Below are 61,066 nucleotides of genomic sequence, written 5' to 3'. Positions count from 1 at the left end.
GTTACAAGATATATCAATGAAGTGGAATTGAGAGTTGAATCCATTAGAGGGCGGTTAATGGCCATATCTATATGCTTCTCAATATCATAGTCATACTTTAAACACATGTACCGAGGCAATCTCAGATCGGAAAGAAAAAATGTCGGGCATCAGCGCAGGCATTGAATAATAGAATGTGTGCACAGACTATTGGGATCCACCACGTCCGGCACCACCCATGAGATTACGCGCCCTATGATATGATTAGTGCTTTGGGCCAGAATAAAGCTAGCACGACAAGACCTACATATTTGCGATGTTCGGGTCGCTCATTAAGCTTGCCATGTCCGGCATGCCACCCCCTTGGCCAAAATTCTCTGCCATCTGTCGCAGTTGAGGGTTGCTCATCAGATTGCTGAGCATATCAGGGTTGCTCATGATGTTTTGAGCCATGCTGGCAAACATGGGGTTGTTCATCAAAGATCCAAGGTCCGGCATACCACCGCCGCCACCACCTCGGCCACCGCCGAGCATGCTAGCGAGGGAAGAAAGATCGGGCATGCCACCGCTGCCGCCGCGCGAGGCACCAGGTGCATCATCAACGGAGTCCGCCGGAGGCTCAGGACCGCGGCTAGCCTCTTCAATCTTCTTCTTGGAAGTCTCCAAGCCCCTCTTCATCGCCTCGCTTCCACCGTTACCTTCGGCTTCGATACCATGTTCATAAGCTTCCTTCGCTCCGTGGTAGTCACCCAGATCGAATCGAGCAAGACCCAGTCGGCTCCACGCCTTGGAGTACTTGGGATCAACACAAGTGGCGAGCTCTGCATCCTCCGCGGCTTTTTGAGGCTGTCCTGATGCGGAATAGGCAGCAGCACGGTTAGAAAGGTAGATGGGATTGGCGGGGGCGATAGCGAGGGCTTTCGTGTAAAGATCGATAGCAACACTGTACTCCTTACGAGCCATGGCGGCATTACCCTCGGACTTCAGCTTGTCAGACTCGGGGGTGGGAGCACCAGCCTGGGGCTTCTTTTCAGTCTGAGGCTCTGTGCTAGAGGAACCGGCAGAGGACTTGTTGCGCAACTTTTCGTAGACGCTGTAGATACTGGCAAGGGACTGTCCGCCCAACGCTTCTTTCATAGCAGCCTCGTCAGACGGATCAACCTTGAACGTATCCGCAATGCATGACTGGGCGATCTCAATAGACTCGGCGTCATCTGCCGTGAGCGTGCCATCCTTGACGCTGGTGTTAAGAAAATCAATTATAGCCAGCGCGAGGCGCTTCTTGGACTCTGTAGGGGCCTGAAAATCAGAGATCAATTGTTAGCTTCAAACACTACGCTAGATTAGACACAGACTGAATTGTAGTTACCATGATGGAGATTGGCAGTGTGTCTGTCAAAGCTGGAGAATGTTCGTATATCTGGCGAGAAGCAGCGGGGGGCGGCCCTTGATGCGGGGATATTTTTGGTAGCGGCGAATCTCGAGCCTTCTGTTTTGCACTGTTTGTTCGCTTTCTCCACGTGATTGTGTGCTGATCTATCCAAAGTGGGCGGTGAGAGCGGAGTAGGGAGCTTCAGCTATCAGCTATCTAGGTCGTCAATTGATCTGTCGAAAGAGCTCATGGTAATTATGGTCGGAAGCTCTGGGATTGTGAATGCCCTCTACCCGGCAGTATAATGCGCCTGGATATGTCGAAGATGACCATACCTGACACCGCATTTTCCCATAACTGTGCCGCTTCTCTCGAGCCATGTACTGGCCAACTGGAGTCCCGAGGGTCTATGCGATCAATGGCCCTGGAACTCCAGTCCCATTACCGAACGACGCAGACGATATTATCCATGATGACTCCTCCTCAGATCAAGAGCAGGCTCGGCCCCTGAATCAAAGCAATGGCTCAGAATCGCATTCCCAGCTAGGACCGTCGCTGCAGTGGGCAGATGAAGCAATAAGGGGTCTTTCTGTTTCGCGCAATGGCCATATGTTTGCGACGATGACTAACTCCTCAATAGCTGTCTGGCAAACCAGGGTATGTTGAGTTGTCTATTTTTCATGAAGTAAGGAAACTGACCGGCTTAAGCCCACCGCTGTCGTTGCAGCCTTTTCTCGATCGTCAACATCACTAGAAACGTACGGCTCTAACATTGCTCTGCTGATGCGCCCTGATGCCACAATCCTTGTTGTTCAGACTCAGAAAGGGTATTTGCTTACCTATACCATTGCCACGGACGCCAACACTCGCGTTTATCAGCAGCAATACGACCAGAGCAGTGCCTATCGGCGGCAACAACTGGCTCGTCTCTCGGCTGATGAGGAAGCTAGCAGCGTCCACGATGTTAGCATTCGTTTTCGGATGGCGATCAAGATAGAATCCGGAATTGTGAAGGCTTTAGCATTAGACAGCGAGCTTGTGGTTGCAACTGCAAAGCCCGCAGCTATCCAATGCATACGGTGGACGCCTGACGAGCACGGTACACAAACCTCCTCTGAGCTCCTAAGCCGAGCTCTAGGTGTGTCAAAACAGACTTCAATCGTTGACATGGTGTATGACCGTGCGATCAATCTCATGGTCTGGGTGACCAATGAGGGTCATGCTTACGCCGTTCAGCGTGTCTCCGAGATAACGCACCAGTCTGAATCTCGCAAAGCTCTCTTCCACGGCCACTGCTTTCACGCACCGACGAACGATGGCGAGAAGGCTGTCAGGGTTACAGTAAATGCTCGATTTTCACTCCTCACCGTCAGTTGCGCCAACGGCAATGTTCTTGTCTACACGGCCAAAGACTATCTAGGAAATGTTCCTCTGTCACACAAGCTTCAACCCCCCGCTTCACTCGGCACAACCGGCGACTTAACGTTCATGTGCTACTCGCCAGACGGGTACTGTCTTTTCGCAGGTTACGAACACGGTTGGACAACTTGGAGTGTCTTCGGCAAACCAGGCGGGAACAGCTTCTCAATAGATTGGTCTCTTGCCGAATCGAATGGAGAAGATTGGCTGACTGGCACATCACATGGTTGTTGGATAGGTGGAGGCTCAGATATCATTCTAACCGGTAGAGATGACCGGCGCCTGTGGATCCTTGAAACAGCCCGCAGCGCTCTTACTGGATGCTATTCCTCCGCCAACCTCGCTAGAGGTCTTCTGCAAACAGGAACAGAAGTAATCATATACCGCGGACACGACTTGCCTGATCTCATAACAATCTCTGGCAAAGACTCACTATGGCACCATGCACAGTACCCCCCCGCTTACCTTCATTCCCAGTGGCCCATCCGCTCCAGTTCAGTATCCCAAGATGGTAGATATGTTGCCATAGCTGGAAAACGGGGTCTTGCACACTACAGTGTGAACAGCGGCCGCTGGAAAGTCTTTGAAGACTCAAATGTCGAGAACTCTTTTGCTGTTCGAGGCGGGATGTGCTGGTACGGTCATATCTTAATTGCGGCCATCGATCGTGACGGATCATACGAGGTCAGTTCCGCAAGAACAACAAGTGCGTTGATACTAATTTTGGAAACAGTTATGTATGTTCTCTCGCGAACTTCCGCTGAATAACCATTCTGTTCTCCATGTAGAATATCTTCCATCACCAGTGGTTTTCATTGGGCCGTCTGGCGAGGATTCACTCCTTGTTTACACCTACGATAATATTCTTTACCACTATATCATCAATTCGACGCAATCTCGCATTGGTCTAGTCGCTGTTGGTCAGATTGCGTTCAACGGCATTGTGAGGGCACCGACCCGTGTCCGGTCCATCAGCTGGGTTCTACCTGAAGAACAGTTGCGTACGTACTAGCGTACACTTTCTGTAATGGAAATCTGACCTCTATAGGGAACGGGGACCCGTCTCAAGATGTGAAAGTGGCGTCCGTGCTTTTACTCGTCGACGGGAATTTGGTGCTCCTTCAGCCATCCATGTCAGATAGCGGGGACCTTAAATATGACATGCGCGTCATATCGCACGACGTCGAGTACTATATTTTGATGCGTGATCAACTTTCCTTTAACTTTGCACCGTCATATGAGGAATCACTACCACCTAGCCCAGCCGCAGAGTTGGCTCTCAACCAATACCACAGCAATTTCTCCTTACGTGATTCTCTGTGGACATTTTCTGGGAAAGATCTTACGGCGTGGGGCGACGTCCAGGAGGTTTTGCAACGGGAGGACGTGCCGAAGTCGATTGAAGTGCCTCTCGATTTCTACCCCTTGTCAGTACTCTTGAACAAAGGGATTGTATTAGGAGTGGAGCCCGAAACAATTCAACGGCGCGATGTCACGTTCGTGGTGTTGAAATTCGCTATTCGAGTATGTTCTCAACCTCATTACAGTTCAGACTCAGGCTACGTTAACACTTGACAGACACATCTCTTCCTGCCATACTTCTTGCAGCACAGTCTTGTTCAGGGTGATATCCCTGCAGCGCACTCACTATGCCAGCATTTCTCCCATCTTTCATACTTCCCGCACGCATTGGAAATTCTTCTACACCATGTCCTGGACGAAGAAGTGGACAATGTGGCGCGTGATAGCAAAGTTGATGATCAAATTCCTAAACATGACCCTCTTCTACCCTCGGTCATCTCATTTCTTCAGGCCTCACTTCCACCCAGCATATACTTAGACGTTGTTGTCCAATGTACGCGCAAAACCGAGCTCCGATCATGGCGTACCTTATTCGCCTACCTCCCCGCCCCGAAAGACCTTTTTGAACAAGCTCTTAAGCTCAACTCCCTCAAAACAGCTGTGGGTTATCTGCTCGTCTTACAAGCGTTTGAAGACGAGTCCGAGGGCCACGATGCCCCGGTTGAAGATTATGTTGTTAGACTGATGATATTGGCATCACAGAGAAGCGACTGGGAGTTATGTGCACAGCTCGCTCGGTTCCTGGTTGCTCTCGATGGCTCTGGCGATATGCTCCGCCGTGCTGTGTCGCGTGCAGGACTGCGATATGGTAACCAACCTGAAGGGGTCAGCGGGGTCGGATCTAGTCTGAAAGGACTTGGCCTGAATGTTCGCTCTCCATCCTGGTCTTCGCAGTCCGCTGCACCCTCCACCTCCGACAAATCCGGGGATGGGAGCACAAATACTTAACCAAACTGCCTACCATACACTACACAATCGATATATATGTACATAGGCATAGCCAATGATTTTGATTAGCTCACTCTGAAAAGCTAAAATTTTCAATAAATACTGAATCCCCCTTCCCAGTCACATCCGCACACTGTTGGGAATCTAATCCAAATGCATCTTCCATAGTCCATCACCCAGATAATGCCCATCATCAATTGCAACCCCCTTCCCCTTAGCCTTGATCTCCTCCGTTCCGACCTTCAACGTCCCCACCATACAAATTTCCTCCTTGCCCTCCGCCTTAACCGCAACAACAGTCCCCTGCTCTAGCGCATGCTCTGCATCCGGCAACCTTCCACCTGGGCTCGTCAGACCGGGCGCCATAAGCGCCGCACCCGAGAGCACGAATCGAATGGCACCCCGGTCGATTTGGATTGTTGGTAGCATGTCCGGGAACTGGTGGAGGAGTTTTAGATGCGGGATGGGTGGGCCATCAAGAGGTTGGTAGAAGAGCGGGGTTGAGTCAATCGTGTAGAGAGTTACTCTGTCGGGGCTATTGCATTCAGAGAGTTAGCTGGCTTCACTTCTTTCTTTGGCAACAGATCAGTAAGGAGAGAGAATGGGACGTTGGGGAGAGGGAAGCCATGTACAGTTTCACGGCATCAAGCTGCGCTTTCTTGGGTAGGATCTCGTCAATGTATGGTTCGCATCGTGGGTGAGCCTCGACGAGCTTTTGGCGCAGGGCGCGCTGTACCGAGGATTTGACCTTTGAGCGGTTGCTTGGTGGGATGCTGTCCGGTGCCTGTTAGCTTGGGTTCTAGGTTTTTTGCCTGATGCGGCATGTTCTTCCATATCTGGAAGTTAAAGAAAGTCGAAATAATATCCGAGCATTGAATATACGCACTCTTTCTTGAACATGATGCCGGCTGTGTGTTTGTCGAGGTCTACTCTTGTTGCGGCGATGCGCTGAGATCGCGGGGAATTCGTCACGTGAATAGCATAAATTGATATGACATAGATATCTGCTCCGTACCAGCAGCCAAACTAAACAAAATACGGTTGAGATTTTGATTATTTACTATGAAGTTTCAAAGGGGTACGAAATGAATTATGAGGTTGAATTACAAGTACGAAGTATGGTGAGCTCATATGCAAAGGTAATAGATTTTCGATTATGTATATCTAAGAACGGGCAGCGCCAGCCTTGATCAAAAGGATATCGCCATCCTCAACGATATAATCCTTACCCTTGGTCATGACTTTACCAGCAGCCTTGACCGCGGCTTCATCACCATACTCCCGAAGAGTGTTGTAGTTGTAAACAATTGCTTGGATGAAGGTCTTTTCAAAGTCGCCGTGAATTACACCGGCCGCGGCTGGTGCCTTGGTGTTCTTCCGGATGGTCCACTGGCGGACTTCATCAGCACCAGTGGTGAAGAAACTGGCCAAGTTGAGAACCTGGCGCATTTGCACGATGGCTTTGGGCAGACCAGACTTAGTGCCGAGCCTCTTGCACTCCTCCTCGGCTTCCGCCTCGGTTTCGAACTGGGTAAGACGCTCCTCAAATGAGGCGGAGATGGGAAGGATAGAGTCTCCAGGGGAGTTGGTCTTGATCCACTCCATGAGTTTAGGAATATACTTGTTCTTCTGACGGATGTAGTCCTTCTCGCTCAGGTTGACCAGGTAGACAACTGGCTTAGCAGTGAGGAGGAACAGAGGGTTGATGACTTCGACCTGCAATGTCTGTTAGTTCTGAAGGAAACATGACATGCACATGAAGCGAGTAGAAATCGAGTAAAGATATCAGATAGGATTTGTTCTCATACTGCCTCTACGTTGGAATTAAATTGAGGCATTCGACGAGCTGGGTTAAATCGAGCAAAGCTCTTATTCATCATACAATCCGGGAAGACAGGGCGAATAGAAAAGGAAAAAAATAAAAATAAAAAACATACCTCTTTAGGGGTCCAGTCACCATGCCTGATGTTCTTGCCTGCCTGCAAGAACTCGAGAACCTTGGCTGTGGTGGCCTCGTCCTCTCTCAACTTCTTCATCTCCAGAGACTGTCCACCACGTCTCGTCTGTTTCTTCAGATTCTCGAGCGCCTTCTCGACGAACTCGATATCCTTAATCCGCAGCTCCTCGCTGATGATAGTCAAGTCACGGACGGGGTCAACGTCACCCTCAACGTGAATGATCTCAGCATCGTCGAAACATCGAACGACCTGGAAAATGGCGTCGACGGCACGAATATGGGACAAGAAGGCATTACCAAGACCAGCACCAGTGGAGGCACCGCGGGTCAGACCGGCAATATCATAGATGGTCAAGTTGGCAGGAACCTTGGACTTGGGCTTGTAGTGCTCACACAGCCAGTCAAATCGCTCATCAGGAACGATGACCTTGGCCTCCTCAGGGTCAATGGTGGCATACGGAAAGTTGGCGGGGTTACCAAGGCCCGACTTGGTGATAGCCTGGAACAGTGTGGACTTGCCGACGTTGGCGAGACCAACCTGTCATGATGTTAGGACATCTTGATTGACAGAAACAAGAAGTGTGGTGGAAGAAGATGGAAAATTTCAGGGGGAAGAGAGGTTATAAGGGAGGAAAAGACGGAGGCTGGGAGGGGCAGAAGAAAAAATTAATAGCTGGTGGGGTCTTGCTCACATACGATACCACTCTTCAGGTTGTTTCCGGGACGGCCCAGGAGGACCTTTTCTTGGACGGAAGCCTTCTTTGGGGGCATCTTGGATTTCTTCTTCTTGCTGGAGGCGAAGCGGCGGAAGTCAAGAGAGAGGAGAGGTGAGGAGAACGAAACAAGTGGAGGGGCAGACGAAGGGGAGCTCAAGGAATAACAGAAACGCGATACCGACGCAGGACCAGCTGCCGACCGGGAGCGAATGAGCAGAACGGGGAACGGCGTGGTGACGGCGGCCCACAGGCAGCGGGCTGAACGCTGACTTGAGAATAAAAAGTGACTATGATAATACAGGGAGTAAAGAAGAGGCTGCAAGAAGACCTAATACTTCAATTGAGCAGTTTCGCGCCAAAAGCGTTCGAGTTCTCGACGCCATCAAAAAAAATTTTGTTGTTTCTTACATGTATTGCTCGTACTTCACCGCCCACATGACCGATAACAGTCACATGACGTCGGATATGTAGTGGACACCGTACCCTAGTAGTTCTCTTAACGGATCTTATACCAGTATGGTGTGATGGGCTATTACGCATCATCTAAGAAAACCGTCAAAATAACTTATAGGTCTGTCTCCTTAGATAAGTGCGGCGCATCGGGACCACCTTCAAGTCAAGTGCACAATGGATTAAGAGGCTCCTGTTTGCAGGCCTGTCTGCCACTTCTTGTTATACTTGAGAAGTTCCTCTTCGTAATGTGACCGAACAACAAGACAGTCGCAGAGGGAGTGCCGTCCCATCGCATCTTTTAGAAGACCTTTTCCATTCCATATGCCTCGTCAAGCTTGCTACTCCACAGCCATTTCCCTCGCCCCACGGCCTTGGAGGGTTTGAAGACCAGGTAGCCGCTGTTCCCGAGCTCGTCAGTATGTGTCTCAAGGCCATTTGTCTCTTCAGAATTAGCAGCCCAGAGGACATACACGCTGTTGGTCATGGGTGCCTCACCAAGGCCGCGGCGGAAAGGCGTGGTTGACCGCGAGGTGTTCTTTGGCTTGCGCTTTCAGGACTCAACTCAACCCCCTCCCCACACGGGGCCTTCCATGGCTTTATTCGCAGGTTGGTTTTTCAGAAGGTAAAGTTGGCACCCTAATAATGATGGTTTCGTCATGCTCCCTGCAACTGCTAATGCTGTCTACCAGGGACGCTCCAAGAGCTTGGATCTCTTGGCTGGGGTATCAGGTTGCACCCGTCATCGATCCTTCATCCAGTGTTTCCATATAACCTCTCATCCTCTAAAAATGCCTTTCTTGTGTTAATTACCTGACTTAGCATGTCTTAATAGCCCCCGAGGAATCGTTCTTCCTAAATGGTATGCCAAAAAAAGGCAACAGGGCCAGGGAGACATTGTTTGTTGAGCTCTTCCCACGGCCGATCTCGCGCAGATCAGCCCGAAGGTTGTCGTCGTATCTCAGCTCTTCGCCGTCAGAGGTGAACATGCCGGGCTTTTCGAAGTGCGGCTCTCCAGTCCAGTAGGGTAGTCGTTAGGATCTAGTTTGCGTCCCAGCCTGAGCCCCAGCGTGACGTTGTTGAGATTGAATTGAAGACAGGAGTGGGTTTGCAATGATTCTGCTGATAAGAGATGCTTAGAATAACTTGGGTTGGTAGACGAGGATAAACACAGCACACAAGAGAATTTGTGTTATCATAACAGGGCAGTGGGCTGAGCCACTGGCTACACTAACCACTTTCAAACATTTTTACTATGTACTTTCAATCTTGTCGAAGAAATCAATAGCTCTCCTTCTTGTACATCTAGCAAGAATTACAAACACTGTGAAAACACTCATTCACTACCTGGCAGCTCCACGGACTCTCGCAGACGATGTTCGGCCAGCCCATCCGCTTCGTTTCACTTGGCTCCATCTTTCTGCGGTCCCCGTACTCATCGCAGCAGCCCTACTCGACATTGTCGTGGTGATCGTCCGCATAATACTAGTGAGCGTCACCATAGTAGTCATGCCTGGGTTTGACTCATTATTGACTTCCCACGAAATACGGCTGCAAGATCTCCGAGTACTCCTGGTACGCAATACCCGAAGTAGGCTCCATGTTAAACATATAATCTCCCCACCAAGGCCCAGCAGCCCACCAAAGGGCCCCAAGCCATACATCACTGTTTTCCTCGAGATACTCCAGCAGATCTGCAACTGCGTCCTTGCAGACCTGGTTGTTTGCGCCTGCAAACTCACCGAGCACCCCCAGTTTCCCGTTCTCTCGCAGCCAGTTTGTTGCGGCTGTCACGCGTTCGCTGCCGATAGTAGAACTGACGCATGTCGGGTTTGTCCCGGAGCCGTCGGAGTCAAGATACTGGTGCATCTCGTAGATGAGCTTATCTTGGGGATCGGTGAGCGCTTTCATGTTGTCGTTGACGTCTACCCAGGTCCAGGCTCCAGTCCAAGAGTTTCCTTCTGCGAAGATGTATTGGCTGGTGGCACCGGAGGCGCGAATGGCGTCTATGGCCGCCTGATTGAGGTTCAGGACAAGGGTCTGGTCCATGGTGTGGTATTCATTATCTGATTTTGTCAGTCAAGAACAGAGGTGAGTGGGTGCCGGAATACACGGACTGGTATCGAAGATGACAAGCTCATTAGAAGCGAACTCAGTGGCAAGGATGGTCCAGAAGGCTGCAAAGTCATCGGTTGAAGTGATGATGTTGCCGTAGCTTTAACTCGTCAGCATTGCTGGCGCGTTCGTACGGTCGGTTGGCTAGGGATACATACTATCGTCCATAATTATGCGGATCCAGGACTGCATATGCACCCAGGGCCGTAATGCCGTTGACCGTCTAACGCAGTTAGCGACTTGTTTCTCTTGGGCCAGTGCCCAAGATCTGAGGTAAGAGAGAAGAAAGGGCGCACCTCGACCAAGTCCTGAAAATATTCGTCCGCGGCCGGTCCAGCCAACGAATCAGGCACCAGGCGCTCCATGGAGAACGCAACGCGGAATATGTTCATCCCCTCGTTCCTCAGCGTACCAATCGTACTCAGGTCAGGCCAAATGTATTCCGTGCCCAGTTCGCCGGGATACGTGCCCTCGCCGAATTCGGCACCAGCTTCGTTGGTACCAAGCCCTAATTTACAGGCATGATTTTAGCACAGGTAGGGATATCTGAAGAAGCGACGGGTGTGAGATTTACATGTGAATGAGCCTTTGGAGGGTGCCACTAGGGCCAGGACGGACGACAGAAGGATGAGAGACCTCATGATGACGGCTGATGTCGATGGAATCGTACGTAGAGAGTGAGAGAAACCAGAATTGTCCATCTACCCTTAAATACATTATGCAACTTCTGTAACAGCAGATAAAATGCCACGAAAGACAAGACGGCCATCCGGTCCGTCGCCCGACTTCACATCCTGGCCTCCTGCTAGTATCCCAAAAAGGTACGGACCGAAACGGAGTGCGGAGTGCGGAGTCTTCTTTTGTAACGGTCCGGGGAAGAGAGATATATACATTAGGTATATCTTCAGACGATCCTAGACTCGACAGACCTGCCGAACGCCGCAGTGTGGGGAATCAGGGGTCCTGCAGAAGCTATTGGTGGATACTGCATGCACTACTTGGCTTACTGCGCCAGCTAATATGATGGCGCTGTTGCATTGGTCAATCAACCATTTTTTGATGAACAAGAATCGGCAGGACTACCCATAAATGGACGGGCTGCCTTGGGAGCACGAAACGGAATCAATCTAACTCTTGAGATCGTGAAACGTCTTGGGGGAAAAGGCAGATGCGAAATTTATGGGAGGGGTTTTGGTTAGAGATATATTTAAAGTGGCATGACTTAGGGCTATTGTTACCAGCTTAGGTGTATTGCCAACAAACTAGTCTTCAGTTTCCTACACTCATGTCTATGGTTTGAGATCATAGCAGTAGTATTAGCCGCTGAAGTACGTCTCATTCCACCGACCGATACAGACGGAAACATCCCATGTGGTCGAAGTGAATAGACAGGTAATAAATCTTAATAGTACACATCCGCATCCGTATCCCTACTATAGGGTACGTAGCCAGCGAGAATTCGAGAAACAACAGTAGGGATAAGAAAGTGATTCAAGAGATAGAAATGGTATGAGATAGAATGAAATGAGATAACTGCCGTACTTGAGCCACCCCTAAACCTGAGTACTGTATGTAATCGACACCATGCCACCGAGCTCCACGAACGCCTTGAAAGCAAGAAGTAAGCTTGCAGAAAATTCGAAATTGAAAGAAAAATGGTTTCGGTTAAGGATCTATTATAACTCCATCGCATCGCTCGCGTCAGATTCGTTATCGACAACCCCTAGCAATTTTGCGTAGGGAACTGTGACGCGCTGGAGGTCTCGGTGTTTTCCTGCAGATAAAAAAAAGGCATTAGTTAAACAGTGTGCTAAGAGGACTCGGTGCGGAATATTTTACCAAGAGCCAAGATAACCTCCTTCAGCAACACCTCTCGCGGCCAGCCACAGAGCGTCTCGGAGCTTTCCTTCCAGTTACGGTCGGCATGTTCGGCGCGGTGCTGGATGGCCGTTCGTGAATTGCCATCCCCGACATCGCCCTCATCGTCTTCGAACAGCCCGCCTAACAAACCCTTAAGTAGTTCCTCCACTTTACCCCTCAGACCCTCAGCCCCGATCCGTTTCGCGTACATGGACAGATATAGCCTGAATTCCTCCTTTGCGCCAAGAGAAAGCGCACCGGCGAGTCTGTTCTCCAGATGCGCGATTGAAACGCTGGATTCGAAGCTTTCGTATCCTTCTCTTGACAAAAGGGTTTTGATGAGTCGTTGTAGGAAGTAAGCGCGGCCGCGGAGGAGTGTCTCGTTGGTGGTGTTGCGTTCCAAGAACGGGATGATGCCAGCTGAGACGGCTGTTCGGGCATCTTTATCCTTCTGCTGTGCATTTGAGGCGGATTGCAGGTTACCAACGGGGGCTTCGGTCGAGTTCCAGTATTGGCTGCCGACGGCCCACCAGGCTTCCGAGAGCCGCTGCCAGGTGTAAAGGGATGGGGAGTAGGCGTATCCTTCGCCGTTGGAAAGGGCGATGATGATGCGACCTTCGGAGTTGATTCGGGCGTTGGTGATGGAGGGGGCGGCGCTGGGGTGAGCGCCTAGAGTATGAATGGCGGCATCAAGGACGGGCTGAAGAGAGACTGGGGGATGTGGCGACGAGAGGTGCTCGACGTTCCAGACGTAGCACATGCCTACTGCAGATATGGAGAGGATCCAAGGGCCGTTGCATTCTAGGATTACGGGTTGTGCTTCTAGGACGAGGGCGCTGACCAGACGACGGCCCGCCGGGGTCCAGATGTACACTGATCCGTCTTCGCAGGCGGCCGACCACATATTTTGATTTCCTGTAACGAGGAGAACAGTTCTTGGGAGAAAATCCTGCCAAAGAGGCTGCTCGCCGCGGAATAGAGTGAGTCGGACCGGCTCACGGTCAGCAGCGCGTCCTGTTAAGCTAGCCCCAGACGGATTTCGAGCTTCGAAAACAACATCTACCCGCGATTTGTTCGATTCTCCAGATGTGCTAGGAGGGTCTGTCGGCTTGCCTGCAGAGTCGATAGCGCGTACAATGTGGGTGCGAACTTTCGGCACGGCTAATCGAAGTTGGCTCACGGACATACATGGGTTCACCACGGCAGGCCGGATAAAGTCTGGAGTCCGTTGTTGTCCCGTGGGAGGGTCCTGGGGCTGCGCCGGGAGGAGGCCTTCAGGTGCGCTGGTAAGTATAGGAGTGGCGCCATTCTGGCTTGCCAAAGCCATACGTTTTTCGGTGTGGCTATCCTCCTCGTCTTCTAACTGCGCCAACTTCCTCTTGTTCCCGAAAAGCAATGTAGCGAGGCCACCCTTCGGTAATCCATCAAACGGCTTGGAGAGATCGACGATGGATTGCGGCGTATCGGCCTTGACCTGGCTGCTCACGGACGCCATTAACCGTGCTTGTGGTAGCGATGACTCAGCACCCCCGGCGCCAGACACCAACAAAGGAGCGATACGCTTCTTTCCATCCTTGGTATACGTAGGCCGCTGCTTTAGACGCTCTAGTTTGGCTTGGTAAGGATCAGGCTTCTCAGTCTCCGATGCTGATGGCGCTGCAGTGCCGTTCGGCTGCGATCTCTGAGCATCAGTCGATGGAGACGGAGCAGCTGGGGTGACACCATTTGATGTTGATGGCAAAGGTGCCGGTTTTCCATTGGCCACGGCATCACCTGTAGCATGACCGTCGCCCATCAGAGCACCCATACGTCCTTCGACCCCTTTAAGCTCGCCAGCCTTGCTCTTCTCTTCAAGAAGCAGGCCGTCTGTAGTCTCAGCGATACCTGCACCCTTTCGGTTCGTACCAAATTTGGTGAGCGACTTCTCATTTTCCTCCAACTCCATAGCATAGCCTAAGTCTCCATCCTCGAACCGGACCGCAAGAATAGTGCCATCCAGCGCAGTTGCATACAGGCAGCTGCCATCCGGACTCCATGCCAAGTCTGAGATAGATTTCGCCGCCAATTCCTGTGCCACCACAATCGGTCGTGGATTACTCGTAATCCAAACACTGAGTGATTTGTCGCCCCCAGCGCAAGCAATTACTGTCACAGGGGCCTGTGCCACATGGTCATGACTATCCTGCCGATTTTTTTTGATCGGCTGCAGAGAGTATAATCGGGGAGAAAAGGCACAAACTTCGACAGGCGCTTCGTGACCGATAAGGTTGATATCTCCATCCCAGCCTCCACGATTGATGATAGCCACAGAGCTCACCGGTCCATTGACCGCATTCGCGGCAGCAATGTGCAACCCATCTGGAGACCACGAGCACCGCCGAAAGTAAGCCGTGAGAGGGGAGTTCTGAAAAGGCGCAGTAATAGTTTGTTCAAGCACAAAGTTGTTCATCTGGTCGTGGGCAGTGGAATTCGGAGCCGGTGATGTGAAGCGGAAAATCCGAACCGTCCGATCATCGCTCGCCGTTGCGAAGTACTTGTTCGCCGGATCGAACGTGATCCCCTTAACGTGACTCTGGTGCACCGAGAGAGTTTTCAGTTTCTCAAACGTATGACCCGACCAAACTACCACCTTAGAATCCAGCCCAACAGAAACCAGGATGGACGAGTCATAAGACCAGCCTAAATCCTGAACATCATTATCATGCCCAATTAGTCTCCGAATTGTGCGCCAGTTCTCAACAGGCGGCGCCTCGTTCGATCCTAGCAGAAACCGTCAAAAAAAATCCAATCCAGCGCCGTATACAGCCGAACCTACCGAAGCTTGCAGCATGGGACGGCGGGTTCGCGTCCAACGTATAAATACAAACGATCTTATCGTCCGCGCCGGAAGCCAGGTATTTCCCATTCGGCGAGAAGCGAACTGTGTGAATTGTGCCAGAGTGGTTGCTCATCGAGGCCAGCTGCTTCGGCTTGCTGGCATCCTCAGCGCCGCATATAGCTTCTGTAGACCATATCCGAACGTATCCATCTGTATCCAAAAAGGAAAAAATATGCACAGGTCAACTGCTGTTCGGTAGAGAGTCTTCGTCTCCGCATGAAGGTTCCAATGGGATTTTGACTGACCTCCCGCTGCTGTTACCAGACGGCTTCCATCTGGGGATACATCGCAACTGTAGACTTCGAACGCCTTCCGCTCGCCTAAGAATCCAGAAAAAGAAACAAAGATGTTAGCCAACACGGTTCTCGAGGCCAAACAAGCATAAATGGGAAGGCAGCATAGGACGGTATAGTATATCCATGCTTAAACGGAATGAGCAAAAGATAATACCTCCATGTGTGAGCCAAGTAGGCTTGATGATATGCATAGCCGCAACCTCTTCTGCCTTACTTCTGTTTGCCTGGAGTTGGCTGTCTCGAAGGGGCAGGTCAATATAGCTCGATCACTGAGAAGTTGACGTGGACAAGAGCGGAGGTGGTCGCAGCATCGCAGGAAAATAGCATCTAACGAATGTCGTATCGAAGAAGACCAGACCGATGCAGTCGACAGCACGACCGTAGCGGGTACTTGGTTGCAAAAATGATAAAGGCAATGCGAACAGAAAAAGGACCGTGGGCGCGCCCAAAACCCAAAAGTCGCGATCCCCAGCGGCGCGGGACGTGGCCCGAGCTCTGATCTACTGCGTTCCGCCTAACTTCTAAAGTTTACCAGCCAAATAGTACTGGAAGCGCAACTTTCAGAGCGAAACTGTGCATGGATATCTCGATCTATGCTACTGTACATGATATACTGTTCGTAAAAAGACCTACATCGGAATCTCTCTCTGCAACCGTCCCCCGCTGAGTAATCCCACGCACTTTCCGAAGCCTGATAAAAACACCGCCAGAAGAGGGAAATCGTTAACCGGTGTAATGGTACGAATCAGAATAGAATAGATAGGTGTAGTGCGGAGGGATGAGTGGAGTCCGTGACCACCAGAGGGTAGTTAGTAGATAATCCTGGACCGTATGGAAAGATTGATATTACTCAATCGCCGAGCGCTTATATCTTTTCTTCTTCGCGGCGCGTCTGCTCGAATCCTTCAAGAATCCCTTCAGCAACATCTCTCCTGCCTTTGGGCTTGACTTCCGGCGTCTTCTCAGCGGCCTGTGTATCTTGCACCCCAAGAGCTTTCGCCGCAATACTCCGCGCCTGGCTACCGCTCACTTTTCCATAAACCGCCATGGCATTTGCAATCATGCCACCAAGGTCCCCCATATTCCCTGGAACGACGACAGCTGTGCCCTCATGAGCAAGCTTCCCAAATGCCTCAACGTATTTCTCGGCGATGTTCAGGCTTATGGCGCCGTGCGCGTTCGCTTGTCCGGCCTCGATGGCCTGAGCCACGGTCTCGATCGCCTTTGCAGTGGCCTCGGCCTTTGCTTGAATGGCAGCAGCCTCACCATTTGCCCGGTTGATACGCTCGATTCTGTCGGCCTCGGATGCCAGGATGACTGACTGCTTCCGACCTTCGGCGATGTTAATCGCACTTTGCCGTTGACCCTCGGAGTCAAGGATCTCAGCCCTTTTTGATCGCTCAGCCGTCACCTGGCGGTGCATGGCCTCAACGACACCGTCAGGCGCGTGGATGTCTCGAATCTCATATCGCAGACAAGTAACTCCCCACGCTTGGGCAGCCTCATTGATAGCCTGTGTAATGTTGGTGTTAAGCATTGCACGCTCCTTCAGAACATGGTCTAGAGTCAGCTGGCCGATCTCCGATCGCATAGTTGTCTGCGCAAGCTGAGAAATAGCATATTCGGCGTCTTCCACTCCATAGCTGCGTATCCCTCAAAAGTCAGTAAAATTCCGAAACATGAGCCTTAAAGCACGAGACGATAGTGGTAGCATACCTTGCCTTGTACGCATCAAAAACCCTGGTATACAGCACCCCATCAAGCTCCAATGTAACATTATCCGCGGTAATCGCATTCTGGCTCGGGATCTCAATCGCGGACTCCTTTAGGCTCTTTACGTAGGCAATGCGATCCAGAAATGGCACTAAAATTGCCAGACCCGGCTCCAGAATCCGATGAAACTTGCCCATGCGTTCAACTATCCATGCTGTCTGCTGGGGAACGAAGCGAACCACCGTGTTCATTGGCAGGGTTTGTCGGTTGGAGAAATACGTAGGTGGTGACCCAGAGGATGAGGATGAGGCGAGGCTGAGAAGCGATGATTCTGGTGCATTCCGCCAGGGTGTCGTTGAGATATTTCTTCGTCGAAGGGCTGTTTGTGTTGTTGATATTGCGGAGGGAAGACCGGGATGACGGCGAACGACGGACGGCCGAATGAGCCTCGCGGTTTGTTTGGACGCCACTTCCATGGCGGGTAGCAAAGACCTGCAAGTTGTATAGCAAGGGGATAAAAAGGACGCGCTGCTGAGAAAGCTGGGACGACCAAGCTTAGCGGATGAAGCTGACTCCGGGGCTCGTCACTAGCCCGGAATTTGTGGCCTGAGGCAAGAATTGATTACATGATCCTGGCAATTGCAAGTTGACATAAAGAGACAACCTACAATAAGTGCTGCACTGCAACCATTAAGTGTTCAAAACCCTTAGTACCATTCTAATTCTTCATCCCAGGCTTGATGAATATCAGAACTAATACCTAAAAAAGAGACTATAACGCATAATATGTACCTAACATCTCCTTTACAGACTCCAAACAACAGACCTAGGAGATGACAGAAATCCACCTTCACGCCAGAACACACCAAAGCAATGCGCCACCTCATTTAAAACGCACTTAGGATACCATAAAACGCTACAAGAGCGAGCGGGAGAAACCGGTGATGCCCTAGCTTCGTTGAGAAGACGAAAGAGAAAAGCAGGCTTGTCTCACTGGAAACAGACAGACGAGGGAGCCGGGAATAAGCAGTCAATGCCAATTTTTCATTTTTTTTTCTGTTGAAAGTTCATGTGCGCCTTGCTGTGAGATAACATTTTTTTTCCTTGGTATGTTGCCTCTTTGAACCGTGACTAGGTAAACCTGGGGTGAAGGGAAATGAATGCATTGCTGCAGAATTAGAACTTGAAAGAGGTGAGTAGGTGAATTGAAAAAGCAAACCAGCGAAGAGGAAGAAGACGGAAAGACAAAAACCGAATTAACATTCTATGACGGTGGGAGAAAATTCAGCCCACTCCCCAAAGCAAGAATCGAGGATCGGTGATACTGGCCCAGGAAAAAAAAAATCGGACTCCAGAGTTTTCAAACCGGGAATTGAAAATAGAAGAAATAAAGCAAACAAGCCGATAATCAGAATGTGCATATATCAACCCACTTCGCTGAGAATAGATGTCATCGGTCACTGGACAATAGATGCATAAGCTGACAATAGTAATGCAAGTCATGATGGATGGAAAACCACAAGTGAACATGGAATGGTAGATGGAAGAGAACAAAAAAATCACTTTTGCAGCCCGACTCTCAAGCTAGCACTCAGAAGGTGGTCGAACTTTTAGCGGCTTCGATGGCTCTGAGAGGTTCAGGAGGCACAGTTCCAGATAAACATGGCTGTAGGATGAAGAGCTCGGCGCCTGTATCGCGCGCTAACATCACACTGTTCGCTCCTAATGAGAATTGAATAACCTTGGCAAGCATTGACTGTGTCGCCCAACCCAAAAACACCATAAAAGTGAACATTTTCTGAGGAAACCGCTGCCGATGATTCGTGCTGAGGATCATAAACGCTAGACTCTTAAATTCATTGTACATTTGTGCACTGAGATTGGACCAAAAATTCGACCATCGGTACTGAAATTTGTATCGTGGCCACTGTATGAAATTGCCGTCATGTATTTTCGTCGACACTTAATATTGTAAGTGTGAAGTCCACAGAGTCAGAGACTGGGACTATTGGTGATGTGCATGCTCGCTCAACCAGTTGACTAGATGAGCTCGGGGACGTGGTCGACGGAAGCTTCCTTACTAAGTGAGTGTTAGCATCATAAGAACACGTCGATATCATACTAGGAAAGCCTTACATTCGAGACTTCGTTTCCAGCGTCGAGACCGTTAGACGGCGAAAACTCTGGGGCAGCGGATGACAATGCTGTCTTGAAAGGGATTGCGCCACTGGGCAACGATGACTTGGGGACAAAGCCATTTGTAGCACCGTCAAGTTGACTCTGCGAAACAGTAGTATCGGTTTGACCAGCAGAGAGAATAGGACCGGCATTCTGAGCTGAAGGGTCGCGCTGCTCCATAGGGAGAACCCACTGTTCCCACCTCTCCCTTGGCCGTAGCCTGTCTATGCCATCCTCACCAGCGTAGTATTCAGCGGCCTTCAATTGCCGCGAGGCATGACGGAGTAACTCAAAGTCTTCAGACAATTGCTTGACTCGCTTGAAGTTGGCGATGACATTTAACGCAACGAACCCCTGAGAGTCCATATGCTTGCGGAGATAAATATCCTTGCACAGGTTGTCAACCGAGAAGTAGTAGTCGAGCTGCAAAGTGATCATGCCGATCACAGAAAATGATTCCATGTACGGTTGGAAAGGCATCGCCGACATGGGACCAGGCTGCACTGGTTGATAGCCATACATGGAGTTGATGTCCGCAGGGAAGGATGAGTACATGTTGTACATGGAGGAAGAGTTGGGCAAGGAAGGAGACCGCATCGTCATGGCATGACCGCGCGAGCCATTAGCGAGACCAGGTTGCTGGGGCCCTCGGCGGTCGCTGTAACCGAATGACTTAGGATGCATGTAGCCCTGCGGGCCCATGTGGTTGTTGGGGAAATGGGAAGTCTGAGCACCATTGTATCCAGCATGGCCACCTCCGCGCCCACGGTGTGAACCTTTGCCTCGCTCAGCACGGGGTGTGAACTCCTTGCGATCAGAATGCAGATTGGAAAAGTCTGCAGACTTGGGACCGTTCTCGAAACGACGCTCGCCATTGGGTCCGGAGCGAGGTCCGTTGTGAGTATCTACCGAGAGATTCGGGTTCTTAGTGTAATCGCCTCCCTTCTGGAATCCTTCATGGTTCTTGGGGAAGGGCTTGGCATGTCTAGAGAAAGACTCGCCGTTGACCTGCTTACCGCCGGCAGCATTCGCGTTATCCAGTCCCTTGCCTCCACGAGTTCGATCAGGTACTTGTGTTTTGCGGACATCTGTGGTGCCATTGTCGGCGCTATTTGAGCGTCGTGATGGAGCGGGTAGTGAGTTCGCACGTGCAGAGTTAGGCTCATTCCTGCCTCGGTCTCCAGATGCGGATTGCTTGGTCGTGGAACCTTGGGCTGATTGGCCAGGGGATGTTTTCTCAGCAGCTCCAGCGCCGTGAGACCCGTTGCGAGTGGCGTCTCTACCGCCGCGTGCGCTTCTCCCGCCCCGGCGCGCAGCAGAGGGTAGAGGGGTGTTGAAGACCGCAGTCGGGACGTAGGGAACTGGTGTCCATTTCTCCTTGCCGTGTGGACGAATCACTGGGCTCTTCTCAGTCTTTTCAGACTTCTCTTGTGCCTTCTTCTTCTCTTCACCTTGAGCGCCCTGGGGAGTAGGCCATGAAGCAGCATCCGCAACAGGAGGAACAGGGGCGCTTTCCTGACCCTTGACACCGTCACCCCTCTTCGATAAATCGCCGCCTTTCTTCTTGGAGCTGGTCTTAGGCTGGTCTTGAGTATCCTCAGATACAGAAGAAGTCTCGGACGTTGACTTGGAAACTTTGGCAGCAACGTTAGCAGCCGGGTTGGCCTTGACTTTAGCCTCTTGAGCCTCCTTCCTTTGTTGCCAGACGTTGACTGCGGGGAGGGGAGCAGCTTTGAGCTCCTTAGGAGGGGCGGGCTTTTCTTTTTTCTTCTTCTCCGAGGACTTTGTCTCAGTGCCTTTGGCGGCACTATTCTCCTTGTCCGACCCTGAAGCTTGAGATTGTTTATCCCAGGTAGTTTCCGAAATGCCATTCTCGCTCACTTTCGGCCCCGCGGGAGTTTGCGCAGTAGAAGCGTTAGGTGCAGAGGTCGCGGAAGTCCCAGCCTTAGACTCACTCACTTCTTTCTCATTGTTAACGGTTTTGCTGTCGACATCAGCGGCGGCGTCTGTCTTCGAGAATGCAGCATCAGCGCCGGTCTGAATTTCCGTGTCCTGCTCGTCCAACCTTGAGACGGGTGTGGTAGACTCGGACGGCGTTTTGGACGGCTGCGTTGAAGCGATGCCTTTCGCGGCCTGAGCGTAAGAGAATGTGGCAGCCATTGTTCTTTTCGTTACAATCGAAAGAATAAATCTAATATATCCGTGCTAGGGGAATTGAAGAACAGTTCTGCCAGAGAACAGGAACCACCCTAGGTAATCAAAAGAAGGGGTGAGAGCTGTTCCGATACCGATGGAAATCAGGAAAGAAATGACTTCCGTCTTCTAGAACCCCACCAAGATGCAACCTCCCGTTGCAAGAAACTCTCTCTTCTCGATTATATGATCCGGAGGTGTTTATCGAGTTGATCAGAGCGAAGTGGAAGGGACAGTTATTCGCTCTAGCAAGGTCCTCGAAATGAGAATAACCGACTATCCGTCTTTTCCTGAACAGACCAGCCTCTCACGCAAATCGCATTCGTAGAATCTCGACGCAAGTTACTGAGCCGGAAGTCGTAGTATCGAGACGAGCGGAATCGTAAAAACGCACACGGTAAATCGAGATTGGGAAGGTTCGAGATACTGCTCACAGTAACGAGAGCGTCGTCACTAATCGATTCGTGGCGCAGGGATCAGTTCGTAGCTATATCACTTGTCTGTATTAAAAAACCAGCTATAAATCACGGCGTCTCGGCGATCAGCCCGGGCAAATCCAGGAACGCTGCAGAATTCGCAGTCGAACGGTTCAACGACAGGAGACGTACGATCAGGAACGAGGCACGTTCGATAGCGAAGGACTTCTGTCGCCCCTTGAATAGCGCAAGAAGTCGCGACTTTCACGTGGAAACGGTTAGCGAGTATTCACCAGGCGTCGATGTGCCAAAATCCCTGGACAAGAAGTTTCGAGGTAAGACACAGGAAATTTAGGTTGCGCTGTAAATCGTGCGGTAGATGATTTGAAGAGTACAAATTATAAATGTACCTTCCCTGAATTTAGAGAAGAGCAAAAAGGAAAAATGAGAAAAATGGCCCGGTAAATGCAGTTACAGGACGTGCGAAGGGAAAATGCGGCTGCGGCACACTGAGGAATGGGCACGAGTGCAACAACACAAACGTCCAACGAACAGACAGGGGCCCTGAAGAAAAGCTGAAGTGCCAGGAAGGATGGAGTGGAGGGAGTTTACGAGACAAGGAGGGGAAAGAGGAGAGGAGGGGTGAAGAAAGACGAGGGTGAGGGAAAAAGAAGAGAGTAACCAGGCACACAGAGGGAAAAGAAAATACCTAAGAATAATCAAATCGCAGTCTCCGCTGGGGCCCGTAGTCTCAAGAGGAAGCGCCGACAACAGCAAAGGGAGAAAAGGAATACCGAATACTACACAGAGACAGAGCCCGCTTAGGGGGAAAAAATGGTAGGGGAAAAAGTGTTCTTCCTCGATAATAATGCCTTCCGCGTTCGAAACTGAAAAAAAAAATTTATGATTTTTTTGGGTATTCCTGTCGGTCCCGGACGCCCGCACATTACTCACCCATAGTGGGCTTCAGGGCTTCTGTGGGTATGAGCCGATGGTATGTCTTCCAGAAATTCGATATAGCTGCCAATTATGATCTTTTTGACGGTGCGCCAACTAACTGCAAGGACAAATCTAACAGGAATGACTTGTTCTCGATCCTATACTTCGTCCTTGACTGGGCAGCATTGTTCGCTAGAGCGCTCAGCTCGAAACCCCACCATTATTTCCTGTGTTTTGGGTAAGTCCGGCTGTTCGTTCTTATATCTGCACCCTGGTCTTTTCTCGGAGCCGGGGGAATAGGCGGCAATAGTAGCTATTTACATGCGAGCCGTAGCAGGTTCTGAAAATACCGCTTGTCCCAACCCAACAACCACGGTTACGCGGATAGGGTAACGACAAGAAAAATATACAGTGTCCAGGTAGTCTCGGTGCCTATAATAAATCCCGGGTCCCAATCAAGGCAAAGATATCTACGATACCTCGGTGCCAGGAATATAAAGGTAATAGCCCTTGTACCCCTCATGAGACATTGCAATTACTACCTAGGCCCCTGGATAGCCTGCCGTATACGGGACATGCTAAGTTACGTGTATCAGTCCTAGCCTAGATATGGAATTGCTACTCCAATCAATTCGGTCCTTACTCTGCAGCTTCTCGCGAATGCAATACAGCGTGCATATAGGGAACTACAGCGGTTATCTCTCAGGCGAAGTGCGGAGTACGGAGTATAACCGATCAAGCACGGCAGTGAGGGGCAGCGTAGTATTGACCAGGCTGTCTATTACTCTCTCTATACTTCAGATTTTGAACTCAATTCTGAGACGTTTTACTACCTGCGTTTTTCTCGCTGACCGCACATTGGTGTGATTGTAGTCATCCGGCTCATTCCATTCTCTTCAAATCATGCCATCCCGGGTTCTTGGCGCCGCCAGTGCGGATTCAGTGCTCGTTACTATCAAGGACGAACTGCCGATGAAGGTTTTTCGGTAAAGAACTATGGAGTATATGAGTATAATAGTATCGAATTCCTGAAGCAGAGCCTTCATGCCAACCATTCGTACACCGTGAGTTCAGGTTCGAAACAACCAATCCTGCAACGATGAGCACGTGACAGTCGCCTCATTCCGTCACCTATGAAGGCTTCCGGCGCGTGCCGTTGCAACGAGCAACAATGGTCACCAATAATAGGTAAGCAATCGCATTCCCAACAGTCAAGAGCTGTTGGAGGTCAGATTTTGATTACACCGAGAGCTGAACCAGAAATAAGGTCTCTAGCGTTCAGCCTATAGAGTGGTTTCTGACGAAATTTGCACGAATTATCGACTGGCATTCCTGCGCGACTACGTTCGTGGAGGTGTAGGGTATCTGTTAGGGCTGGAGCTGGGAACGCTGGTTTTCGGCATACGATGACATCGGGAATGTTCGGATAGTGCCCACCCACCTCCGGCCGAAAGGCCCGACCTCTCACGTGTTGTTTTTCCGGGCGAAATGACGATCTATAACAACATTGATTCCATTAAGACATGACTACCAATGTCTAAAAGAAACCAGAACTTGCTCTCTAGGATCCAGTTCAGTGGATGGCTGTCCAGTAATGAGTCCTAGGCGCGTTAATACCTGCGAGACCAGTTTCCGCTTCAGTCCCTCTCGAACAGGGATCTTCTCTAAAGCGTCATAACCATTAAAATATTTAAGGTACGTTGGCCAGACCTCCTTCAGCGACTTTGCAGGAATCGGGGTGGCAGAATCGCCCTCAGTTGCATTTCCAACAAAGTCTAGGGCGTTGTCAGGGAACCGTGCCACGATCTCGTCTAGCCATCGAGATTCCAGCGGGGACACTTTGTGAGGCAAGAGTATTAGGGAAGACGTTTTCAAGGATGCAGTTTGATCGAGCAGAGAATGTGTCAAATCGACGCCAGTGTCCGCTCTGAAGCGATCCGGCATTGGTGTTGCATCCCCGCTCCCATGACTTGCAAGCGAGGATGAGGAGGACGACGAGGCATCGTCAAAATCACTGCCACCAGTTCTTTCATCATTCACGGAATTCTCCTTGTCCGACGTAGCCACTGGCGATTTACCTTTGCTCAAGTATTTGTCTACCTCTTCTCGTCGGATGGCTAGTTCAACAGCCATTTTGATTTCAGGAGATACTTTCACTCGAGCGAAAGACCGAAGTTGCGTAACCCAGCCGCCTCGCAATAACCATGCCAATATCAGGAAGTAGGTCGCTTTGTGGTCCTTACTGGGAATGAAGTTTCCGTAAGGCCTTGGTGTCCCACTCAGAGCTGATAACATTTTCGGGAGGCTGGGAAGAGTTGGGAAAGCTACTTTATAGGCGGCCGACGCAACCTCTAGCTTGCTAAGATCGCAATTCGGTGAGACGATGTAGGTATCCCGCTGATGGAGGGGAGGAATTGCGCGAGCTCTTCGCCAGTAAACGAGATGGCTTGCTAGGAACTGAATCGTAGGTAAAGGTATGCCAGAGATCTGTGAGATCTGAACAAAGGACTTTGTTGGACTGGAGCAGCGAATGTAATGTACCAGTGGTGGAGCTAACGATCCCCCAGCCGCTTCCACGTCCTTTATTATGGTCGCCTCATTGTCGAGCAACAGCAACGCAAAGTGCTTGGCCAAAACTTGATGCGGCGCGCTATTGTCGTCGGTCATTGGGTCATCCGCGGGACTTATGCTGTCTGCCGTAGTGAGCCATAGTCCCGGGTATGCTTGGTCGGTCGGTCCTGGGAGGTACGGCGTCGAGGTCAATGGCGGTATCTGAAGAGATATGGACACATCGGGGCTCAAAGTGACAGATGCAATCTTCGAAGCTGATATACTGGCATACAGAGTACGGATCGCTCTGGCAAGGGACGACTGGCTGACTATGTCAGCGTAAAGACTGTTCAGAGATGACCCTGCCAATACGCGTTAGTTTCCGTAGGGAGTTACTGGGCGGTCATTCAGTACTTTTTTCTTTTGCCTTCTCTTTGATGTTCAAGATGTGCTGGCATTCCCTCCATACGTAGTTTGTCCGAGACTGTTCCCACTTCAAAGCTTTGGAGAATTTCTTGATGACGTTGTCATATATCTCTCGTACACGCATTGAATATTCCAGCAAAGGCGGATCGAGAACAAAGACGACATTGAACATAGTCATCATATCCTTGTCGTCAGCATCTAATGGCTCGCTTGACATTTGCGATGATCGGCTGTTAGGTACGGACGGCCGTTGGGATATGGGATGAAGCGCCGAGAACGGACTCAGGGTCTCGGTCGATGCTGCAACAGCATCGTTACCATCGTCCTGAGAATCTTCTGTCGCATCGTTATGGCCAAGCTCCCCGCTTTCCCATTCTGCGCGCTGCTTCTTCTTTTTCTTTCGTCGTTGTTTTCTCCAATTTCCATCTTCGCGAACAAAGACCGGCCATCCGACGAACGCAAGGTCATTAATCCCGAGCTCAAAGCGTCTTTTGTGCCACGAGCGCGACGGGCTCAGTAGCTTCTCCCATACGTCGACCGGGAGACCTAGTATTGACTCCCACGGCACACGGTTAGGACCGTCCGACTCCCTTGATCCGTCTTCTTGTCTATCAGATCCGACGCCAGAATCATTCTCGGCATCCGAATTTGCACCGCGTTTCCTCAAATAAGCTCTAGAGGAGCTGATCGACCCGGGCCGTTGGCTCTCACTCGGAATATTTGAGTCGTCAAGTCCAAAGTTGCTCGATCTCCTGCTCGCCGCAATATAGCTGTTGTTGCTGTTGTTGTTATTGTTCAGGTTCTGACTAGGAGCTTCCTCCTCATCCTCGTCGGAACTTGAGTGACTGTCGTCACTGGAAGTGGAGTCGTTGCCCTTCGAGTTCTGCCTACTCCTCGATCGTGAGGTACGTCTTGCTTTGGGGGGTCGCAGGGCGTTGTCGGCGAGCGGTCTGGGAGGGTAATGGAACACGAAGCGAGGACCAGCGCGCGAACGAGCGATTAGGACGACGGCGACCAAGCAAGGATCTGGAGGTCGTGCAATGGAAGACATACAGTCGATGTGCCCGGATCTGATGCCTGTGGATGGCTGGAGCTTGCGCGGAGCTTGAACGGAGAAATGCAGGTGCCCGGTCGGAGCTGGACCAACACCCCGCACCGATCTACACCCTGGCAAGTCCCGTTCCGGAGAGCTAGTAATTTCTACCACTCATGGACGATCGGAAATCATCCGGCCCTATCCACCAACGACCTCGATCTTAGAGAATCTACATGACCTTTACGACTCCTTGCTTTGAGCGCATACGGACATGGCCTCTTTGGCTTAACTTCGCAACTTCTCCCAAGAGAGTCGAAATGCGGGGTTCAATGAGATCATGTGACAGCCGTTTTTGCTTCCAACACCTTGGCAGTCGCGAGCGTCCTCTTCTTCTGCTTTCATTGACCAGCTTACTGCAGCAGCTCTCAACATCGCTTAGTCTAGCCTAAGTATTGACTGGGGCTGTTTGGCGCTTAAAACAATGCACCGATTGGGCTGTCAGCCTCCCACCCGAGAGTCGAAGTTGGTTAAATTCTAATGAAACTCTGACAAAGGGTGGCTTCCCGTCACTCAGGGAGCGGTCAGATGCTCGTCTTCTCAGCCTCAGTTCTGGTCAAAGGATGAATGACGCAAACGGCGGCGTATCATCCGACTTGTTCACAGCCAAACAATTGCTGGCCGACAAATGGCCAAGGATCCTATCCGCAGATAACCTTGAATATGATTCATTGAATCCTCTCCATAACACTCCAGCGTACTCTCTCCACGCCAACCACGTGGGCCCGGCTTGTCGACCCCCGGGTCCCGTCTACTAGTTGTCTTTGTCTCGTGCTTACTGGCGCCCTTTATATTGTAGGGGCATCGCTTGTCCTTGAAGTCAGGCACTCCTGACTTGCCAACCATGGCCGACAACTCGACTGAGAATCGTGCTCCTCCTCAAGGTGGTATCCTTGAGGGCGGCGACCCGTCTCAGTATGACAGCAAAAACCCAATCGTCATCTTCATAATCCAGGTTAATGGGTCCTAAAAGGGATCAATAATCTATTTTCTGGTCTAACACTATGGCAGGCCTTCATAATCATAGTTCTCTGTCGCATGCTCCATTGGCCGCTATCCAAGATTCGCCAACCTCGTGTTATCGCAGAAGTCATAGCCGGTATTATACTCGGTCCTTCAGTAATGGGCCGTGTTCCCAATTTCACAGATTCCATCTTCCCGTCAGAATCAATTCCAAGTCTGAATCTGTTTGCAAATGTTGGGTTGGTCTTGTTTCTCTTTCTCGTTGGCCTCGAGACCAATCTGCGCTTCCTTGTCAGTAACTGGCGGGTGGCCAGCAGTGTCTCAGCTGCCGGAATGATCCTGCCTTTTGGACTGGGAGCTGGTGTTTCTTATGGTTTGTATCACGAGTTCCATGACGAAGAAGGCCTAAAGCCAATTGATTTTGGCACTTATTTGCTCTTCATTGGTATTGCCATGGCCATTACTGTAAGTTGCTCACCCGCTAATCCCATTGCTTCATCTAATAGATTAGGCATTTCCGGTCTTATGTCGTATCCTTACCGAGTTGAAACTGCTCGGGACAAATGTTGGTGTCATCGTGCTGTCTGCCGGCGTTGGCAATGATGTCGTTGGCTGGATTTTGCTCGCACTCTGCGTTGCCCTTGTCAATGCGGGAAGTGGTCTCTCAGCGCTGTGGGTGTTTCTCGTCTGCGTTGGCTACGTCACATTCCTGGTCATGGTTTTCCGCCCATTGTTTCTACGCTTTCTCAACTATACTGGAAGCTTGCAAAAAGGCCCCAGCCAGTCAGTTGTCACGATTACCATTCTGATTGCCTTGGCGTCGTCCTTCTTCACCCAGGTAATAGGAGTACACGCCATTTTTGGTGGTTTCCTGATCGGCTTGCTCTGCCCTCACGAAGGAGGTTTCGCTATCAAGTTGACGGAGAAGATCGAAGACCTGGTAACGGCGCTTTTTCTACCATTATACTTTACGCTTTCCGGCCTACAAACAGACTTGGGGCTGCTAGACACGGGAATCGTATGGGGCTATGTTGTTGCCGTTATTTCAATCGCGTTCCTTGCTAAGGTTACCGGAGGGGCGCTTGCGTCAAGAGCTTGTGGCCTTCTCTGGCGGGAGAGCTTCGCGATTGGGACGTTGATGAGTTGCAAAGGCTTAGTAGAACTTATTGTCCTGGTGTGTAGCAAAATGCTGATGATTTCGCACCTTTTACTGACCAAGGGGCTAGAATATTGGGCTACAAGCAGAAATCTTGAGTCATCGAACCTTCACCATATTTGTGGTCATGGCACTCGTGACGACATTTGCGACCACTCCATTGACCACATATATATACCCAAAATGGTACCAGGATAAAGTCGATCGGTGGCGCCGCGGCGAAATCGACTGGGACGGAAACCCAATCCAACCAAGCGATAATAACAGCATTGTCACCGCTACCAAAGAGCAACTTCAGTCCCGCCAGGTTCGAAGGCTTTTGGTCTATCTGCGTCTCGACGGACTTTCTAGTATTTGCACACTTGCAGCACTCCTCGGTCCAAACCGACCTCCAACTCCAAAGGTCCATCCGGAGAAAGCCCAGAGCACAAGAGCGCCGGAAGCTGCTGCTGAGGAGTCTGGAACTGACATTCAGCCTGAATCATCACTCCAAGTGCATGGAATACGTTTAATGGAGCTAACAGATCGAGATTCTAGTGTGATGAAAGTGTCCGAGGTCGACGAACATTCCTTGTGGGATCCGGTTATTAATACCTTCCGCGCATTCGGCCAATGGCATGACATCTCAATTATGGCTGGCGTGTCGGTGGTGCCCGAGCACTCATACGCAGACACTGTGCTTGGAATGGCGCGCGAGGGCACTACTGATCTCCTTCTCATTCCGTGGAGCGAAACCGGCGCTTTAAGTGAGCACCAAGGCGGGTTAGACATGGATGAGAGAAATCGGTTCGCTAACGGACCCTATACTGCTTTCGTGTCTAGCATACTAGACGAGAGTTCCTGCAACGTTGGCGTTCTCGTCGAGCGCAGTATGTACACTCGCAACGCCAAGGCCCGCCCCGGTTTGCAACGAACCCTAAGCGCTAGGAGCGTTGGAAGTGCAGTGTGGACTAGCCCTGCGGCTACCCGATCTCATCATATTGTCCTGCCTTTTTTTGGAGGGGACGACGACCGTTATGCGCTTCAGTTTGTCCTTCAGCTAGCGCAAAATGACCAGGTGACAGCTACAGTCATCCATATAGAACTCCCCCTCGCGACCAATCAGACAAGCAAACTTATTGCCCAGCCCAAAAAGCACGAATCTCGCTCGGATAATCAATTCGATAGCTTCCATTCAGAGACAGACCCCGTCTTCTTTGCAACCCTTCGCGATTCCCTACCAGATGCATTGTCCTCACGTGTGGTTTTCAAGAGTGTCAACCCGAAGGACAAGGCTGCCGCTGTCCAGATTGCCATTGACGCCGTTAAAGACGAAATGGCCCAGTCGGCCTCGAAGCCGGGTAACGTCACCGTAGTCGGACGACGCAATAACTACGTGGACCAGACACTGGATATCGATCCAGCGTCATCTGATGAAGTTAGTCTTGAGGCACGTGGGGTACTGGGAGCAGTTGCTCAGGCAATGGTGCGCACCGAGAATAGAACTGTTGGCAACGTGCTCGTTCTACACGCCGCTTCCAGACATAAATAGCCGGTTGAGGAATGTGCAAACTACTATTTTGCTTAGGGCGATATCGGTATGCAGGACGATACCTTTTGGCTTTTAACTTATTGACCAGTTTTGGGCTTCTTTACTAAGCCCTGTCATGCCCTAATAACTTTCATCTAGTTGCAGTTTGTATTTATAAACCTATGTACACCGCAGGAGGTAGTAGAGATATCATAACTCATCATATACAGAGAAAAACAACCCTTTGATACATGTAATGTACAATCCAGATCGACCTCATCGACCTCATCGACCTCATACAGCCCACCATGTTATGCAAGGCGCGAGCTAGATCGGGAATACCAATAAACATCAAACCGTGCACCAAGTCTTCCGTCAAAGCTTCAATCCAACCCCGAATTCGCTGTTAACTCGAGCTCGACCCAGTTTGTGTCTGCACTTGTGTCTGTGCCTGTGCTTGTGCCTGTGACCCATCGCCATCGTTCCCAAAAACAAGCCCGAGGTTTCTGAAATCATCCGGCGCCATGAGGTTTCTACACAGACGGGAACCGTCAAATCAGTAAACAAACGACCTCATCGGAATTGAACAGAACAGGAGGTTGGGAACACACTTGTCCATCCGACAGGCCAAATACCCCTTGGCTAACCGACGGCATTGCTCATCGTTGACGCCGCGCTGGAGTTTGAGGCATTTGAGGTATGATTGAATTAGGTGTTTGCATTCGCCTGTGGCAGACAGCCGTGTTAGAGTTTGGTCTCATATGACAGGGGTCAATGGATGGTAAGTGGTTAGGTATTGGGTATGGTTATGGTTATCGCATCCATATTCGTTCACTTAACCATGCATCTGGGACGGACGGTTCGCAAGGGAAAAAATTGAATGGAATTTTTGAAGGGTGGTAGGTAGGCATATACCGTCATGATCTAGCGGGAAGCTCCCTCGTTCGGGACTATAGCAAGTAGGAACGTTAGCTGATCAACCGTTCCAAGCGGATAAATGAACTGGATTGCATTGGGCTGACTCGGGCTGGACTGCAGAGACAAAGAACTTACGGTGTAGGTTTGACATTCGTCGCGCCGCCACCGGGGCTTCCAAAGCTCATTCTGAATAATCTAGAAAGAGGGAAATTCGTTCGTGTTACGCTTCGGAAATCGCGATAGAGGTCGCGGCGAAGAACAATCGACCAGACTGCCAGAGAAACAAACAGGGCAAACATGCCAAACACAGACAAATCGAGCAAACATCCACTTATTTCCTGTACAACGTCCGAAACGTCAGATGTATGTAACAAATCCAATCAGGATCGAGAGTTATGGTGGTCTGCGTCGACTGACCCCTCATCTGGGAGTCAGAACGGGTATGATTCTCTTACGTAGCAGGAGCCGGTGGGATGGAGAGGGAGTCTGATTCTGTGCTCTGTATCGTTGGGTATAAGTAGTGACCATCCACTCCGCCCTTCGTTAAAGATCGACCTTCCTTCAATGAGCATTGTTGGAGTTATTCGGACATAATAAGATCTCGTCATCCAATTCACTATTTAGACATCAGCTACCCCAATCATAATATGCCTTTGTACGTTATTTTGCCCAAGGTCCCACTGCATTACCCCAGCTTGAATACCTTGAAGACATCACTAGCAATCGCGCCAATAGCCTCATCTCCTTTTAATGACGTCGCCTAGCAATCCACCTCAATGCTAGTACCATACGCTCATCACATCGCTGAAATTAAGCTATTGTACAACTAACAATAGTAGAAAGCTCGAAGGGAGCTGCCAATGTGGCGGCGTCGAATTCTCCCTCGACTCGTCGACACCCGTCCCCTACCAGCTCTGCGCGTGCAGCATCTGCCGCAAGATTGGCGGGTATGTTGGGTGTGTGAACCTCGGCGGGATCGCGGATAGTCTGAAGATCAAAAAGGGAGAGAATCTGGTTAAGTGCGTCCCCTTTTTGCTACTCTGGGCTGAGGTTAGTCGGTATAAACGGACCTAACGGGTGAACTGCAGAAAGTACAACGCTATCAAGGCGCGTGGCACGAAAGATGAGGAGAAATGTACTTCGGAGCGGAACTTTTGCTCGAATTGCGCGACCATGCTTTGGCTCTGGGATAGAACCTGGCCTGAGTTGATTCATCCATTCGCGTCGGCAATTGATACCGAACTGCCGGTTCCTGATGAGATGGTTTGTATCATGGAGGGCTCGAAGCCCGCGTGGGCGAGGTTTCCCGAAGGAAAGAAGCAGGTGTTCAAAGAGTATCCTACAGATAGTCTGGAGGATTGGCACAAAAAGCATGGCTTGTTCTACGAGTGATGCTACGGTGCGGGACATGTGAAAATGTAATGTTAAATCGAATTGCATTTTTCTATCTATCATGACTATTTGAGTTGGTCAGCAATGGAAACTCAAACAACCGGGTGAGAAGTTCAAGAGTGACAAGACATCAGTTCTCCAAGGTGAAAAGAAGTTTCTTCAAAATGCATTCAGAAGTAACAGCAATTAAAGAAATCATCATCATAAGGGAAAGCAGGCGGAAGGAACACTCACTCTATTCAGTCAATAATGAATGCTACATGTTTGCGAGTCCCTACTGATAATTGGCGGGTCAGCACTTGTCCACGACACAGTTTGTGTACAAAGTGGTTGAATGTCAACTAAGTCAGGCTACAGAATTAGCATGGTTCAGACATGACAATTGAAGCGGACTCACCTCATTAAATCAGATTTTTGTAAGTGATGTTCATTCCCAGCACAGAGTGCAGGGTCAAACAGTGTGAATAAACAGTTCATCATATGATGTTGACTAAATGGTGCAATGGAGAAAGATTGAAGACAATACCTATCCACGCCAGTCAGTATCATCCACAGTCGAGTCCTGAATATCCATGGATGGTTCGCCAAAACTCAGGTGACGAATTCTCAACAAGCAATACACCTCCCAACACCCGCAAAGTTTGTACGCTTCGCTTTCATGGATGAAGAGGGATGCACTATTATGTCCGCCCGTTCGTTCACAGTATCTTCATTGAAGAATGGGGGGGGGGGGGGAAAGGAATGAGGTTTACCTAACAAACGGATTAGTCAAAGCTCGATCACAAAGACTGAGTCGAGTAAAGCAGTGAAAAATATTGTGGTCAGACAAGGCTGAAACTTAGAATAAGACAGATTCCACATGGTATATTAAGTTTGAGGAATGCCTATAGCGTGTCGAAGAATCATCATACCAGGGCGGGGTTGGGGGAGGGAAGAAAAAAAAAAGCATCGCATACCTTTTACAATGTGTGATCAAGCACAAGTCGTCGTGCAAGTTTACGGAAACCTGGACAAGCGAGATATTAGCAACGGATACAGCAGACGCCGGTTTTATCAATTGCAGTTGTCTTCATGAGTCAGAGTAATTCTAGAGTCTTTGAAGAGGTCCTTCATGTTTTTTCGGCCATGAATATCCTGAAAGGAATTCATCCCAGAAGACAAGCAGGTGCAGAGGCACAAGTGTATACTCACTGAGAGACAGAATCAGAGAGGCAAAAAGCGGAAAATGGTTGCAGCCAGCATTATAGCAACTGGACAATTTGGTGTTGAGGTGCAAGCTTTGTGAATGGGAAAGAGAAAAAAATATTGTGGGCGCCAGCTTATTTATTTTAGTCGCAAGGCTACGGTAGCCGAGAACTCCATCTGCGCTGTTTGACAATAAAGCAAAATCATGCCTCAGGCTGGGCCCTAGGATGGTTCGGCTGCTATATCGTCAAGCCCAATTCTACCCGTACAATGATAGTATCAGCGATACCAGACTTAGAAGTCGAAATCACCAACCGGGCCACAAATTTCTATTGGAATCAGCTAAACTAACTCTGAAAGAGGCTGTCCCTGTGCTCCAGGATGAACGTTGGAAACCGACGAATAGTTATAGTAACCGAGTGCTGAGTACAACCAGGCCGACGAGTACTCTGAGTATACGAGCGCCTCCATAAGACAAGTTATATCAGGTCTAATGCTTGGCCGAATTAACGAGCAAAGAGCCCATCGTATGCACCCAAGACTGGAAACATTCTGACGCATGCTGCGGTCTTAATCGGGTCTATACGTGGACCAGAGTCATAGTTGGACAAACACAAACATTGTGATCTCACCCGAGTGAATGAATGGCATAAACAGCAACAGGTTGAAGAGTCGGCTTATGGTTCTTGCACAGCCCCGGGCTCGTTTGTTCCAATTTGGTCTAAACTTTCTTGGTTCTTGAAGATGACCCAAGCCAAGATAAGATCGGCTTGTAGCCACAAGCGATCAAGATTACTTAAAGCCCATTCCCATCCCCAGTGTTCATGCAAAGGGAGACTCGTATCTAACCCCCTCCGTCTGCGACTCATTCAGAAGTCAGGAGATCACTTCTCTTCAATTTTTCTGGTGACGCTGCAGAAATAACAATATATTAAGTTAATATATCATGCCTCTCCCCGGACTTAAAGCTCTACCGGCCTTGCCGGGAGGTCACGCGAGCTTCTCCATCAGCGTCTTCCTTTCATACATCGTCGACTGGATTCTCATAATGTATGTATAGCCTCATGTAACGGTTCCGCGAGTTATGGATTGGAGAAAAATAGGTTAACGTCATGAGCCAGCGGCATCGCCCTCATTGGATATGGTTTTCACAAAGTCGAACCAAACCACATGCCCTTCTCACTTACCGACGTCAGCTACTCATACCCACACACAGAGGACGAAACAATCAGCACAAGCGTGCTAGTAGTCGTCTCGCTGATCGCGCCCGCCGTGATAATCGTAGCTGTGTGTCTACTTCTTACACCGGGGCAATCAATCGACATATCCGGGGCAGACTCGCGCTCGTCATCTAGGGCTCTACTACTGCGGCGCAAGATCTGGGAATGGAATGCCGGATGGCTTGGACTCGGGCTGGCTTGTGCCACTGCGTTTATGGCTACAGAGGGGCTAAAAGATCTTTATGGCAAGCCGCGTCCGGACATGCTTGCGCGGTGTGATCCGGATCTTGAGAATATTGCTGCTTATGCGGTTGGTGGGCTTGGGCAGAGACTGCAGGGGGCTCCAACGTTGGTTAGCTGGGATATCTGCCGGAATAAGGCGGAATCGTTGAAGAGGGGTGGGTTTGTGAGCTTTCCTAGTGGGCACTCGTCTCGTATGTTAATATTCCTTTCTGGTGAGCATGGTTTTCATGGGCAACGCTGAGAGGTATTACAGTTTCATTCGCCGGCCTAACCTACTTTTCACTTTGGCTGTGCTCCAAATTCTCGATCAAATTTCCCTATCTCGCGCATACACCGTTGACACAGGACCTGCGCCCTCGGAACCGCTTTGCGACCCGTAATCAGGGCGCCGCGCCGCCCATCTATCTGATAATCCTTGCGCTTGTGCCGTGGGCAGTAGCATTCTTTATCTCAGCTTCTCGCTGGTTCGATTATAGGCACCATGGGTTCGATATCATTTTCGGGTCTGTAATGGGCATGTCGTTTGCTTGGGTCGCGTTTAGGCTGTATAGTCCACCTCTTGAGCGTGGTTCCGGATGGTCGTGGGGAGCCAGGAGTAGGGACCATGCGTTCTTCAAGGGCGTGGGAAGCCCGAGTAATGTGGGAGATGATGGGTGGGCGACTCTGAAAGTCGAGTCCGAGATGACTGACACGGTGGCTATGACGCAGAACGGATTCGACTTGGAAAGCGGGAGGCGGAATTTGGCGGTATGAGGTGTGCCGGCATTGACAGGTCGCATATCGAGGTAAGGATGTCAGAGAAAAAACGTCATAACCGTTATGTGATTAATATCGAGCGATTTTCCGTCCGTTGTATCATAAAAGATTAAGAAAATTTTCGTCTCAACCTTCAAACTGCAGTCAACGAGTCCGTACTCGGAGAGCATAGATGCTACCTCCACCCTCCAACCCTCCCCTCATCCCACCTTGCCTTCGCCTCCCTTCTTCCAGCTAACTTGGCCCCTTCCGCCCTAACACGTCTAACCCAATCAGCAACTTCCTTCTCTGATGCCTTACCATGATGCTCGCCCTCCAAAAAGCTCTCCTCAACAGCAAAACAAACAGCCTCCTGTTCCACTATACCCGCACTTAACCGCTGATACAGTGCCTTTGGCGACCACGGTGCCAGGGCGGCATCCATCTCGCCCTGCTTCTTCCGCCATGAGACTTCAAGAGATTGGTGCTGAAGCAGGAGTGTCTCGGTTGAGGAGCGGAGACTTGTGAGTTGAGATTGTAGGTCGAGGAGGTGATTTGCCAGGTCTTGGTTATATTTCAGAAGCTTCTGAAGCATTTCCTGATGGCTTTGATGAGATGGATGGGTGGCGGAAAGGGCAGAGATTAGTGATGGGTTTTCGAGGATTGTTTGGAGGTCGATTGTTCTAATTGTAGTCAGTCACCTATCAAACCTTCGAAGTCTGGGCAGGTTAAAGAGAGGGGTTGGGGAGGGGGCCTTTACGATTTTTCTTTGATACCCTCAGGTAGCCAGCCTTCTTCAATTGCCGGAGGCCGGGGCGCATTCGCGGTCGGATTGACTGTGCTTGGGTTGAGGTATTGGTTCGTTACGTCCAATCCGTACTGGCCCTGCTGCGGGAGCTGCGGTGCCGTTGGTGATGGCGAGCTGACTTGTGGTGTGCCGCCGCGACTAGCCTCATGACTGCCGGGTTTCGGCGGTGGCAGTGGTGGTGTATCGGCGTGGAGGGCAGGATTCATTGTTGATCGAGTTGGAGTTGGGACTTGGAGGAGCTGACTTGTGTCGATAAGCGGAGAACAATGAAGTGACGTGCGGGGATATCTTCCACGTGACGTGCATGTTTACCGCAGTGTGGTATACTTCAGGTCTTGGCGTTATCAACATATTGAACAACACAGATTTCAACTTTTATCTCTTCTACTTATGTCATGGACGGGATGTTATATGCAGAGAACCATCTGTTTCTGGAGACTCATATGTCATCAAGCCGTCTGACTCTTTGTTTGCAAGATACAGCTGCGAACTAGCACTTCTGGTTGGTTTCTCTGAGCTAAAATGAGGTGTTTGATGAAGAACACAGGGTGAGTATTTACTGCGTGTACGACATAGATTCGGAAAAGGTAATAAAGTTCTTCCTAGCTTCGTTATCTGCCGCTAGAGATCTCAGTAATACATCTGACTTTGCATAATACTGTTGATATATCTCGTCTGCTCAAGCCGATATCCGTCCACCTCTATATAGCATCTGGAGTCTAAGCTGCTGTTTGTGTTGAAAACGAAAACGTATTCCACAGTGTCGTCTAGATCAGAAGCATTCCAAGCAGGCCAGAAGGGCACGCCGTGTACTATCTTATATTAATGCGTCCAGCCCTGTGTGAGAGGAAGGTTATCTGATATCACTTACATTGGTGAAAATTCGGATCCAAATGCACCACAAATGAGGCCCAAACGGGACTCATCAGCTTTTCCATATTCTGCAGAGCTTGGTTTTGGCGGTTCACATTATTGAACACATAATCCAGCTCGACCGAATGATGAGACCCCAGTCTCGCTGCGTCGTTGGGCACCAAAATATTTATTATTCCCGAATACGCCGTTCCATTCACTGCACCCCAGGCGTCTACCGTCCGTCGACGTGAACTTGTCTCTACCACATCAGTATGGAAGGCGACAGCTCGCTTCCACTGCGCACCATATGTCGCTTCTTCTTTAGCTGTTGGTGTCCAGCCGGCTGGCAACCCCAAGTCTTTCGGATATAGCGCTTCAATCACCGAAATGGTCGCCCAGTCAGGCCCGCCAGCTGCGATGAAGTCCTGGAAGTCAGCATCGGTATCAACGGAGTTGACGTAACTGAAGGCCGTGGCTTCGTCCGTAGTGGTCGTGTGCATGATGGGCACAGGGACGAAATGTTGCTTGTCGAGTAACTCAGTCGGCCCATCGAGCAGGAAATCACCGTCCACCTGGGTGAGCCAAGGGCCCAGGCCAGTACCAAAGAAGACGGGCGTGCTGCTGATGTTCAGCGCGGCGGATAGGGACTCGGTGGGCAATGCGCGTAGGCATTCAAGTGCGCTGACACTATCCGCGCACCCCGTCGTGGTGGTCAGATTCATATAAAGCTCGTTGGTGTAGGCCTCAGGGTCTTTGATGTTGTAAGGCCACTTCTCTGCCATACTCCCGCTCTGCATGATAGCAGCGCCGAACAGTCTGTCGTCACGCCCGCCATAGGCGATTAGCTGTTTACCGACGGACAGACCACCCGAGCTCTGACCAAAAGTGGTGACTTTACTCGCGTCACCTCCGAAAAAGCAGATGTTCTCTTGGATCCATTCAAGGGCGAGGCGTTGGTCCCGGAGGCCATTGTTGGCGCTGCCATGGGCAGCAAGCTCGTCCGAGCCCCAGAGAAAGCCAAAAGCGTTAAGACGATAGTTAATGGAGAACGCAATAAAGGAGTTGCCTGATGCTGTGCCCTCAGAGACGAAATTTGTAAGGTTTATCTGGCGCGAAGAGCCGCTGTAGAGGCCGCCTCTGTATGGAAGACATTAGCCAAAGCAATTTTACTGAGACCTTGCTGCGCATGTATACCCATGAATCCATACTGCTACTGGTAGCTTTTTTGAGCCAGGGATGTTGCTTGGGCGGATGATATTTAGCGACAAGCAGTCTTCTGACATGAGATAACCGGGATCGGCCTGTGATTGTCCTCGCCTTAATTATAACTTCCTTAGCACCTAGAATGCTGCTAGGACTTACCACGTATTGCATGCAAACGTCTGAGTAAGCCTATGATGCAAGGCCATGTCTGTAACAGGGTTTCAACTGCCGGCCGACTACCCACCCATGAGGTATTGAGGCTCTGGGGTCCCTGAAATCGCAGGCTTCCGACGGAGGGTTGAGTGTACGGCAAACCCAGAAAGACATCTTGTTTATGACTGGGTAGATGATATCCCTTATACGTGCCGTTAAGAATCGTTGCTGAAGGCCCGGCGGCCGTCACAGCCACCAGCAGCGATGATATGAGCGGCAGATATATCATTATGCCTTCAGTTGTCGAGCTCGAGACGCTATCGAGAGAGGCATTGCATTGCTCTCTTATACATGTTTGCTCCGTATCCCACCTTCACCTTATCGTTGCGTCCCCAAAGTGCTAATTTGGAGAGCAGCTATCCGACGCCAGACTGCCGACACTGTGACTAGGTATGGACAGTATTATTGTCGGCAATCTGCCGATAACGCAGGTTATCAGCCGCTCGCGTTTCCGGCAGCATGTGCTATTTTTTGATACATTTGACTAGACTCTACATACGAGCACAAGTATGATGTCCGCATTCCGTAAGAAGCAGCCCAATTCAAGGTCGAAACGGGCGAAATGATGGTTCTATCCATGCTAGACCTTTCAAGTGGCAGCGGCTTTCAAGGGCAAACAATAGACCGATTATCAATCTCGATGCAGTCGGTAAATCTCGGTCAAATTCCAAGCAGTATATTTGGCTCACAGAGCACGTCAGGGCATTAAATGCATATGTACGTGGGGTCATCTCTCATCACTGCCTGATATCATCACTCCACCCTCCTCCGCACATCCTTATCTTGCGTTTCAATGTTAGATCCTTGAATCGCATCCATGACAAGGCGCCGCAGCTCGTTCTGGCTCGCTTCACTTTGGAAGTCCTCCCGCGCGGCAAGCTCATCAATCCTCCTTTTGAATTCCGGATCCACCTCGCCAATGCCTCCATTCGCCTCCTGCTCAGACATCGTCCCCAGATTCACCTGAATATTCGGAGGAAGCGGCGGAGCCGGGTTCAGTGCATCTCCAACCGACAAGGTGCCATTGCCCTCGATATCACCGGATACACCAGCCACCTCGCGCAAATAAGCGGCGACTTCGGGAAACGAGCCATCGCTTTCGATCGTTTCGCGAGCCGTAAGGCCTTCGTGATTTGATTTGTTATGGTCGATTCTCAGCTCCTCAACGAGGCATTTTGCGATGTTGACGTTCTCTGTTACGAACAGGCACGTCTCGCCGTCTTCGTCTAACATGTTGACGTCCACGTTGAACTCTTTAACGAGGGCGCGAAGGAGATCAATGTGTCCGTAGGAAGCTGCGGCATGGAGAAGGGAGTAGCCATGTTCGTCTTGGTTTGAGGCGATTGATGGGTTGGATCGCAGGAGGGCCAGGACGGCGGAGGGGTTGTCGGCGGCGAGAATGTAGGGGTTGGGTTGACTCATTGTGATTCAGTCCGGCGGTGAGTCAAAGAGACAGTGTACGTAGGAGTCAAGGAAAATTGGTGAGATAATAGTCTGTCAAACCAGGAATAGATACCACCCTATTTGGCTTGTTGATATGTTTGTCGGTGGCGGAGCAGGCAGATGGCCAAGGGCACTTTTTTTTCGCGGTTGCCGCCCCGCGATAAGAGGTTTATCAGTTACTCCCCGCTATTCGCCTATGATTCATATCACACTGCCCAAGGAGAAAGTGCTAGGCTGCGCCTCTTCTAAGTGAGTAAATTACCAGAGTTTATTTCCTGGAGCCATTGCCAAGAAAAAAATATCTTGACCATTATTTCTCGCCTTGATTTCGCACATTCTGAATCGTCATCTCAGCTTTTTTCAAGCTCCCCGCAGCTTGCTCTTGCCTACGGCGTCCCCTCTGAATAGGACCTTCCGTCTACAGCAGCGAATCTCGAGAATATATACGCTAGCTACGATGGAAAACTTCAAAGTTATTCCGCAAGATAAACAGGAGGTTGCCGAGATGGTGAAGGCCTTGGAATGCGCTAGGCTGGAAAACAAAGGAGTCAAGAAGAAGACCTTCAACTGCAGGAAGTCCACATTTAAGGTGGGTAAGGCCGGTGATATCTCTGCGGACTCCTGGAAGTTTATGGACTGGGATTACAAACGCCGCGATCTCCCGACCTACGCTCGAGGGCTCTTCACTGCGAAGAGAAAGGACGGCACCACAGAGATAGTCACTCGGGGCTACGACAAGTTCTTTAATATCGACGAAGTCAGCGCAACACAGTGGAGGAATATCGAAGCGCATACTGAGGGCCCGTACGAGCTCAGTGTGAAGGAGAACGGATGCATCATATTTATATCTGGACTCGAGGATGGTTCTCTGCTAGTCTGCAGCAAGCATTCAACCGGAGCTCGCGCGGACACCGATAGGAGCCACGCGCAGGTTGGTGAAGAGTGGATTGAACGGCACGTTGCGACCGTTGGCAAGTCTACTGCGGGATTGGCTAGGCAGTTGCGTGAGATGAATGCTACTGCTGTCGGGGAACTATGTGATGACAGCTTTGAAGAGCATGTTCTCGCGTACGATCCCGCTTCTGCAGGTATCTACCTTCATGGAATTAACTTTAATCTGCCTGAATTTGCTACTCTCCCTAGCTCGGAGGTACATAGGTTTGCGGATGCTTGGGGCTTCAAGAAAGCGAATTTTGTGGTCTACGATGACCTCAGTACTGTGAAGAAATTCCTGGAGAAATGCGCCGAGACTGGCTCATGGGATGGCCGGGACACTGAAGGTTTCGTGATTCGATGCAAAATGAGCGAGAACGGCCATGGTCCGTACCGGGATTGGTTCTTTAAGTACAAATTTGAGGAGCCGTACCTGATGTATCGGCAGTGGCGTGAATGCACCAAGGCAATGCTCTCAGGAAAAGCACCGAAGATCAAGAAGCATAAGAAGATCACGGAGGAGTATTTGGCCTACGCCCGTCAACAATTTGCCTTACATCCGAAGTTAAGGGAACAGTATCAGCACAATCACGGCATTATCTCTATGCGCGACGGGTTCCTCAAGGAGCGTGGACTTAACGGAGCTCAGATCATCCAAATGGAAGCTGAAAATGTTACACGGGATGTTGTACTGGTACCAATTGCATCCATAGGCTGCGGGAAGACAACGGTAGGCCTGGCTTTGACGAAGCTGTTTGGCTGGGGCCAGGTCCAGAATGACAACATTCCCAAGCAGAAGAACAAGCCGAAGCAATTCGTTGCGAGCATTCTAAATCTTTTAATGGACAAGCCGGCCGTCATCGCTGACCGAAACAACCACCAGAGACGCGAACGCTCTCAGCTGATAAACGATATTGTTGCGGGTTCTCCAAATGCCCGGTTTGTCGCTCTGCATTATGTCCACGAGCCGAAAGACATGATGCTCCCTCTGATCCGAGAGGTTACCCGCAAGCGTGTGCTCGACCGTGGCGATAACCACCAGACCATTCGTGCGGAGACAAAGGATACAGACGAGGTTCTTGGCATCATGGAGGGATTCCTGCGCCGCTTCGAGACTGTTGACGTCGATCACGAGCCGGACCAGAACTTCGACGAAGTCATCGATCTTGATGTTACGGCATCCTCGCGCGAAAACCTCGAAAAGGTTGTTAACGCCCTACACTCGGCTTATCCTCAGCTTGTGACAAGGGTCCCATCCGCTCAGGAACTCGACGACGCCATCAACTATGCTACCAGCGAGTACTCCGTCGAGGTCGATCACAGCGCCTCATATGGCCAGTCTAAACCTTCTAAGCAGAGCAATAACAGCAACAGCAACAAAAATGACGGCTCCGAAATAAACATTGAAGCCAAGGTTCGAAAAATCGAATACTTCGGTATCTTCCTTCCCACCTCCTCCGTTACTGATCTCCTTCACTCCCTCTTCGCCAACCCAGCCATCACTCCTGAAAAAGCCCGCCTTTACCATCACCTCGTCAACTCCCGCCGGGTCCAGCCCGCCTTCCACGTAACCCTGATCCACAAAGCTCTCAAGACAGCTCATCCAGATGTATGGGAGGACCTGGTCAACCGATACGTCGGGCAGATGAAGAAAAACCCGCCAGAAGATAACGCGCCCACCACTCCCTTAGGGTCTGCGCGTGTCCGCCTCGAGCGCCTTGTCTGGGATGATAAAATTATGACGTTCGTTGCGCGGATCATGCCTGGTGAGCCAGAAAACAATGGTGACCATGCTGAGCCCCAGCCAGACTGGGTATGCGTTAATCCGCTTCCCCATGTCACGGTAGGCACGGTTTCGCCAGCCGTCAAGCCAAAGGAGAGTAATGATCTGTTGCAGAGGTGGCTGCAGGAGGGATCGCAGGGTACAGGCATCTGGGAGATGGAGATCCCGGGGGTGAAAGTCGTTAACGGGACTGTAAATGTTACTATGAGTCGGGGAAAGTAAGGCACTCTACTTTGTGAGGGCACGAGGCGATGCGCCTAATGCCCAATGCGCCTGTATTGTGAGTCTATTGAGACCTGTTATATAGCTAGTAATCCTTGGTGAGTGGTGGTAGCCGGATATTCCTCCGGTACTAGCGATGCAGATACAAATAAAATCCAAAAAAAAAAAGCAAAGCAATCGGTGAATATAGAATGATATCCAACTTAGTGTTCTGAGTGTATCTTGTTGAATTCGGCAGGGAAAGACTCAGTTGATATATCGTGACGCTTACGGTAACACAGCGCAAAGCTTTTGCCTACGCTTGAGTCAAGCACGTTATTGCTCATCTGTCAGTTGTGAGGCAAGGGACCGTGCAACAATAAGAGGCTCGGATGGTCAACAAATAATGTTAGCCAGTCATATCGACATACAATTATGTATCCATTCACTCCGTGATAGTGGATTATGATGACAAAAAGAAGTCCGTACCTATTAATTATACATATTATGAATTTAGCCTACTCTATGTACTAGGAATAGTCACATTTCACCTTGCCCACGTCGTGCGTACGCGAAAAGCAGCTTTCAAGCCAATAGAATGAACCTCAGCCCTGCTTATCCAGGTGGTTTTAAGACGGTCTTGTCTAATGAGCATATGAAGAAGTTCTAGGGAGACTAGCTACTGATCCACGCCGTAACGCGCTGAGCGCCAAAACGACCCATAAACTGCAGCCCCGTGCTGCCCATGGGGAAATAGCTGACGACGTACCATAGTAGAGCGGCGAGCTGAAAGATGGACGAGAGGAGGGTGAGGAAGGTGTTGTGAAGCTGCGAAAGGAGAAATCATTAGCCACTTTCACTGCATTCGAGACCAGGCTGGCATTGTTTTGATCATGGGACTTTGCTGCTTTGGTAGATTGAGAAGGAATGTATGGGACATGTGATGGTGTGGAGGGCTGGGCTGGGTGGGCTGGCTGGGGCAAGCCATAACAAGCCCGTCAGATTGAGATCCTCGCGAAGGTTTCCCGGCTGTTTCCGGATGACAGGCTGCATCAGGCGCATAACGCGATAAGCAGGATGATGTCATGAGTTGGGTTGCGCGATAATCATCTCATCTTGAGCTTGGAAGGGCAATGCCGACATGAGAGGAGAGGGGATGATGCAGTTGGCGAGTCAAGGATTATTTCTTGACGGCAACTGTGTGTACATGCAGGAAATGTTGGGCGGCCCGGTCCACTGCATTCATGAAGAGGAGAGAGCGAGAGACTTACCCCGATAGCAAAATACAGAGTCATGGCGATGGACCCGAAATATGCGGCCGTAAAGGGCAGCCGTGATCCCGAGATCAGATGTCTGACGTAGATCATGGGTCCCATGAGGACAGCCCATGATAGCAAGAAAAGTAAAGATCCCACGGACCACCTATCAGACCGGAGTTAGTGGTATTACCAGGAACGCTGTATCAAAGTAGGGCAATGTATGCGGCACAGGATATATTACGGTCTCCATGCCTCATGATGCAAGGGTAAGGGTGTGGTATGGAACTGATAACCTAAAGAAAATACCAGCGGTGTTTCTGGTGGTGACTTACAGGATAGCAAATTTGCGGGGCTTCAGCGAGAGCACCGGAAACAGGAAAAAGCAGATCACGAAGCAGACGGCGGCGCCAAGATTGCACGCGGAGAAGATGAGCATCCGATCCCAACGGCTTACTATAGAGGACAAGATCAGCTTCAAAGAACTAGACAAAAAAGAAATCGTCAACGCATAAAAGACAAAAAAGGAAATCGGTCGAGCTCAAGCAACAGGCGCATTAGGCATAAGAAGCACCGCGGTCTAAAGTATCATCCTAGGGATCCGAGGAACGATCCTACAAGGCTAGGATCTCTCGTCACCTGGACATAACAGCGCAGCGAATCAAAAACGCCTAGCGCCAAACAGTCATGGGTTCAAGGAACTTACGGGCAAAGAAGGTATCCTCCTCCTCGCGTCGACTTGGAGCAGGCAGTGGAGCCCCAGGGGCTTCGTGTGTCGGGAGCTGGAGATAGCCATCTCCCTGACCAAATGGGTTAAGTGACTGTAACCTGGAGAAGAAAGGTGTGGAGTTGGTGTTCGCATTCGCTAGTGTATCTCCTTCTCGTCGGGACCACCCCAGTGCATTCACTGAATCTCGAAACGATGTAGAGGCCATTATCGGTGCCTCGGTTGGCAAGGAGGTGCAAGAGGATAAACTGCCTTGGCTTGTCGATATGGCACAGTGGCCTTTACGTAGGATGGGCCCCAGTCGCTGTAGCGCAGCGCTGGAACGTCAAAGCGAAAGGCCGCTGCAGGGACTATGCACGACGGAAGCTGGTCTTTTGCGTGCAGATGATCTGCATATATCTCGGAATGGTGGGCAGCAGTACGCTAACGAGGTGAGCTGAATAATAGAGGAAAGAACGTGGCCAGGTGACTGTTGCGGAAGGGCACTAATCAACCCTAAGGGAGCTTGGGAGCTGGCGAAGTCTGAAGAGTCGTATCGAGCTACTGGCGGCTCTTGAGCTCGTAGGAAGTGCCAGTCAAATCGAGAGTAAGAACAAGCGTGTGATCCCTTCAATAATGGTCTTGTATTATTACCAGTACGTGCTTACTGGCCGCTGCTGCTGGTCGCGCGATAAGACTCGTATGAAGTTGTTGCCGGGGATCAGAGCCAGGATGTGAGGTGACGTCAAGGGCTAACGAAGAAGTATTGCAGGATAAGAACGCAGTGACCTAGCACTATCATAGGCAGGCAACGGCGGGCTCTAAACTAAGCGTAGCAAATGCGAGGGTCGGGAGGTAAACAGACCAGGTGGGGGAGCGGTGCGGAGAAGCTGGAAAGGTGATAATGCCTGTCTATTCGCCCGGCGTAACCTCAAGACAATGCGGTATTTCGAGGCTGAGACGGTATTCTACAATAGGATGCGAAGTTAGCCAGCTTGTCATATGACTTCGGTCTGAGATGAGGAAGCACAAGAGGAGAGGGAGGGTGGGAATGATGTGAGTGGGCTTTGATCGCGCGTCCGAGAGTCAAAGCCGACAATCCGAAAGAAGAGAGGCCGCATACCAGTCCGCTTTTGGCGAAAGCGAAGATCTGAGACTTTGGAGGGGGGTTATGGACCACCCTGGATGCCTTGATGCACAGGAGACAGCTGTTGAGATGGAGCAGACTAAGGCGGCGGTATCCAAGGTTCAACTCCAGACTCTCAGGCGGTGGACGCCTTGGCAGGTAATAGCCTAGTCCAAGAATAGCAGAGACGACCTGGAGTAGGAGAGCATAGCGCAACCTATAGACGTCTGTGCAGCCACAGCAGATGGTCGAGCCAATGCATTTGATTGGCTGTCTGCCCACCATGTCTGAGACTATTGGACGGATGACCACCGCCTGCTGATTTAGGCTTCCACACATATCTGACAGTCATTCAGCAGACGTCCACTACCCTCCATTTGCGATGATCGATGATCAATCTAAGCAAGTCAAGCGAGATACACTGCACTGACGTCCAGATTCTGAAGATTTTCTAGTCTATCTAGTTCTTGCTTTTGCTTTCTTCGGCTGGCTATCCCGACCTTACAAGATCTTCGCTACTCATGCAAGCCGGCGACTAGCAGTTAGTCTGCATCCCAATGCACGATGTTGCATGCACATGGAGACGGGGACCGGGCCATCGTCTCGATGTGGAAGATCTTATCTCTAGACTTCAATATCACATTTAGCCCCTCTTCCAGGCCTCCACAACTGCAGAAGCACAAAAACGGCGGACGGAAGGGATCGACCGCCGCATTCCGGAGAATACTCCCCAGCTCCAGCCTGTCTCAGCACGGTCCATTGAAGACGATCACTGCTACCCCGCTGCAGCTTTAGAGGGTCTCTCTGGCTATCAGGGTGTGACAATCCTGAGCCAAAATCCGCTTAACCGAACTCCGTCAAACCCGAACAGATTAATGCTAGCCTGCTGGCTGTCTTGTTTCTTCAGGTTACACCTGTGCGCCTTCTAACCCTATATTGGCTTTATTGCTCCTGACAATGTGTGCCGTTTGCCTGAACACTCAGCATTATGGTGGCGAGGCGACGGAATCCGGGCCAAGTTTCAGATAATCCGCCTACTACTCGGAGTGCAGTCCTACTCGGGGTATAGGCTATGCTCCAAGAGACGTAATGGCCCCACTGAAGACGCAAGATGGAAACTCCTTGCAGAAGGCGCTATACTTGGATCATCCCCGAACCTTGACGGGACGGCGCGAGCACGAATCTACGGGATTTATAGGCAAGTATTGGTTGTGGTTGTAGCGCTTCCTTTTTCTGTGTTCAAACACTCAGAACTTTATATGAGAAGCATTATCAATGTAACCTCACTGCTCTTGCTGTTTCCTACTATGGCATAGGAGACCATTCTCCGTCTGTTACCAAACGCCGATGCCTTGGCCTATCTAGCTCATACTCGAGGTTGCATTCCTAGGGCTTCGGCTACATTTTTACATTTTAGCTGTATTTCAAATCACCATTTAACAGGTAATGTTCGAACCGCGCTGACGGAAGATGCCGACTTAAGAGACACTCAGAATCAGATCTAATGCCATAGCCGTACGTATCTCAACTGCGCCACAATCTTTGATAGGCAGACTGCAACCTGCACAATCCTGCGGGAGGCGACAGGCAGCAGTGCAGTGTCACGGACCGCCTTGTTTGTGTGCGTTTCTACTACGCGCTAGACTAGTTGGGGTACCCCTCACCATCGTCATCGTCCTCGTATCCCGCTAGCGAGGGTTCTCGGGTACAGCTTCCAGCTCCTGTCAATCGCCTAGGACATACTTAGTTTCCAAACAAATGTTCTTCATCCTGAGTCCGTCTAGAATAGACTCTGACTATACCCACCCCTAGTCTCCCACATGGCTTCCTTCCTTCCCTGATATGCGCTTGGTCTGGTCTGGTATGGCCGCGTTGGTGGTCAGAAATCAGAACTTACTGCTTTTGACTTTGATGTCTCAACTCTTAAAAACCTATGATGTCATTTAAGCCGGTCTGGAATATTAACAAGACCTCATGTGCATACCTTTCTCTATGATTAGCAGTGCTCACGCTCGCGAGTCATTTGTAAAGTGTAGGCAAGCAGTCAAGATGATCAGATGGCTCTACTTTGCCCGACCAGGCAACTAATACCCCCCGCCAACGGGCGCAAACCAGGTTTTGGAACCAGAAGAGACAAAAAGAAAAGGGGGGAGGGGGAGGGTGGTGAGGGGGTTCGGATGGAGTTAAGAAGAAAAAGCTGACACGAAGTGAGTCATGTTCTCGCTTGAGGAAAGCAGCAGGTGACAAAGATAGTAGTACCTGCGCCTGTTCAGTCGGATGTTCATGGGATGTGGTCTGTTTATTCTCCTCCGCGGCCAGTGCATGTACCACCCTCCTTGATTTCGCAAACGGTGTGAAGGCTAGGGTAGGTAGGAGGTCTGCTCTGCTCTGTTCTGCTCTACTTTAGATTCGACCAACCACAGGCCTCGTTTGCTTCGTCAACACTTTCCACTGGCCCATCTCCCCCTCCATGTTCGCATATCTTGCCTGCTTGCTAGCTTGCATCACTGCCACCCCCTTCGCCTTGACTCTGACCCATTTGCTTTACTTTTTGTTCCCTTGCTGGGAGGGAGGTGTGGGGAAGTAGGGTGCGTAAGGAGATTTTGGTTATTCATGGTATAGATAGTTAGCCCTGTCAAGCCTCGCCCACTCTGGGATCGACGCCATGCATGACTTTGCAGCGGTATGTACTGTATATCAAATGAGAGGCTCCGCAGTGTGGCTGCCCCGAAACGCTTATAAAGGGCCCCAGCACCCCCGTCGCTTCCTTCTGCATGTCATCTGTTCTTCGCTTTGTTCGTCTCTGCCCTCGACTAGACAAAGAAAGACGGCTATGCTACCGTTTCCGCAGCTTCTTTGCTCGTTCTGTTGGATCTCCATAATATCCGACTTCTTCGATTCGAACTCTTTTGTCTCTTCACCAGAGGCACACAGTGAATACCTATTGTTCCCGAGTATCTGGCCAGTGAATGTAAGTATAATTTGTTGGCGCCTGTTCCTGCCGATGCGCCCAAAGTGTCCCTCAAGAGGAAAGACTGAAACCTCACATCGAGGTTCAGGACCTATTTTGCTTTATTCCTCTGCCTGTCTATAAGGTCAAGCTGCTGCTGAGAACCATTCCCGCCACGTGCGAGCCACCCGTCGGGTTAAGATTGTCGTTCCATGGGTCATGGCTCAAGCACACCCGCTTCTATTGAAAAAGAGGAGCTGATGTTTTTCTCGAATACACAGATACACGGATTCTCTGCGCCTCCAATCTTGTAATCCGGTAGGTTATTTCCTTGTTTTGTCGTGATTCGTATTCGTTATGCACTGGCGCCGGGAGAAGAGATGAGGGGAAAACCACCCTTGCATGGGTTCTGAAACCCTGGATGATTGCCTCAGGGATGAGACGGGCTATTGCTCCGTACCAACATCGGGTCCATCATGTGCTGGAACTTGACGGGGAAACCGCTTCCATCCATCACCACTTATCCGAGGACCGTCCAGGAGTTTGTATGGCAAATCACCCCAAAATATATTGCCGGGATTTGCCCGTTCAGCGCGGGGTTCGCAGCCAGCGATCGTCCCTTAGAGGGAAACAGTTCGCGGGGAGCGCTTATTCGACGACCCAATTTGCCCAGCAGGACTGCTCCAGGGCCCCTGCGCGGGAATGACTTCCTGGTTGGGCTGAGCAGAAGCGGAGATGCACTGAGATGGACAACAGAAATATCTACTTTGAGTAGATTAACCACGGCCTGCCAGGCTGCGAGCCTGCCAGGATTGCTGCTCCATCATGCCCTTGGCGAGGGGTTCGACTCGGAGTATACTGCCGCAGTTGACCGCCTGAGCCTCGATCTCCAGTTTCAGGAGTTTCAGCGTCCATCTCCAATTCTCCATCGAATCTCTGACACCGCCTCTCTGCTCTGGCAAATCGTTCGTCCCTCCCCCACGCTACCTTAAGGATCTCCGGCCTTTTGCAACGGTCTACTCCGTATATATTCACCTGTCACTGTCAGTCTTGTTGCTTCTCTTGGGTCGCCTCTGCCCTCAACCCGCCTTGTCTCACCGACCCTGCCCGGGAGCCTTTTCACATTCCAGTGCCACCCCGCCTCCCTTATTTGCCCTTATCGACCCTGGCCCGTCCCCACGCCCCAGCTTGGCTTCATTGTCTCCTCGCTTACGGACACGCCTCCTCAACTCTTCTTACTGCGTTACCCTAGCTTTTTCTAATTATAATCTTCTTATCTTGTTCTTCATTCCGTCCACGACCCGTATTGCTTTTGCTGCGACTTTGCCGCTCACACCGGACTTTAGACCGATTATTCAGCTCTTGCTGGCTCACGATCGACGGCCCGGCTTATTGAAATATCGAATCCACTCGCGACAGGAGTCGCTTTTATTTGACTCATCCTCCTCTGAATCGCATCGTGTCCGCGCATTGCCTCGCATTGAACGCTCACGTCTTGGCCCTTAAATTGCCGCATTATAGCCCCGACATTCTCCCTTTGGTCGGTAAAACCCTATCCTTGCCACGAATCTTCCAAGGATCTTTGTCACCGATCTTGACACATAACGCAATTTCTTTATTGGTCTTTAGGCAGGCTCCAGCTAACAAGATAAATGTACGCAGACTCGCGCCACTCACCCTTATTCTCCGCCAACTAAACGTCTTCGCTTGCCGCCTCAGTCAGCTTACTTCGTCATCCCGAAGCGAGGGGTACACGAACCAACAATTTATAACATACCTCAGTTTCCCTCGCTTTCTTCGACACGGGGAGCGCTGTTTGAGTTTTAATCGTGATATTCGTTTTTGATTATTGGTTTTTGGACCGTAAGGGCTCCCTGTGGATAAAAGAACTGCCGACTTCAAGTTGCTCAGGCCGGATGCACCATGACTGAAGCAAGAATGTTCATCAAAACTGAGCCTGACGAGCACAACAGTGACCAAAACCACTTTATGATGTCCCAATCCGGATATTCTATGCATAACCAATTCGGGAACCCGAATGATGGGATCGACCCATCGGATCTGACCAACGGAGGATTCATGGGAGGCTTTGGATTTGGCTCCCAGCAGAATATGTCATCCAGCTTCAATTTTGGAAACTCTGGCATTGATACAGATGAGTTGTTAGATTTAGAGATCCACGGACAGAATGGCGTTCAGCAGAACTACCTCCAGGATCATCCTTCGAGTGCTGGCATCGCTATGAGTCATCCGAGCCATATGTCGCAGATGTACTCAAACACTCCCGAGGGAGGTCCCATGCACAGCCCTTTCATGCAGAGCAGTTTCAACTATGACCATTTCCGTGGCGTGAACCAAGGACAGCTGAACTCTTCCCATATTCAGAGCGCTGGCTCTCATCTCGAGCAGAGTTATCTCAACTCGAAGGCTCGTCCGAACATGCAGGCAATGGACCGTGCATCGATGGATGCCCGCAGCCCTATGACCCCCAAGACTCCCGCTCTTGGTGGACTGGCCCTGGGAACTCCAGAATCCGGAAGCTTCCCCACTCAGCCCATCCGAACAGGGCTGCAGCACCGACACCAGAAGACTCTCTCAAATCAATGGGATGGCACTCCCGGAAGTGCCCAGTCATATGCAGAGTCTCCCATCTCCTCCCCAGGCCACCCTTCTCACCACGCGGCCATATCTGAAATTCTCAAGTCAGGAAAGCATGCTTCCTTGCCGGCCAAGGTTGATGCTCACTTGCCCGGGGGTGCCCAGGATTTGGAGTCGCAGGAAGCCAAACGCCGGCGGAGGAGAGCGTCGCACAATTTGGTGGAGCGTCGGCGCCGTGACAACATCAACGAGCGCATCCAGGATCTTTCTCATCTAGTTCCGCAGCACCGACTGGAGGACGATAAGGTCCGCAAGCAACTCGTCAACAACTCTGGTTTGCCTGGTTCGGGCACTGCCAATGCGGCTACTTCGCTCCTGGCTGGCGGAACTGGTCGACGTGCCGCCGGTAATATTACCATGGGACTGCCCATTGAAGAGAAAGAGAAAGGTCCAAATAAAGGAGACATTCTCAACGGTGCTGTCGGCTGGACGAGGGATCTCATGTGGGCTCTTCATGTCAAAATCCAACAAGAGGCCGAACTTGCAGAGTTGATCAGCAGCCTTGGTGGTACCTGGCCATTTGAGCAAACCGAGGAAGAGAAACGCATGCGCACTGAAATTCTTGATGCTATCGAGAAGAACGACCCTAGCACCTTCCACTATAGCCGTGGGCCTGGCTCCGGTCTGCGAGTTCCCAAACATACGAACCTAGCCGGAGAGCCTGTGTCAAACGGTGCAATGAGCCCTCAAAGCCTCAGTCCTCCGTTCAGCGGCAACAACAACGGACAGACGCAGTACTGGAACACGTCTGGACACGCAGGCATGAGCTTCAAGGAAGAAGACGAGTACGCTATGGAGATGAACTAGACTTTCGACCCTGGACGGCTTTCTTATGGTTACATGTCATTATTGTTGCATATTTGGCGTCAACGGATGTGGTTGACCGGCGTACGTGGGAGTCGAAGTGATATCATATCAACGGACCTTATGGTTGAGTGTTTCTCGGTTCTCAGTGCATCACCTATGTTTGCGTTGCGTTGTAGGTAGAATCATTTGGCCATTTCTTTCGATGTGTGGACACTAGCTTGTTTACTTCTTGTTTGCCGCTCACCTGCAGATCTCACTTCGCCTTTTCATCTTTTCACCATGTTCGAGTTGCCTACAGTATATCCATCGAGTCTGCGTTCATTGGGTTTTCTGCACAGCACCAGCACTGGTTTCTGCTTTGCTTGAGGTTTGCTACATCGATACCCTTTACTGTTTCTTGTTCTCCCTAATATTGGTCTTGCTATACTTACTCTTTCGGAATACACGAAGTTATATACTCTGTCAGTTAATCTTTCAATACATGCATCTGGTCTACTTTTTTCATTCAATTACATATTTTTTTGCGAGCCTTTTGAAGCTCAGGTTCAGAGTGTAAAAATTAAGGTCGGCAAATCCTTATTCGTGGACAAGTTTTGCGCTTATACAGCTGCTTGTCGGAGCCATGGGACTCAACCGGCAACCACGCCGTTCCTTGTCCAGAACTGGTCACTCATTCTGGAATGTTGGGAGTCCACATTTATGAGACCCGCGCATGCTGTTACATTGCAGTATATCTTCTATGGCACATTCTAAGAACCATCTAAATCCTGCATGTCCAATCCATCTCATCAACATAAACAAACGAAAGCGATCAAGACGAAACAAACATTTTTTAAACAGCGGCTTGAGGCACAGAAGACTCAAGCAGTTTCCCCCCTCATCTTCCTGAAGAAGTCCATCACCCCCGTAAACACAACAAGCAGGATACCACCACCCGGACCTAGCCGCAGCACCTTAGGCATGAATCCCTTGTACAGCGCGCCAAAGCCCTCCTCCTTCATCACTGTCCCCACAGCCGGCCAAGCCCAGTTGTACTTGGGCGTCTGCCCCGCGATTTTAGGGCTATTCTGGATCCGCGACTTGACAACGTCCATGGGCGTGTTAAGGATCGTACCGGCCGTTCCGCCGATTGAACCAGCAATCAGATCGTTCCGCGTCTGTTGCGCCTTGTTCCCAGGCTCAGGCTTCGGCATCTGCGCGCGCACCTGGAAAATGCACCCGAAATAGCCAGAGTTCCAGAGGATGTGGCGCCACAGTGTACTTTCAAGACCGTTATAGAGCGCAAGTGGGCCCTCGGCAGCGACGATCTTGCGCACGACATCCAGCATGCCGTTGTATTTGCCGGCTGACGCACGGTCCTGCAGGCGAATCTTGACAAGCTCGAAGGGGACGACGACGAAGGATTCGGTTGCACCGGCGGTGGCACCGGTCAGGACGGCGAGCGACTGGGTTTGCTTTTCCACGCCGAAGAGGTTGCGGTAGAAGGCGCCCCAGGAGTCGTTGGCAGCGAATTTGGTCGCGCGCTTGGGCGCCTCCATTAGGATGGGGGCGGAGATGCCGCGGTAGAGGCGGGAGGCACTTTTTCGGCGTCAGTAATGTAGTGGTGTTTTTGATCTGAGGTTAGGTAGGGAGTCGTTGTGGGAAAAAGCCGGAAGGGATGAGTGATTTGACATACCCCTCATTGCGAATGATCTTGCGGAAGCAGTCGAACATGCCATTGTAGGACTCCTCGCCGACACCAGCGCCTGTCTGAAGCTGGCTATTTTGATGTCAGTTTGCTTAAATTGAGCTCGGTGGGTTTATTGTGAAGTGAGACGCACACTCGGGTCTTAACAACATCCAATGGGTACCTAGACGAATGTTAACAACCGTTCCAACATGAAGATTCCATTATTTTCGTCCATGTATGTGAGGAGGAAAAGGAAGAGGGTCGTACATAACCAGAATCTAGTCACGCGGTCAGTCAGGCCTAATTTGGTGTTGCCGGTGAATCGCAGCCACTTACCTCAGACACACCGGCGATCGCACCGGCGACGAACTGGTACCCGAAGGGCAGAGGGGCCTGAGTGTTGCTGCTCGACATTGTGAATAGGGAGCGAAGAGGGGGAGACGGGGTGAAGGAGAGTAAGGAAGGGGGAAGAGGTGAGGAGGTGAGGAGAAGGTCGGAGCGGTTTGGAAGCGGACGATTACGATCGATGGAGACGGTTACCAACCGGGCCGGCAAAGCAACCGAAGACAGGTCAATAATAATAATAATAATAATAATAATAATCGCGCTCGTCTCGGTTACGGAAAATCTTTCCCTTCGAGGGATAAACGATTCCCCCGCTTCGTTCTCTCCCCGCGTTCGGGTTCTCATCTCGGCGATCGTGCTTGATTTCGTTATCTTCATTTTTCGTCAATCATCTATATTGATCTAAATACATCCATCATAGCATCATTAACGTCATGAACATTGCCCATATCAAATATTCCCAGTTGTATTTCACAGTGTCCCCGATTGATTCTGCCGTTGGAGCCTCCTTAGCTACGGTTCCTGTCGTGGATGCGGTCGGCGCTGCTGTGCAGCTTGCTCCGCACGCATACCCGGTCGGACAACATCCTCCGCCTACGGTATCCGCACAACTGAACCAGCCAGTCGCGCATGTCCTCGCACCGCTCTCTTGACTACTTGCTGCTGTCGTTGCTGATGTCGTCGGCTCGGCAATTATAATCGTTCGGCCCTCAGTCTCGATGGTCGTTGAGGATATGGCGGGGCAAGACGTCGTATCGCAATTCCGGCCGATCTGACAGCATCCGCCTTGATAGACCGCAGCACAGGCGTAGAAACCGGTCGGGCAGATCGTTTCGGTCTCGGAGCTTGTGGTAGTAGATAAACTGGTGGGTCGATCGGGGGGTGTCAGGTCCCCTGTCGAGGATGTGCTTGTAGTTGTAGAGGTGGTCGTACTTGTGCTCGTAGTCGTAGTGCTAGTGTCAGTGGTACTTGTCGCGGAAACCGTCTCGGTCGACGTGGTTGTTAATGTCGCCGAGGATAATGTGATAGTGATTGTGATGATATGCGCGCCTGAGGAACCGGGTTAGATCTAATCTCGCTGGAGACATGGACACACTCACAGCCCCCTTCCACGCATTCGTACCCAGGAAAGCAACATCCGCCTCCAAGCGACGACGGGCAGCTAGTGTACCCCTCGAAGCATGACCCAATCGTCCCAGAGCAATCCTGGCTAGAAGGGCAACATCCCACATCCCCCAATCCAGTGTCCTCCACCACCACGCACGTCTCGTCCGAACCGCAGCAACTATCTGACCGATCGATGGACGTACAAGCGCTTGTCCCAGACGGACATTCAAATCCCCTTCTCCCCAGTGGCGAAGAACGCAGGTCCGCAAAGCGCTCGGGGCCAAGCGAAAACGGCGGCTGGAAATGGTATGAGCGAGGCAGAACGAAACTCCGATCTATTTTGGTCTGTGCCTCTTCGGTCAAATTTGCAACGACAGCGTCTTCTTCATAATGCCAGTAGTGCATGTAGAACTTCTCTCCTGCATCATCGCTCATTTTTCGTATGCCCTGGATGGGTCTTTGTGGCACGCCATAGCGCTGTGATAGTTGGTTTTTGTCTGCTGATACTTGGGCAGCGAGTGATGCTACTCCGATGAAGATGGGAGTGAATAACATCGGAGTGGTCGGACTGTATGACTATTAGCGTGGAATTACGATCTCAAATGGTAAAGATTTGCGTAAAGACCAAAGGAAGCCTGTAGTTCCATAGGATATTGCGAACGTGCCTTATATCAGCCTGTGCTTAGGATCAGGTGAGCAAGTGGTCAGTGAGAGTAGCACGAAGAATTAGCAACGCTAGTACAGGCTATATCGGCAGGCCGAAATATATCGCTGAGAATAGCCAGTTTAGAGAAGTAAAATAATCCATTGTTGATGAGACTTTAATTCATAAATGCGATGGCTGGGAAGTCTCCCAACTCTCGATTTCGAGTCGAGTAAGGCAGCTGTGAGCCCAATCGGGACTAGTGCCTTGAGCTATCCAGCTAATGTGGAGTGAAAGCCTTATGTGCCCTGTATGGAAGCACGAGGCGGGGGTTTCCTGCTCTTCCGTCATCTTTGGCCGCTTTAACGCTTTCATCCTCGACTTTCAAGGTATTCTTTCGGGACATTAATAGGCGTCTAGGTATCCCGACATAAATATAGTCGTCATTATCGTCTTTTACATACAAAGCTTGCTCTATACCGGAGCGGCCCCTGTAGATTTGACCACGGCTCCTCAGGCCTTTTGCCATGGCCAAAACAGTCCCCTGACCTGGCCCTAATAAATATATTCCTTGATTCAGGCACCGACATATATCTTCAACCACAATCACACAATCCCACTATCAATAATGTTAGGAAATCACGCGCTCGTTCTCAATTTCCTCCCGGGCAATCACTGAGAGCAGCTCCTTCGCATACGCAGCGGCAGCGGCAGCTGCATATCCATGCCAGTAGGTTGTTCTTGTGCGAAACAGCATAGTCAGAGATTCCCCGGATTATCAGGCAAGGAAAGTTATCCATCAACCCGGCAGCTTCCATCTCTAAACAGAGATTCCCAAGTTTCGACGCTAGACGATCTCTAAGCTCCGCATCTTTTACAACTCGAGCAACTGAGGCGATCGGGCCGTAATGGATTTGGGGAGATTCCATACCCCTTTGAGACCGAGGAATCACAAAGCGCTTGTTGCAGTTACTGCATGAGCCCTTTGGGCTCGAGTGTTTGTGGTCGGCCTGGAATAATTGGTCGTCTTCACCTCGTCTGATACTGTCCCTCATCAAAGGGTATCTGAGTAGCATCTCTGACAAAAATTCAGGAATCCGGGTCTCGCGCAAGAGATGCTGCTTTCGAAGCGTCGACAGCGCTGTCAGTAACACCGTTGGGGGTTTATTCAAAGTTCTTGTGTGTTCAAAATTGACGTCGCACAGGAACACTCCTCCGGAACCAGAGCGTTTGGTCGGCTTACCAACCACCACATCCCCAATCGGATATCCTGATGCGAAAGGGCCGGCACCCCGCCTCCTATGCCCACCATGAGTCCGAAACGAATCGACTGAAAGGTCGAAAGCATTTGAGTAGCAGCTGTCGCGGCCATGACAGGGCCGTGGATACCGTTTGGAAGACATGTGATCACCACATTATGAGAGCACATGCGGCCAAGGATGTAGGTATTGGTGTCTGACCTGGGGACAGGCAAATCCACATGGATCTCGTCGAGCATGCCTCGAACGGCGGCGAGCTCAATGTGGAGTGCACAAATCAGTCCAACAGTATAATCTCTTCGCGACAGCGTCCGGCCGACCGAGAACATCCCAATGAGCCCGCCTCGGAACGTTGTGGAGGATGGAACGATGAGAGAAATGTGGTGTACGTTGCATGTTTTACTATGAGACCGGTGTCGATAGGTATGACAGCAAACAAACACATCAACGAGAAAAGCGATAGGATCCTCAACCAGTCTAGCGTCAACTCGACGATGATCACTGGCTGCGAACCGCCGAGTGGGAGACTGTGCTGCCGGCTTGGAAATTCGGATCCCCAAAGCATATGCACTGGCCGTTCACCATTCTGGCCGTGGCCGCTTGTATTATTTCCGTGCCAGGCATGGGTTAAGAATTTACTATAGTTGAAGTCGAAAGCAGCAAAATCCACATTTGATGGATTGATAATCCAACTTTCGATCTAGCACGCAGTCAGATACACCGTGCAGTGAACTTGATGGCAGGCGTACAACTTCTTTTGACATGCAAGCTGTGCTGACGGTTGTCTTAAAGAAAAGGTGAAGGAAGAGTTGTTGTTTGACGGGTAGTATCTGCTTTGCTGACCTTAGCTCCTACTTGGCAGTCTCGATTGTCGATGTAATCGTGTTGGTCTCGCTAGTACTACGTAGATGAAATGAAGAAAATGTGACAAACGGGAATATCAGGCTCTGAACATGAAGCATGACGTTAATCATGACAGTAGTATGCTAACGGAAAGTTGAAAAGAGTGGATATTTGGGCAGGCAGGATGTACGGTGCGGTCCATTTTCATGAAGGAGAAACGGTATCTGAGATTAAGGTCTGGTGGCTACATCTAAAGCAGCGCTGGAGTTGGCTATATTCTCTATTCATGTTACAAAAGAGCATCTTTTCCAACCCTTTTATGTCAACAAAAAAAAGGTACGTGGTCATGGTAAGGCTTGGCGAATAACTGCAGAGTTTACATTGCAGCACTTGCTGTGCCACTAAAGCGAATGCAGCAGATTATCGCTAAGCGTTATGACTACCAATGATACAATGGAGCGACGACTGCAGCAGGATGCAACGGCGACGGCTGTTCACAGCTTACTGCCTAACACCACTTATTTCGCGGCTCTAAAACCATGTATATGCGAACTGAAGATTCAAGATCCAATAAACGCACTTCTGGGTTGTCACCTGTTTGCCTGCTAACCTAGTCCCTGTTCCGCTGGTCCATAATCTCCGGTACATTGCTATATGTTTATTTAGGAAGACTTTATCTGTCCATCTTTGTCGTCAAGCTTCGAGGCCCAGTCTATTGTTTTGTTGTTTAGCATTGCAAGCTTGCTCCTACGTCCTGGCTCCCTTTGTTTGTTGTGTTGAATATTCCGCTCTGAGCCGGATACTTTCAGGAGGCCTTTATTCCATGAGAGTTTACAGTACTCTAGATACTGCTGCTTAAATCCATCGACACGCCTTCGGTGGTTAGACGATGCTCTCCCAATGTTCCCCCTTCACAAACGGCATTCGCCCACCTGTGCTGAGTCCTACTATTTCCCCTCTAGATATCGTTATTGAAACTGTTGTCGACTGGAATAGTTCGCGAATCAGACATCTTTAGCAGATGCCCCAGGTGCAGCGCCCGTGAATCTCCGCCTTCCTGCGCCATTTCTCGACAACACCCGGTTCGATGTAGGCGTAGGGCCAGAGTCAAATAGCCAGCAGTGTCTATTCTTATCCTAATGTTCTTGGTGGAGGCTCAATCGTGCATGTTATTTAGTGTAAATGTTGCCGTGACGTCTCCGAATTGTGCAGCAAGACATTGACCAGTTCGCGGAATCGCATGATTTCGTATGGTATTCATTTTCGCAGATCTGCTGATCTGCCGACTCGCCAAGAAAGGGACTAAGACTAAAGAGCTCTCTATCCTCTTCCCACTATGCGTGACAACTGTCCCAGGCTTCTAGAAGACCGCGTGGCGAGTCACCCAACCGCTGAGTGTGCAGCGCAGCAATTGATACTTAGGCATCCATCTTCCGATCGGCTTGTCGAGTCTACCCACTAATAATAATCCTTTGGATGAAGGCTCGACAGAAGGAAGCTGGATGTCGTTACAAATAATAATAAACGGGCGCTGACCTTGCTAGAGCCGGATCAACTAATCCGGCCTCTTGGTCTCAAGAAAAGAGGCAGACGGCGTACATTTGTCACCTGGGAATAAACACTAGGTATACGGAGTATATAGATATTTGGTAGTGTTGTGACCAAAGGGGAGAAGGACAGAAGGACGCTGTATCAAGATCGTACACCATATGATGATTAATTGTCTATCTTGTTGATGATAGATCTCTTCTTATATCTCTTTCTATACAATACATAGTAGACTTGTTAAACCACGGGTTGGGGCGGGTTTTCAGGCCTAGCTGATCCGCCCGCGCGGGTTTTGGGGTGGGTTACCTGAACAGTAAACCGCCCATGGATTTAGCAAATGATTCTAACCCAACCCAAATATCCCAAATATCCCAAATATGCAGACCAATGCCTATAGAAGCAGTGATCTGCATTGTTAAATAAAATACAGTATTATATTACAGTATTATAAATTATTTACGTATATAAATGTAATCAGAATACAATACAATACCTATTTAGGTGTCTTGGCAACCCGGCGGGTTGCTC

General features: G+C 50.4%; 24 protein-coding genes across 24 annotated transcripts in view; 8 read left to right on the top strand and 16 right to left on the bottom strand.

Annotated features, from left to right (window-relative positions):
* The window catches only part of BDW70DRAFT_483 (uncharacterized protein), a 461-nt gene extending 323 nt beyond the window's left edge, over window positions 1-138 (top strand). Inside the window, exon 1 of the mRNA XM_073744113.1 lies at window positions 1-138. This exon is cut by the window's left edge and continues 323 nt beyond it. Within this exon, the coding sequence (XP_073600932.1) occupies window positions 1-90 (90 nt within the window). The 3' untranslated portion in view covers window positions 91-138.
* BDW70DRAFT_482 (putative Hsc70 cochaperone (SGT)) lies at window positions 139-1,540 on the bottom strand. The gene is made up of 3 exons (XM_073744107.1): window positions 1,349-1,540; window positions 287-1,278; window positions 139-232 (listed from the first exon to the last, which is right to left on the bottom strand). The coding sequence occupies exons 1-3, from the start codon at window positions 1,349-1,351 to the stop codon at window positions 187-189; spliced, it is 1,041 nt and encodes a 346-aa protein (XP_073600931.1). The 5' UTR covers window positions 1,352-1,540; the 3' UTR covers window positions 139-186.
* A 189-nt stretch (window positions 1,541-1,729) lies between these two features.
* BDW70DRAFT_146350 (RIC1 family protein) lies at window positions 1,730-5,080 on the top strand (the record flags this gene model as incomplete). Its single annotated transcript, XM_073738575.1, has 5 exons — window positions 1,730-2,008; window positions 2,060-3,454; window positions 3,504-3,771; window positions 3,819-4,294; window positions 4,349-5,080. The coding sequence occupies 5 exons, from the start codon at window positions 1,730-1,732 to the stop codon at window positions 5,078-5,080; spliced, it is 3,150 nt and encodes a 1,049-aa protein (XP_073600930.1).
* Window positions 5,081-5,224: 144 nt separating this feature from the next.
* BDW70DRAFT_146349 (P-loop containing nucleoside triphosphate hydrolase protein) lies at window positions 5,225-7,808 on the bottom strand (the record flags this gene model as incomplete). The annotated part of the gene is made up of 6 exons (XM_073738574.1): window positions 5,225-5,615; window positions 5,713-5,853; window positions 5,967-5,988; window positions 6,253-6,796; window positions 7,018-7,575; window positions 7,734-7,808. 6 exons carry the CDS (start codon window positions 7,806-7,808, stop codon window positions 5,225-5,227), a joined length of 1,731 nt encoding a protein of 576 aa, XP_073600929.1.
* Window positions 7,809-8,280: 472 nt separating this feature from the next.
* On the bottom strand, window positions 8,281-9,439 carry BDW70DRAFT_125408 (uncharacterized protein). Its single transcript, XM_073734867.1, has 2 exons — window positions 8,896-9,439; window positions 8,281-8,828 (listed from the first exon to the last, which is right to left on the bottom strand). The coding sequence occupies exon 2, from the start codon at window positions 8,672-8,674 to the stop codon at window positions 8,426-8,428; it is 249 nt and encodes an 82-aa protein (XP_073600928.1). The 5' UTR covers window positions 8,675-8,828; window positions 8,896-9,439; the 3' UTR covers window positions 8,281-8,425.
* Window positions 9,440-9,499: 60 nt separating this feature from the next.
* BDW70DRAFT_165438 (glycoside hydrolase family 5 protein) lies at window positions 9,500-10,959 on the bottom strand (the record flags this gene model as incomplete). The annotated part of the gene is made up of 5 exons (XM_073741751.1): window positions 9,500-10,269; window positions 10,321-10,418; window positions 10,477-10,541; window positions 10,615-10,826; window positions 10,893-10,959. The coding sequence occupies 5 exons, from the start codon at window positions 10,957-10,959 to the stop codon at window positions 9,731-9,733; spliced, it is 981 nt and encodes a 326-aa protein (XP_073600927.1). The 3' UTR covers window positions 9,500-9,730.
* Window positions 10,960-11,850: 891 nt separating this feature from the next.
* hir1 (putative histone transcription regulator Hir1) lies at window positions 11,851-15,880 on the bottom strand. Its single transcript, XM_073743909.1, has 5 exons — window positions 15,507-15,880; window positions 15,302-15,376; window positions 14,994-15,206; window positions 12,158-14,938; window positions 11,851-12,092 (listed from the first exon to the last, which is right to left on the bottom strand). Exons 1-5 carry the CDS (start codon window positions 15,541-15,543, stop codon window positions 11,995-11,997), a joined length of 3,204 nt encoding a protein of 1,067 aa, XP_073600926.1. The 5' UTR covers window positions 15,544-15,880; the 3' UTR covers window positions 11,851-11,994.
* Window positions 15,881-17,599, bottom strand: BDW70DRAFT_391 (SPFH domain-containing protein). Its single transcript, XM_073743907.1, has 2 exons — window positions 17,069-17,599; window positions 15,881-16,995 (listed from the first exon to the last, which is right to left on the bottom strand). Exons 1-2 carry the CDS (start codon window positions 17,539-17,541, stop codon window positions 16,218-16,220), a joined length of 1,251 nt encoding a protein of 416 aa, XP_073600925.1. The 5' UTR covers window positions 17,542-17,599; the 3' UTR covers window positions 15,881-16,217.
* Window positions 17,600-19,037: 1,438 nt separating this feature from the next.
* Window positions 19,038-22,142, bottom strand: BDW70DRAFT_351 (La domain family). Its single transcript, XM_073743822.1, has 2 exons — window positions 19,202-22,142; window positions 19,038-19,145 (listed from the first exon to the last, which is right to left on the bottom strand). Exons 1-2 carry the CDS (start codon window positions 21,401-21,403, stop codon window positions 19,143-19,145), a joined length of 2,205 nt encoding a protein of 734 aa, XP_073600924.1. The 5' UTR covers window positions 21,404-22,142; the 3' UTR covers window positions 19,038-19,142.
* A 1,875-nt stretch (window positions 22,143-24,017) lies between these two features.
* BDW70DRAFT_326 (nitrogen permease regulator 3 family protein) lies at window positions 24,018-27,139 on the bottom strand. The gene is made up of 2 exons (XM_073743760.1): window positions 25,756-27,139; window positions 24,018-25,703 (listed from the first exon to the last, which is right to left on the bottom strand). The coding sequence occupies exons 1-2, from the start codon at window positions 26,816-26,818 to the stop codon at window positions 24,319-24,321; spliced, it is 2,448 nt and encodes an 815-aa protein (XP_073600923.1). The 5' UTR covers window positions 26,819-27,139; the 3' UTR covers window positions 24,018-24,318.
* Window positions 27,140-27,704: 565 nt separating this feature from the next.
* BDW70DRAFT_146343 (Kha1p) lies at window positions 27,705-30,510 on the top strand (the record flags this gene model as incomplete). Its single annotated transcript, XM_073738573.1, has 4 exons — window positions 27,705-27,815; window positions 27,872-28,288; window positions 28,335-28,997; window positions 29,050-30,510. 4 exons carry the CDS (start codon window positions 27,705-27,707, stop codon window positions 30,508-30,510), a joined length of 2,652 nt encoding a protein of 883 aa, XP_073600922.1.
* A 209-nt stretch (window positions 30,511-30,719) lies between these two features.
* BDW70DRAFT_125388 (uncharacterized protein) lies at window positions 30,720-31,621 on the bottom strand. The gene is made up of 4 exons (XM_073734866.1): window positions 31,543-31,621; window positions 31,405-31,439; window positions 31,101-31,215; window positions 30,720-31,022 (listed from the first exon to the last, which is right to left on the bottom strand). Exons 1-4 carry the CDS (start codon window positions 31,590-31,592, stop codon window positions 30,896-30,898), a joined length of 327 nt encoding a protein of 108 aa, XP_073600921.1. The 5' UTR covers window positions 31,593-31,621; the 3' UTR covers window positions 30,720-30,895.
* On the top strand, window positions 31,622-33,540 carry BDW70DRAFT_125387 (GFA family protein). The gene is made up of 6 exons (XM_073734865.1): window positions 31,622-31,745; window positions 31,863-32,062; window positions 32,247-32,426; window positions 32,496-32,864; window positions 33,034-33,150; window positions 33,197-33,540. Exons 2-4 carry the CDS (start codon window positions 32,055-32,057, stop codon window positions 32,797-32,799), a joined length of 492 nt encoding a protein of 163 aa, XP_073600920.1. The 5' UTR covers window positions 31,622-31,745; window positions 31,863-32,054; the 3' UTR covers window positions 32,800-32,864; window positions 33,034-33,150; window positions 33,197-33,540.
* Window positions 33,541-34,930: 1,390 nt separating this feature from the next.
* BDW70DRAFT_154810 (phosphatase PAP2 family protein) lies at window positions 34,931-36,200 on the top strand (the record flags this gene model as incomplete). Its single annotated transcript, XM_073739925.1, has 3 exons — window positions 34,931-35,034; window positions 35,106-35,638; window positions 35,701-36,200. 3 exons carry the CDS (start codon window positions 34,931-34,933, stop codon window positions 36,198-36,200), a joined length of 1,137 nt encoding a protein of 378 aa, XP_073600919.1.
* Window positions 36,201-36,289: 89 nt separating this feature from the next.
* On the bottom strand, window positions 36,290-37,240 carry BDW70DRAFT_155 (vacuolar protein sorting family 37 protein). Its single transcript, XM_073739955.1, has 2 exons — window positions 36,943-37,240; window positions 36,290-36,865 (listed from the first exon to the last, which is right to left on the bottom strand). The coding sequence occupies exons 1-2, from the start codon at window positions 37,194-37,196 to the stop codon at window positions 36,379-36,381; spliced, it is 741 nt and encodes a 246-aa protein (XP_073600918.1). The 5' UTR covers window positions 37,197-37,240; the 3' UTR covers window positions 36,290-36,378.
* Window positions 37,241-37,620: 380 nt separating this feature from the next.
* Window positions 37,621-39,490, bottom strand: BDW70DRAFT_165435 (Alpha/Beta hydrolase protein; the record flags this gene model as incomplete). The annotated part of the gene is made up of 5 exons (XM_073741750.1): window positions 37,621-37,802; window positions 37,862-38,982; window positions 39,040-39,146; window positions 39,208-39,237; window positions 39,293-39,490. The coding sequence occupies 5 exons, from the start codon at window positions 39,488-39,490 to the stop codon at window positions 37,621-37,623; spliced, it is 1,638 nt and encodes a 545-aa protein (XP_073600917.1).
* A 24-nt stretch (window positions 39,491-39,514) lies between these two features.
* On the bottom strand, window positions 39,515-40,827 carry BDW70DRAFT_125377 (ankyrin repeat protein). Its single transcript, XM_073734864.1, has 3 exons — window positions 39,750-40,827; window positions 39,618-39,651; window positions 39,515-39,563 (listed from the first exon to the last, which is right to left on the bottom strand). Exon 1 carries the CDS (start codon window positions 40,681-40,683, stop codon window positions 40,015-40,017), a length of 669 nt encoding a protein of 222 aa, XP_073600916.1. The 5' UTR covers window positions 40,684-40,827; the 3' UTR covers window positions 39,515-39,563; window positions 39,618-39,651; window positions 39,750-40,014.
* A 111-nt stretch (window positions 40,828-40,938) lies between these two features.
* Window positions 40,939-43,841, top strand: BDW70DRAFT_125376 (tRNA ligase). Its single transcript, XM_073734863.1, has one exon. It carries the CDS (start codon window positions 41,162-41,164, stop codon window positions 43,640-43,642), a length of 2,481 nt encoding a protein of 826 aa, XP_073600915.1. The 5' UTR covers window positions 40,939-41,161; the 3' UTR covers window positions 43,643-43,841.
* Window positions 43,842-44,259: 418 nt separating this feature from the next.
* On the bottom strand, window positions 44,260-46,108 carry BDW70DRAFT_108 (putative Golgi traffic protein SFT2). The gene is made up of 4 exons (XM_073734451.1): window positions 45,584-46,108; window positions 45,213-45,333; window positions 44,893-45,043; window positions 44,260-44,449 (listed from the first exon to the last, which is right to left on the bottom strand). Exons 1-4 carry the CDS (start codon window positions 45,810-45,812, stop codon window positions 44,297-44,299), a joined length of 654 nt encoding a protein of 217 aa, XP_073600914.1. The 5' UTR covers window positions 45,813-46,108; the 3' UTR covers window positions 44,260-44,296.
* A 3,861-nt stretch (window positions 46,109-49,969) lies between these two features.
* Window positions 49,970-50,831, top strand: BDW70DRAFT_45 (uncharacterized protein). Its single transcript, XM_073744035.1, has one exon. The coding sequence runs from the start codon at window positions 50,136-50,138 to the stop codon at window positions 50,649-50,651; it is 516 nt and encodes a 171-aa protein (XP_073600913.1). The 5' UTR covers window positions 49,970-50,135; the 3' UTR covers window positions 50,652-50,831.
* Window positions 50,832-51,209: 378 nt separating this feature from the next.
* BDW70DRAFT_69 (basic helix-loop-helix domain-containing protein) lies at window positions 51,210-53,257 on the top strand. The gene is made up of 2 exons (XM_073744597.1): window positions 51,210-51,522; window positions 51,633-53,257. Exon 2 carries the CDS (start codon window positions 51,649-51,651, stop codon window positions 53,122-53,124), a length of 1,476 nt encoding a protein of 491 aa, XP_073600912.1. The 5' UTR covers window positions 51,210-51,522; window positions 51,633-51,648; the 3' UTR covers window positions 53,125-53,257.
* Window positions 53,258-53,747: 490 nt separating this feature from the next.
* BDW70DRAFT_125365 (putative mitochondrial 2-oxodicarboxylate carrier protein) lies at window positions 53,748-55,335 on the bottom strand. The gene is made up of 5 exons (XM_073734862.1): window positions 55,130-55,335; window positions 55,061-55,071; window positions 54,945-54,974; window positions 54,800-54,883; window positions 53,748-54,702 (listed from the first exon to the last, which is right to left on the bottom strand). Exons 1-5 carry the CDS (start codon window positions 55,205-55,207, stop codon window positions 53,985-53,987), a joined length of 921 nt encoding a protein of 306 aa, XP_073600911.1. The 5' UTR covers window positions 55,208-55,335; the 3' UTR covers window positions 53,748-53,984.
* Window positions 55,336-55,497: 162 nt separating this feature from the next.
* Window positions 55,498-57,051, bottom strand: BDW70DRAFT_125363 (putative GPI anchored protein). The gene is made up of 2 exons (XM_073734861.1): window positions 56,239-57,051; window positions 55,498-56,188 (listed from the first exon to the last, which is right to left on the bottom strand). Exons 1-2 carry the CDS (start codon window positions 56,798-56,800, stop codon window positions 55,554-55,556), a joined length of 1,197 nt encoding a protein of 398 aa, XP_073600910.1. The 5' UTR covers window positions 56,801-57,051; the 3' UTR covers window positions 55,498-55,553.
* Window positions 57,052-57,269: 218 nt separating this feature from the next.
* On the bottom strand, window positions 57,270-58,995 carry BDW70DRAFT_125360 (5'-methylthioadenosine/S-adenosylhomocysteine nucleosidase family protein). The gene is made up of 2 exons (XM_073734860.1): window positions 58,094-58,995; window positions 57,270-58,031 (listed from the first exon to the last, which is right to left on the bottom strand). The coding sequence occupies exons 1-2, from the start codon at window positions 58,474-58,476 to the stop codon at window positions 57,542-57,544; spliced, it is 873 nt and encodes a 290-aa protein (XP_073600909.1). The 5' UTR covers window positions 58,477-58,995; the 3' UTR covers window positions 57,270-57,541.
* Window positions 58,996-61,066: the final 2,071 nt, after the last annotated feature.

Source organism: Aspergillus foveolatus (assembly GCF_047715535.1).
Source record: "Aspergillus foveolatus strain CBS 279.81 unplaced genomic scaffold BDW70scaffold_1, whole genome shotgun sequence".
NCBI classification, from domain to species: domain Eukaryota; kingdom Fungi; phylum Ascomycota; class Eurotiomycetes; order Eurotiales; family Aspergillaceae; genus Aspergillus; species Aspergillus foveolatus.
The sequence above is the reverse complement of the archived record's forward strand: the minus strand, read 5'-3'. Positions and strand labels throughout refer to the sequence as shown.

Excerpts from the sequence above, each read along its gene's own strand:
- BDW70DRAFT_125360 (XM_073734860.1), bottom strand. The coding sequence starts at position 58,476 with ATGTTCTCGGTCGGCCGGACGCTGTCGCGAAGAGATTATACTGTTGGA. Across the intron at positions 58,032-58,093 it reads CTGGTTCCGGAGGAGTGTTC|AGCGCTGTCGACGCTTCGAA; the intron begins CTGTGCGACGTC and ends GGTGTTACTGAC.
- BDW70DRAFT_326 (XM_073743760.1), bottom strand. The coding sequence starts at position 26,818 with ATGTCTTCCATTGCACGACCTCCAGATCCTTGCTTGGTCGCCGTCGTC. Across the intron at positions 25,704-25,755 it reads AGAGAAGGCAAAAGAAAAAA|GGTCATCTCTGAACAGTCTT; the intron begins GTACTGAATGAC and ends GCGTATTGGCAG.
- BDW70DRAFT_125376 (XM_073734863.1), top strand. The coding sequence starts at position 41,162 with ATGGAAAACTTCAAAGTTATTCCGCAAGATAAACAGGAGGTTGCCGAG.
- BDW70DRAFT_155 (XM_073739955.1), bottom strand. The coding sequence starts at position 37,196 with ATGAATCCTGCCCTCCACGCCGATACACCACCACTGCCACCGCCGAAA. Across the intron at positions 36,866-36,942 it reads GAGGGTATCAAAGAAAAATC|AACAATCGACCTCCAAACAA; the intron begins GTAAAGGCCCCC and ends GACTACAATTAG.
- hir1 (XM_073743909.1), bottom strand. The coding sequence starts at position 15,543 with ATGCATATCATCAAGCCTACTTGGCTCACACATGGAG. Across the intron at positions 15,207-15,301 it reads TCTGGTAACAGCAGCGGGAG|ATGGATACGTTCGGATATGG; the intron begins GTCAGTCAAAAT and ends TTTTGGATACAG. Across the intron at positions 12,093-12,157 it reads GGAGGTTATCTTGGCTCTTG|GAAAACACCGAGACCTCCAG; the intron begins GTAAAATATTCC and ends TTTTATCTGCAG.
- BDW70DRAFT_125408 (XM_073734867.1), bottom strand. The coding sequence starts at position 8,674 with ATGTCCTCTGGGCTGCTAATTCTGAAGAGACAAATGGCCTTGAGACAC.
- BDW70DRAFT_482 (XM_073744107.1), bottom strand. Across the intron at positions 233-286 it reads GACCCGAACATCGCAAATAT|GGCGCGTAATCTCATGGGTG; the intron begins GTAGGTCTTGTC and ends ATCATATCATAG.
- BDW70DRAFT_125363 (XM_073734861.1), bottom strand. The coding sequence starts at position 56,800 with ATGTTATTCACTCCCATCTTCATCGGAGTAGCATCACTCGCTGCCCAA. Across the intron at positions 56,189-56,238 it reads CGAATGCGTGGAAGGGGGCT|GCGCGCATATCATCACAATC; the intron begins GTGAGTGTGTCC and ends CCGGTTCCTCAG.
- BDW70DRAFT_69 (XM_073744597.1), top strand. The coding sequence starts at position 51,649 with ATGATGTCCCAATCCGGATATTCTATGCATAACCAATTCGGGAACCCG.
- BDW70DRAFT_391 (XM_073743907.1), bottom strand. The coding sequence starts at position 17,541 with ATGGAAGTGGCGTCCAAACAAACCGCGAGGCTCATTCGGCCGTCCGTC. Across the intron at positions 16,996-17,068 it reads TTTGATGCGTACAAGGCAAG|CTATGGAGTGGAAGACGCCG; the intron begins GTATGCTACCAC and ends AGGGATACGCAG.
- BDW70DRAFT_125377 (XM_073734864.1), bottom strand. The coding sequence starts at position 40,683 with ATGAGTCAACCCAACCCCTACATTCTCGCCGCCGACAACCCCTCCGCC.
- BDW70DRAFT_108 (XM_073734451.1), bottom strand. The coding sequence starts at position 45,812 with ATGGCCTCTACATCGTTTCGAGATTCAGTGAATGCACTGGGGTGGTCC. Across the intron at positions 45,334-45,583 it reads GGAGGATACCTTCTTTGCCC|TAAGCCGTTGGGATCGGATG; the intron begins GTAAGTTCCTTG and ends TGTCCTCTATAG. Across the intron at positions 45,044-45,212 it reads CCCCGCAAATTTGCTATCCT|GTGGTCCGTGGGATCTTTAC; the intron begins GTAAGTCACCAC and ends CCGGTCTGATAG.
- BDW70DRAFT_125388 (XM_073734866.1), bottom strand. The coding sequence starts at position 31,592 with ATGAGCTTTGGAAGCCCCGGTGGCGGCGCGACGAATGTCAAACCTACA. Across the intron at positions 31,440-31,542 it reads ACGAATGTCAAACCTACACC|TCCCGAACGAGGGAGCTTCC; the intron begins GTAAGTTCTTTG and ends TACTTGCTATAG. Across the intron at positions 31,023-31,100 it reads TTGGCCTGTCGGATGGACAA|AAACCTCATGGCGCCGGATG; the intron begins GTGTGTTCCCAA and ends CCGTCTGTGTAG.
- BDW70DRAFT_125365 (XM_073734862.1), bottom strand. The coding sequence starts at position 55,207 with ATGTCGAGCAGCAACACTCAGGCCCCTCTGCCCTTCGGGTACCAGTTC. Across the intron at positions 54,884-54,944 it reads GATGTTGTTAAGACCCGAGT|CCAGCTTCAGACAGGCGCTG; the intron begins GTGCGTCTCACT and ends ACATCAAAATAG. Across the intron at positions 54,703-54,799 it reads AAGATCATTCGCAATGAGGG|TGCCTCCCGCCTCTACCGCG; the intron begins GTATGTCAAATC and ends ACGCCGAAAAAG.
- BDW70DRAFT_351 (XM_073743822.1), bottom strand. The coding sequence starts at position 21,403 with ATGGCTGCCACATTCTCTTACGCTCAGGCCGCGAAAGGCATCGCTTCA.
- BDW70DRAFT_45 (XM_073744035.1), top strand. The coding sequence starts at position 50,136 with ATGTGCTGGAACTTGACGGGGAAACCGCTTCCATCCATCACCACTTAT.
- BDW70DRAFT_125387 (XM_073734865.1), top strand. Across the intron at positions 32,427-32,495 it reads AAGGGAGAGAATCTGGTTAA|AAAGTACAACGCTATCAAGG; the intron begins GTGCGTCCCCTT and ends GGTGAACTGCAG.